The sequence below is a fragment of the Coturnix japonica genome, chromosome 1, assembly GCF_054131305.1.
Source record: "Coturnix japonica strain WE chromosome 1, WE-NBRP24, whole genome shotgun sequence".
Classification (NCBI taxonomy): Eukaryota; Metazoa; Chordata; class Aves; order Galliformes; family Phasianidae; genus Coturnix; species Coturnix japonica.
The window spans coordinates 136,731,941-136,804,029 of NC_140663.1; the positions used below are offsets into that span (position 1 = coordinate 136,731,941).

Consider the following 72,089-nt stretch of genomic DNA (forward strand, 5'->3'; position numbering starts at 1 on the left):
CTTTATTGCTTGTTTTCTGATTATTAAGTTCTTCAGCTGTGTGTCCTTGTTGCAAAGAAGACCAGTCATGTACTGAACTGTATTAGGAAGAACATGGTCATCAGCTGAGGAGGTAATAATTCCTCTCAGAATTTGTTAGGAACACATCTGGTGAACTCTATCCAGTACCAGGCTTCCCAGTACAAGAGAGATAAACTGAATAGAGTCCAAAAGGTCATCATCAAGCTAGTGGATTGTAGCATATGGCACAAGGAGGAGAGGCAAAGAGAACTATGAATGTTCAGCCTGGGAATGAAGAGGATATAGGGAGACTTCATTTCTGTATGCCACTGCTGTATGGAAAAGTGTAAGGAACTTGAGAGTTGTTAGACTCTTCTTGGATGTGCAGAGCCAAGTACAAGAGAAGGGAGAAACAATTTAGAAAAAATAATAATAATCAGTTTCAGTATAAAAAAAACTATATAAAAAACTCACACAAAAGTTATCAAACACACAAAATCCAATAAAATTTCCCAGAGGAATTTTGGGATTTACATCCTTAGGAATATACAAACCTGCCTGGACATGACCCTGACTAGCCAACTTTGACCCCTGGTCAGAGCAGGAGATTATAGTCAAGATCTTGTCTAAATGTCCCTTCACATCTATATCATAAACATGATTATATGATTTCATTTGTTTGGCTTTCTGACAAGACCATTAAAGTGTGTTCAGGAAATTGTACATAGTTTGTTCTTAAAAAAGCATCATACAATTTAGATCATTTTCCTTGTTCAAACATAAACCATTCTTTATAGCTAACTTCTCTAGCTTTAAATTTGTTCAGTACTGAAAATACCTGTTTGGTCATTTTCATTTTCAGCAATCCCTCTGATAGAATCTGTTTAATTGTAAAATTATGGAAATGTCTGTACTCAAGTCTAAATATGTATCAATCAGACAATGTATTATATTTTGTTTGAAAAACTGGCATAGTAGTTGGCTTAGGTTCCCATTTTAGAGTTTTAATGAATTCAGGAGCAGATGAAAAAAATAAGCAATGAGAGTTGTTTTTAACTCAAGAGAAAATTTTCTGAACAATGGAAAGGGAAAAATATAAATCTGCAGAAAAAAAATAGAATACAACTTTACTGATATGTGTCAGGAAAAGCAACTTAAATTTGATCTACCATTATTATATCAATTCATACTGTACATTAGTGCTGAATATTAAACTACTATTCAGCCTAAAATGCAATGAAACACACTGAAACATTTGCATTTTCTTTAGGTTCTATTTGAAATATAAGTCCCAGATTTCAGAAGAAAGCACTGCCCCACAGTGTCATAGGCAGATATTGGTGGCGTGGCAGTAGGCATTCAACCTTCCTGCCAACATTCCATTACATTTTCCTTCCATGTCACAGATGGCAGTGGAGGGCAGCCTGACAAAACAGAATCTGACATGGAAGTGCATATGAAGCAAAGGTGTGTGGAAAAAATTGTAACCATTGACAGTCATCGATATATGTTGAGTATATATGGAGACCAAACAGAGGATTGTCAGCACAGTCAGATGGGTGGTGGTGTGTTTCAGACATGATGACAGCAATGTGAAATACAAGCTGTGTTTTGGACAGCCACAAACAGCTGTCACATCACAAAATGAAGAGCATCTCAATCAGCTCATCTGTGTGAATTGGCAAATTATTACCAGAGAACTTTGTACCGAGCTGTATACCAGTTTCAGTGTGTTGAAAATGATGGTGGCAACACTGAAATATCATAATGTTTGTTCCCAGATGAGTCTAACAAATGATCACACAGGAAAAGAAATACTGCATGCAAGTTTGTCAGGACCTATTGAACTAGCCCAAAGTAAAAAGTGACAATTTCCTTGATGGCATTGTTACTGGTATTGAGATCTGCTTTGGCTACAATGTGTTAGAGTCAAAGCAGCAGTCCATGAAGTGGTGACATGAATTCCTCACTAAAGAAAATGTTCATGACACAGCCCTCAGCTAATGAAATTATGGGAACCATCTTTTGGAATAGGAAAGATTCCTCTTTCTGGATTTCCTGGAACCCAGGAAAAATATAAGCTCTAACAGTTATATCACAATGTTGACTAAAATGAAATTTCCAGAGTCAATTCAGAGAAGACATCCTTTTTCTTGCAGTACAACAACACTTGTCCCATACCATTCTAAAGACTGTGGAGCATATAGCTTGCACAGTCTTGGTTGGACTCTCCTAATACACCCATCATACAGTCCAGATTCGGTGTCTACTGAATTTCAGCTGTTCAAACTAATGAAAGGGGAGCGGCATGGGCAACATGGCAATACCAACAATGTGGTCATAAAAGCTATGAAACACTGAATCACTCCCACTGTTGCAGATTTTTATGAGCATGGCATGAAATCTGTTGTTCATTACTGGTGAAAATGCATAGATACTGGTGGTAACTAAGCTGAAAAAAAACAGTGTTTTGTAGCTGAAAATTTTCTTTATCAAAGGGTGTTATTGTGCTCTTACATATGTTGTAGTTTCCGGGAAATTCAATAGGAGGTATTACTTTTTGAGCAAACTAGGTGTTAGCATTTTTATTCATCTTACGGTCCATTAAGTATTTTTGTAGTTATTTCTACATCATGCACATTTGTTGTAAAGTAATGAAAATGTAGAAACTCTAGATTGCCCTTTGATCAGTTGGACAACCACTTCAATACTGACTGGTCTTTTATTTGTTAGCAATGCTGATGCAACTCCACAAACACTTACTCCATGTTATTGAAGTGGTACAGTTCTTAAAGTCATTATGTCTCTAGGAAACACTAATTGGCTGTCTTGACACATTTCTTCCAGTCCAGAATGACACAATTTCTAAAAATAAATAAATTAATTAATAAAAATAAATAAAATAAAATAAATAGATAAAAAATTAGGTAATTTAAACACAAAAGGAAGTCTGCTTTATTTTTAGTTACTGTGACATAAGTCATTTACATTGCAAACATCCAGTTTATTTGACCAAATTAATAATACCACAGAATAGCTGCTATATAAAAAATGCTCTGTACCTCGAAGTTTCCAGATGTAATACACTTTCATTTGTCAGAGTGAATGCATTTATTCCGTATACCACAAAAAAAACATATCCACTTTATTCAGCAGACCATTTCTATTACTTCTTGTTATTTTAACATGTTTATAATCCTCTTACCAGAAGTGATTATTTATACTTAATACAAAAACACTGCATTCATATGTATAATGGAAGAGAGGAAATTAAGGATAAAATTTAAATAGGCTTAAATAAAGTGCTATGGAAAGTTCAGCAACAGGTTTATATAACATGGAGAACAAATTTATGGCACATGCTAAAGCAGACAGAAAAGTGCTAACTTCATTAGAACAAAGCTATGATGAATAACCTTATGACAAAACCATAAAATCAGAATTCAGTGAGATAGAAAAGGAAGAGTCAATAGTTTGGACACCAAATTAAGAGTAAGAAGATTCAAAGAACAGTATTTTGCGTGGATATTAGGAACACATGAAATAAAATAAGGCAAGAAATAATTTGTACTTCCATTGCTATACTTTTATAATAATTAATAATAGCAAAATGGCACTGTATATCAAAGTAATTCAAAGTATTCAAGAATTACAATTAACAGAGATAGCATGAAGAAAAATCCTTATGCTGGAATACCAAGGATCACAAACTGTGGTTATTAAAATATGAATAAAATAAAAATGAATATTTCTTAAAGTTATTCACAGCTTATTAAAAATGGAAGTTTCTCTCTTGTATTCACATCCACTTCTGGTTAGAATAAATTATGTGGCTGCGTATTCAAATATAGACTGTAGAAGCAATTTTTGTAAGCAGATAGCTACTAAAAGGAAGTGTAAGGCTTTGTGAAAGGAGAAAGTATGTGCTTCTTAGGTGCCATTCAGGCAAAAGATATTACAGAGCAAATAGATCTTTCAGTATGAAAGGAAAGAAGAAAGAAGTTATAAACAAGAACATGCAGACATGAAGATGTGAATGACAAATTATGTGCAAGGTAATAATGTGAACTAAATGTGTACAGTCAAACTAATTGATGAGGGTATATGGAATACCGGAATCGTTATTACCTTTGACAAAGTTATTTTAATTGAGGACAGTATATTGTGGTACAAGGCATATTAGGTGTTAATGTAGAAAAGGGTATGCCATAAGCAATATATACATATGTAAAAAAATAAATAAAACAAAAACAAAAACAAAAATAAAACCACCCCAAACTGACAGACAAACATAATAGAGGCCATAACTACAATTTTCACAATGTAATTCATTAATGAGCTACAAAGAAACTGTAGAGAAACCTGGATTTGCCACTAATAAGAATGCAGGCTTGAGGATACAGGATTTTGGAACAGAATCCCTGGAATAGTGCCAGCAGGTGATTCAATGTGCAGGAGAAGAGGGAACAGAGAGAAAGACAGATATAAATAGGAATTGGTTGCATTTTTAATAGGGCCAATAGCATACTTCTCTGACTGAGCCCTATGCCTGTTCACAACAGTCTGTTCCAGTTTCTGATATGCTCACCAGCAAATTTTAATTTGAATTAAATATTGTATAGTAGGAGCCTCATATCCAGTCTGGATATTAGGTGGGCAGAAAGTTCATGCTGGTAAAATCAGGGGAACTGCAAATATGGTTGTATGTGGAACAAGTGTGTCAGTGTGTGTGTCTTTGCAGTGAGACTGAAGATGGACAAGGCTGCCAGTCTGGCAGAGGGGCTATGTCAGTGCTAAGAGAACCTGTGAATATGTGCATTCTGGTCAGCCTGGAGATTTTATATATGTGTATGCCTACATCAAGGACCTTATGCCAGCCTGAAAGGAGGTGAAGACTGGGCTGCTGGTTTTATGAGTCCTGTGTATGGATGCTACTGAACGCAGCACCTGGTCTGTGTGATTGTCTTTGTCAGTGTCATATGTTTCTGTCTGAGTATATCTGAGTTAAGTGTTCAGCCTTGCTACCACATGAAACAGAAAAGAGGAAAGACTTAGGGCACTAGGCTGGACTCTACTGGCCTGATAGGAGAGAATTCTGGGTCAAGGCTGCTACTTCAGCTGCTTTCTTATATTACCTTAATTGGAAGTAATTGAGAAAGTGTTACAAACATAAATATATCTGGGAAACCATTATAGTTTAGTGTGAACCAGCAACAACACTAGATTGAAAATATCTGGAGAATATCACAACGCTATAGCATTGGCCTTGCTAAACAGACACAGGTCGACAGGAAATAACAACAAAAACACAGATCACTGCTTACTGATGACTTTGGAATGCAACCTTGAATGTATCCTTGAGATTAGAACATTATAAAAGCAGTGATAAAAAAGAGAATGCTTGTATGACTGAATTGTGCTAATGAAGCCATTCCTTATTCTGTCAGGAAGTTATTCCCTGAAGAAAGTTGTATCATATTAGAGGAAAATATGCATCTATGAAGGAAGAAATTTCTGTTTTAAAATATGTGCCAGCCATTGCACAAAGGTCATATAGCATGCTCATAAATCAGAACATCTTGTTCAGAAGTTTCTGAAAAAATTTTGTAACATTTTTACTGAAGTTTTCTTTACACATGCAAGCCTAAGACAATGCCTACAGATTTCACAGACACCTAACTTCTGAACTGAATATGCAGAACTAATAACTCTACTAGCCTTTTTTGCTTCCTCTGTAGGTGCTATTTTATGATCATCAAAAGGAATTATAGTTCTATGGCTTTCATTATTTTTATTAGTTTACTGATTGTCTTCGGCTAGTATACTGCCTTTGAACTATGCTTCTAGTATACATAAAACTTGTTTACTCTCTGTGCAGTACCTTGCAAGTGACTGAACTACAATTTTTGGACTGACCTAGTAAGTATAGTTAAGTACAGCAGAGAAAAATCTCATGGTCCAGTAGAATTGAAATGCCTGATTTGGAAAGATATGTTGTGATAGTAGTCAAATTGTTTTATTACCTACTTACTGAGGTACTGTAGACAAGAAAATGCTTTCATATGCTCACTCACATTCTTCATTAAAAAAAAAAAAAAAAAAAAAAAGCCTAATAGTTCAAAATATGGTCACGAGTTATTCTGTGACTTAAATCTTTAAAACTATAAGCTTTCCCCAAATCCATGAAAATCTATCTTAATTTTTCAATTTACACTGATAAAAAAACTACTTCTGAACTGACTGGGGCTTTCATACAATGAACAGTGTTGTTTACACTAGCTGTTATTTTTGCCTACCTATGTAACTGATTTGCCAGCTTTACAATCTCAGAAACCTCTGAGCCAGAATGACTTTTATCTGGACATACCAACAGTGTTTTATTTGCAGTAAAACAGGATCTGCTTGATGATGAGTAACAGGTCAGGCTAAATTTCCTCTAGGGATGGTCCTAAGATGCTTGTTCTAACAAGCTGCTAAATAATGTATTCCCATGCAGGAATCTGGAAGTACGACATGACCTTTATTTTGATTTATGACATTTGCCTGGTTTACAGTTTTTATAGAGCAGTCAAAACAATAACAATTTAAATTACACTTGTAATCTGTTTTAAGAACTTACATTACAACATCATCACAGGAGTACTGTCATTACTCACTCAACAGTTACTACTGTACCTTGCATGCATTTTCTCTATCTCTGCCTATATTGTTAGCATATGCAGAAAATTACTTCATAAACCATGGTTCTCGGGTATATAAAATATTTTATTTTAGTACCGAATGAGTGAAAAAAGCAAAAATACCACAACAATACTTAATGTGAATTGAATTTTGCATCCCTGGGAGAGATGTTTTTTTGTATGTGTTGTTTTGAACCTTGAAAATGAGTAAAAGTTCTTACAAGTCTGAAACAACATGTTTCAGGAGAAGCTATAATAAAAAACAAAACAAAACAAAACAAATTTTTTTGTTTCAATGATGAAACAGAAAAGCTGTTTACATTGCAGAGATGAGAGGATTTCAGTACTTATTTCATTTATTGAATAGATGCAAAGAATACTGTATTTTTTATGGTAATTATATACCTTCTTTACTGTCAAGGGAGTCTGATGGTCTAGAATAACCTTGTACTTTGTGCTTCTCTTACATCTGAGAAGCAAGCAGTTTTCATGTTAGAAAAATAGTAATTCTTTTTGGGATACCAAAAGAATTCTCTGAGTTTTGTGTAGGATGTGGAAAATAATGTAAGAATATTTATCTGGAAAAGAATGGTTCCTCTAGTGATTTTTTGAGGTCTTAAAGCAAAACAAAAACAAAAACAAAAACAATTACATTTAACAAATAAAAGAATAATAGTAATTTTAAAAGTGCTTAAAGGGATTAAAAAAAAAAGTATACACTAGAGAAAAAATAACATTTTAAAGACATATTTAGTAGATTTGAAAAGTCTATACTCCTCATGTAATCAATCAACTCGAATAACTTGTGCAAGTTGATATTTTGTGAAAAATAATGTATCTGCAAATTACAATTTTACATATGATTTGACCACCTATCTTTAGAATCAAGTAAAACAGTCAAATTAAGTATGGACACTACTGAAGAGATACAGGAATTTCAAATACTTTGCCTTCTGAGATTAATCAATCTGAAATACTACAGCTCGATGTGCAATATGGATAAGAAACTAACCATGGAACCTGAGGACACTGAAAAGCTGACTGTATATTGACTTCCATATACTGTAAATTTGGACACATGTACGCACAAGCACCACATGAAAGACATAGATCTTCTCAATCACACTGAAAAAAAATATCTTAACAAACTTATGACAAGCTCTTATTACCACCTTCACTCTCAGCTGCCACAGGATACCTTATTTGGTCCATGAAGCTTGAGAAGATGTCACATGCTGATCTTGAAGCTCAGCAGTATGGATCTACCTAAATGAAGCAAAGTAAGGAAGACAACATTCTATTCATTTTTGTTTACATAGAATAAGTAAATTAGAATGCTTTGCTGTATGTCCACACTTTTCATTCATCCACAGTTATTTAATTATTTTGCTGTCATTGCCTTACAAAAGAAATAACTCTAATTACTTATAAACTTGCTACATTTACATTTATAATACCTTTATATGTTACAGCTACTTAGGGTTGATATGTGTTCTTGACTTTCCTGCAGATCTTTGTGTATTAGAAAGACTGCATGTCTAGTAAAAATAAGACTTAGTGAATATAAAAACGATATTTAGTCCTATAACCAGATTTGCTATTTGCAGTATATTTTGCAGATACCTCTTTTCATTACTTCTAAAAACTTTTTTATTGTTTGGGTCTCCTAGGTTTTAAGGGAGATATAGCAAATAAATTTTCCTGCTGCACTTGATAATCTTTAATAATAAGGAATGAGTAGCTAGCAAGCCTCTAAACATCTTTATATGGAATGCAAGTTTTTTAATCTTTGCTATGGAACTTAATGAATGGTATTCATTACAGGTGTCTCCATTATTATTATTGCAGACATTTAAACTGAGAATTGAGTAACTTCAAATATAGTACTGTTTCTAAGGTAATTTTTACTGCAATTTAAAAATCATTCACAATAATTTTCAAGAAGACCTAACTAATTAAAAGATACACTTCTTAGTTCAATATGTATATTAAATGTTGTTTCTTGAGGTGGGTATGTGATGCTCTGACACGTACTGGGACACCGAGCTGTTATTGGTGAGTGGATAAGGAGCAATGCTAAAGCAGAATCTTTAAAGCACACATTAAGTGAAGGACAAAGAATAGTTATTGGGAAAGCATTGTAAATAACTAGAGCTATTTCATATTCTGTGTGCATGCTCTGCTCTTCCCAGTATGACAGTCAATAATAGAGTTGATGAAACTGTGAGTGACTGACACAACATTAATTTTAATCTTTCTATACAATAATTAATCTTTCTAAAATATTTGGGGATTAAGTGGAAAGAAAACTGGAAAAATATTTTTTTGACATTTAATAGCTTCTGAATTTGTATTGTGAAGGAAAATAAATATTAATTCACGTTAGCTAGAAGGTATGTAGTTAATCACATCTTCAAATAAATACATTTTAAACAGAAAGATGCGAAGACAGGAGAAAACAGTTGTTTCTTTAATTAACATGTGAACAATTACACTTGAATCTTATAATAAATGCTAAGCCTTAAGAAAACTGTAGTGACAATGACAACATTTATTGCATTACTAAATGTCACTTACTATTGTGATATCAAACTAAATTTCCAACAAAGAGAGTTTAATATTATTTCTTAAATGTGTTTTCTTTGGTAAATTGGCATGATGGAAATGAGTGAGAAAATCAGCAATCTGGATCCAACAAACATAATGTAGCGCTGGAACAATACTTAGAGCATCTCTAACAGAAGTCAGTGTATTATTACAGAAGAAGTGTTCTTTAGAGACTAAGGAGATTTGAAATTGAATGTGAACTAATTTAAACTTTTCTGGATCTACAGAAATTCAGTGCTCAGAAGAGTACTGAAACAAAAACTTTTACCTGGACCAAAAAAACCCCACCTCACAAACAACAATAACAACAAAAAACCACAGCTATTTAAAACAGCATATGGGGAGGGAGTAGAACATAAAAAAACTGCTCTAAGGCTCAAAGTGAGAAAGAAGTAGGTTAGGTCTACTAAAATTTGTGGCTGCTCATAGCAGAGGAAATAGAGTAAGAAATTCAAATTTGCTATGGTCAAATGTGAAGTGTAGGAGATCTAGAATGATGGAGATGTTGATGTGTGGGAAAAGAAAACTTGAATTTTCTGCTGAAAAGGGAGAATGATTTGGAGTATAAAGTAGTTTATCAAGTTGAGAGGGAGTGAGAGAAGGAGGAAATTTGGCTATGAAATTTAAACAGCTTGAAGAAGTGGGAAGTAAGGTGTGAAGAATAGAGAGGTGGCATTTTTCTTTGCACTTACTTACAGCTGCAGATATTGAGTAATACCCTCCCATGAAACATAATCTGAGTTGTAAAAGCAAAAAATAAATAAGCAAATGATATTTTATTTTCAGCAGGGTTATGAACAAGAGAGGAATATTATTCTGTTGTTCCACTTCAACATATTTAGATGAAAGAAATCATGACTATGATTATACAAATAAATATTTTTTCTGAACAACTTAATATACTGCAAATGTGGTGGTTTTTGTCAATGTTATTGTTTGTTTTTCCTTGTTGCTTTTTGCTTTATTTTGTTAATGGAATTGTCTCCAAGTGAATAACTTTTAGGATTCTCATACAAACACAGCTAAATCTGTAAATCATTACTCACAATCAATCAAAAGAAAAATGGGCTTGGATGCTGAAAGAACCTTAGAGTTAAACAAGCTCAGATTTATAAAAGATATAAATAGTTTAGAATTAGACACCAATTTTTTCAAAGTGTCATGGTTTTGTAATTTTTTGCTACTGGTATTTGTTGGGGTTCTAAGTTGTCTTTGTAAGGATTTATAAGGGCATACAGTAGTTCTGATTAGATGGAGAGTTCTAGAATAATTGAGTTATGGTCCGTAGGTTAAGAGTTAGTGGGCAGGGAGTTTAGGCAGGTGTGTATAGGTTCTCTCACGTGCATCGGGTTTTGTGTAGCGGGTATATGTGTCTGCATGGGATTTAGGATGGTATATAAGGAGTGTGAGACAGCAATAAACTGAGAGAAGACTTCATGGAATCCATGTCTATGTCACTCTCCCCCCGTTGGTTGAGGTCCTGGGATAAGTCAGGTTAATTGGCAGTTACGTCAGTATTCCACATCATAACATCATGTGGAGCACAGAGAAGAACTACACACCCCAGGGGACTTCACAGTCAAAGAGGAAAATACGTCACGGAAGTGACACTCGCTCTCTCTCTCACTGCCGGGTAACAGGTGTTGGTGTGCTTCCAAGCCATGCACCTTCAACTTCAAACTAGGCTTCTCAGTCTTCAGAAACCTCTCTCTCTCTCTCTTATTTTACTTGATTTATTAGCCTCAGTTTCAATTAGATTGTGTTATCTTTCATTCCAATATCATAGTAAAATAAGTTTTGCTCCTTAGATTGTTGCTGCTTCTCTGTTTGTTTCCTTGAGCCCATCTCCCATCTCCCTGCCCCTTTCCCTTATTCCCTTCCCATTTTGGGGGGCCGGGAGGCTCACTGGCCTACTGCCCCCCTATCATGGGCATAGACTGATATAGATAACTCCGTGACACAAAGTAAGAGCTACAGACAAAATAAAGTCACAAATCATACAGTAGAATTTTTAAATTTGCATCATCCTGGATAATGCAGAACACCTTAGACATTTCCAATTCATCGTTTTAAATATATACTGTAAAATTCCAGAAGATATCTTCTACCTGAGTAATTACTTTGACAATTGCCCCAGTTAAAGATATAAATCCTGGCTTGCTCAGAAAAGTATGGAAGATCTCATATGAGCTTAAATGTTATGGCTCGGAACAGACAATCTGGTTACTTTCTCAGTGCTGACATTTCCCATTAACTGATATTGTTGTGGAGCATTTACCAGATCACAGCTGGTATATATTATATTTCTTAGTAATTTGTGGAAACATATCTGATCCAGAAGTAGGGCATTTTATTATTATTATTTTTTAAACTGCATATAGCTACAATTGAAAAATTACTGAATTTGTTCTGTAGCTTATCTTTCAGTTTAAAAAGCCATTATTGTTGTCAAACTTGTGTTGTATGAATGACAGAGGAAGTGACTATCTAATTTGTAACATGGTATATTGTGCTAGCAAAAGAAAATGCTCCTGTGGTTAATGCCAAAAAATCTGCTTACTTCAAAAGAAAGTGGAATATTAAATGCTTCCTTACATCCAACAGCCTAGAATTAAAAGTATGCAGAAAATTGAATGCAAATGACTCAGGCAGGATACTTTTATCACAAAAAGGCTTTGAATTTTATACTATATATCATAATATCCCAAGCCTCAGAGTGATGATTCTTTGTCTATTTATTTATTTATTTTGTTTGCTTGTTTGTTTTGTAATAGCAGATTAGCACTTTTATCTTTTTCACTTCTAGTAAATATTAATTGGACTCTCAATCAATCAATGAATATATGAGTATATGTATATGAATATAATCCAGGAAATGAGATGTCTGGGAATCTTTCTTGTTGTTGTTGTTCATGATCTCTTAAGTATTTTACACAAAACAAAATATCTTTAACAGCAGGGGTGGGTCTTTTTTAGTGTTCTTTGATTACTGGCATTTTAAAACTCTCTAGTGGAAGCTGTCTGCTATAGTTTTTCAAAATCTTTGAATCTTATTCCTTGTTTTCTACTTTTTCTAGTTCTTCTCATAGGCTGTTCTGGGGGATCTAGATATTCAGCATGAATTTAGCATGCATTCAGTGACTGCAGTTTAAATCAACAGATAACATAAGACATAACATAACAGACAACATAAGCACATCTGGAAGTATCAGGAACCATGTGTTCGGTAGACTTTATGCACAGAAAAAGTTGCATCTGCTCAGTTTATTTGAAATAAATCCAGTTTATCACATCTCTGTCAGAAACAGTGAATGTAAGATACACACTCAATCTGAACATTTCTAAGAAGTTCCAAAAGTATCCATGTATTATTTTTTTTCCCAAGAGGACCATTTGACATTATAAAAGCACCTATAAACACATTTCCTCTTTTATTTATTCTTCATATTATTTACATTTAGTTTTCCACCAGCAGTCCAACTTCAACTGCAGAAATACCTTACTTGTCTAAAGTTAGGTCATTAAATTTTGAACACTTTTCTATAATTGAACAGAGCAGTTTTCGTTCTTGATTCCAGAAAATACTTTTCTGATGTCATGCCTATCACTTACAGGGACACTGATTGAATTAAAATCTTCTGTCATCTTTTCCATCTATAAAGATCTTTTCTATTAAGGAAGAGCAGTGATGAATGTTGTCAGTATACTAGTTCAGCTCATATGTATCAATTCTCATATTTTTGACTATTTTTCTAAGTTTCTAGAAAGAATTTTAATAAAAAAGAAAAATAAATTTGAGAACAATGATATAAAGAATGTCTATAACATTATTTATTTTATTTTGTACTGGAAAGGAGGCAAGACATGTTTTTCCACAAATGAGATATTCAGTAAGAAAATCAAGGCCAATTCAGTTTCTTTACATGATGTTGATGATGCAGTATTTCAATATCCTGTAAGATAATTAACATAATCATAAACAGAAACATAAACAGAAAAATAGCATGGTATAGTAGCCACTCAAAAAAAAAACCTACAAAAACATAAACAAAAACAGAAGAAACTAAACCAAAATAATAATAATATTAATAATTATTAGTTATTATTAATAACTAATAATAATAATAATAATAAAACAGCTTCAGAAACATCAAAATTATTTATAAAACATTTACAAAATCTTCCTTTCTTTCAATTCTTTGAATAAATAAGTTCATAACTTGTCTCTAAATGTACTCCAATTATTTAATTTGAAATATCAAATGCTTCCAAGATACTTTCAATGAGGATTTCTCAACATCTTTTAACTAAACTATAACCCCATGCTATTTAATTTAGTATTTCTGTAACCTAAAATTGCCCAGTCAGAATCATAACTCCATTGTGATCAGTTATAAGAAATACATCCAATGTTGTCAAAATGTAGTAACCACCACTGTCCTTTATCCTCACACAAAATAATGTGTAAGCACAGTGTATTTTTTGCAAATCTTCTCAGAAGTGCAAACATTTTTCTGGAACATTTGTCAAATCAAATCCTCGCCAAAACACATAAGACTCTACAGAGTGCACTAGTAAACTATTCTATTCAAATGGTCTCATTTTCCTTTTTAGTGCTGAGAAATTTGAGCAGCAAGTTTTCTAGCTGAGTTCTGTAAAGGAGGAAAATAATTACAAACCCATACCTTTACTTGAAATGTGGAATAGTAGTGTACCATGGTTTATTCCAATAGTGCACTGATACCATGTATGGGTATAAAGATGTTCTTTTTGTGTTGGGTGTAAATGACAAGACTTTGATAGCATGTGGACTGCAGACATGATCTCTGTGTGAAGATGCTGGAGTGTGTCCTGTGCCTAAACAGTTTCGTTCAGATCTGCAAAGGATCTGACAAAGGACACAGCTAAGTTCATAACCTGGAACTTCTGTGAAAATTATTTCAGAAAGGGTTGGAAACATGGAAAAAAGGGAAGAAAGCCAGAGCAGGAAAGAGAGTGACCAGAAAGCTGTATGGGTGTTTGTCTGTTGTCAGGGGTCAAGCTGTCAAAATGCTGAACATTAGAAAGTTCAGTATACCACAGGCCACAGAGATTGGCTAGCCAGAAGCAAACTGACAAACGTCACAGATTTCACTTGCACATAACTCAGTGTTTAAACATTTCCTACAGTGAGTGGTGTAGTTATTCTTGTGCTGTAGAAACTAAACCAAATAAAACAATACTGGAAAAAAAAAAAAAAAAAAAGGGTTGAAATGGAAGAAGCCTTTGTGCTGATACCTTGAATACTCAGTTAAGAGTCTGATCTATTACTGTACTGATATACACAACAGGTCTATGAAATAGTTAGGAAGATTAAGGGTATAACAGTTTTCCCTTTCCTTCTTGATTTGTCTTAAACTGCATAAACTAAAATCCTCTACTCTGAACTGTAGCAAGAAGCATTTCCCTAACAGTACACCAAATGTAGATAATGTTTAGGTTCTTAACATTTTTAGTGACCTACTAGCATCTACTTCCACCTCTAGATACACAGTTTATACTTGAAATCAGGCTACATTATTCCATAATATTTTGTAATTGATAAATAACTTCTGCCAGAAATATAAACAAATAAAGCAAACCAAAGTAAAATAGACAGGTTTTTGTTTTGTTTTATGATGCTTTATGGTGTTGACTCATTATGCCAGAGGCAGATGTTGGTGTTATGGCAGTAGAGGTTGAACATTTCTGACAATATCCCATTATATTTTGTTGCAGTGCAACAGGTGGCAGCAGAGGGAAAATCTGACGAAACTGTTTCTGACACGGAAGTGCATATGAAGCAAAGGTGTGTAATTGAATTCCTTCATGTGGAAAAAATTGCACCAACTGACAGTCATCAATGCTTGCTGAATGTTTATGGGAACTAAACAGTAAATATGAGCACAGTGAGATGGTAAGTGGTATGCTTCAGCAACAACATCATCCTAGCAAGTGTGAAATAGTGGGTTGCTTCCATCAGTGCAGATTTTCACTAGAATGGCACGCAGGCTCTTGCTCATTGCTAGTATGTTTAGCTGATGATGCTAAGAATGTTGAAAAATAATGCTTTATAGCTGAGAGTATTCTCTATCAGATAGTCATATTGTGATCTTTGTTATAGCATGTATATACCTGAGTAAATGTAGCAATCTGAATTTCTATTAACACTAATTAGAAAAATAAATAAACAAATAAAGCTTCAGTGTAAATGTTTAGACAGGCTCACCTGCAACTTGCAGACATTAGTTTAATTTGGCTAAAGCCAGAAGTGCCCTATAATGTTCTTCAAGACTTGGAAGATGAGAAAAAACAAACAAACAAACAAACAACAACAACAACAAGCAAACAAAAAATGGTAATCTGGAACTAAAGCATAAATTAATCATTTTTTTGAGCTTGATTTGTAATTAATCCTTTTTATATATGCCAATCTGTTTCACATCAGTCTTCTACACACAATTATAAAAATAAAATCTAGACTTTTAAATCCATAAGAAAGTTTTTAATATGATTAAGTCTGTGAAACTAGGATTTGTTTCAACACTGGTACAAGGTCTGCTTAAAAGTAAACTATTTTTTTTTTCCCTCAGGTTAAATAGAAATATAAATAATTTATATAATTAATATGCTTAAATAGAAATATTAGGAGGTATTCATAAATGCATATAAAGTTGAGGAATTGACTCTGAATTCTTGATTTGTTTTCACTGATCCATAGTAAAGCTAGGATCCTCAGCTTCTGTCACGGGTTACTTAGATTTACCTATTGTTACCTCGATCTGGTAACCTGGAAAGTCAAGTCCCTTTGTGAATGTGTATCGACGGCCCCGACCAAGTCACAGCTGTTTGTTACACCATTATGGTGAGCTGTAAAATGGCGTTTATTGGAATGTGAGGGTCCCTTATATAGGTATCCAGTTTCATCCTTACCTTTTTTACATATGCATGACCCAGCAGGGGAGGGCCTATCACGTTACATCCCGAGGGTCCGATTTCGCCTAATACAACATTTCCCTCTCCCCATGCTTAACAAAACCATGCCCCGTTACAACGCAAGCTCCAATCCTAATCCTAGTATATAAAAGTGTTAGTACTTATATAATTTTTTTGGTGAGTTATTTAAAAAGTGACGTAAACATGCAGAGGTATGTGGTGCAGTGTGTAATAATGTTAGTGCTTCTTTAGTTAGTATTTTCAAGGCATCTTGGGCTATATTATACAGTTCATCCTTCTGCTCAAAGCTTCTCGTATATCTGCTGGAACTCCATTTTCTCATTCAAAGTCCTTGCACCTGTGCCTCTTGAGCCAGCAGCAGGAAATCTATTGCAGCTCTTTTCTCTGTGACCTTCCCGCTCCCCAAGGACACGTATCTTGTCATTCAGGAGACGGTTGGCCCTTTCCACAATGCTTATCCCTGGGAATTCCCAGGGATGCCTGTCGAATGAGATATTCCCCAATGCTCCTTGAGTAGATCTTGAGATGAAGCACGAGCCATTGTCTGTCTTGATGTGTCGCAGCACACCAAGGACCATGATGGCAGTGGCCCAGTGTCGCTGAGCTGCAGGGGACTTAAATGTTAACATAACCATCACTCAATCAAAACCTTGACTGATAATACACTAAACAGAAGATTACATGTAACGTCATAATTTTTTGAGTTGACATATACACACTCATTCAAGCATTCATTTTAGACAATTCTATAAATGAAAATTCCTAAGCTAATGTATTATTACTTATCGATAACTATGAGGTGGCAAACCACCAAAAGGAGAGAGAAGAAACACAGTAGTGGTGGATGCGATAGGCAGTGCCTGCAGGGCGTCCCCTGCTTCAAAGTACACTTTGCCTTTCTCACCCATCACAGACTCTCTCCTGTGCAGGGCTTTTTTCACATGTACTCCATATATGCATGGCCAGTGCATGATACAGAGCCCAGATGAAACACCTGTTCTTAAAAGATAACAAACCACTATATTAGATCTCTCTACAATACAAACTACTCAGAAAAGTTATTGACAGCTATAGTCACTTATTTCTATTGTTACTTGCTTCACCCTTAGCTCCCCCTTTTTTCTTTTAATTGGTAAGCATTTTCTTGTTGACTTACTCCTACTATAGTTACAAAAATCATCTATGGGTAGTATAGTAATTCTTGATGCAGTATAGAGTGAGATGCACCTGTAACTGTCAGAAAACAAATATCTTTGCACTGCTGTGTGCACATTGCATTCAGCCCACTACGGGCAAAACTCATCCTGGGATCTTCAGATCCTGCTCTAGTACGGCTGCCACCATTCCATCCAACTCCACCACCACAATTCCCCCTCCATACAATTTCAAGCTCCATCAACAAATTTGTCCAAGTCCCTACATGTGTATATTATTGGGAGAAAATGAAGACATTCTTGCTCCGACTAGCAAGAGATCTTCAGAGGTTAAACAGCACTGCAGACAAAGAGGGAGAAAACTTTGTCTGTAATACGGATCCCAGAAGGGGAAGTGATTAACACTGAACCAGGGGCACAAGCACTCAGAATGCTTTGCTTTTGTCCCCATTCAGAAGTAACGATTTGTTTACTTTCACAAGCGGCGGAGGGTGGGGGGGGTAAGCAGTGAGGGGGGGCAGCGCGGGGGTTTGCGTTCTCTTGCTGGCACTTAAACTTTTCTGGCTAGAGCAGATCACATTCTATATTTTAACTCACTGTTCTTCTATAATCTTTTTCCCGTTTTTTGTTTTTCACAATTCCACTACTTGAACCCTCAATTACACTTCCATGTAACATTAATAATTCCACTTCCATATAGCATTCATGTTTACACATCCCTATAACATTAACAGTTCCATATACCATTTGCATTTATACTTTCACATACCATAAACATTTAACAATCACAAAGACAGTGACAATAATCAATACAGTTTATCCTAAGCATTCTTCCTCTCCTCCAAGTTGTCAGCAGGAGTTTAACCGACTCCAACTCGGGCTGCCGTGGCTCGCTCGACAGCTGGACTTGTTTCTGCTTCAGAGGCTCCACTCGAGCCCGGGGCCCCCTGACCGGGCCCCCAATTAACGATAAAAAGGAATGCCTCCCTTATCTTTGACCAATCGGAGACTTAGTCGCTCTTGTTCTCCCCTCTCCCTCCCCCCAGGTAGAGCTGGACCAGCAGGGTTATGATGACTAGGAACGCCTCCGCCTCCGCCCCCGTTGATGAGGATTGGCTTCCATCTTGGTTAGTCCTATCCACCCCACCCCACGGGGCGGAGCCACACCCACAACCCATCCCATCTCGAGGAAAGGACCCATCCTCCCGCCCCTGCTCACTCCCCTTCCCCACCCCCAAGGATAGGCGAAGGAGTGCAGAAGATACCGGTTGCTTTGGATACCGATATGGGGCCTCAGAGGAAGGCTTCTCCTGGTCAAGAGATAAGGATGTGGAATGTGTGGAATGCTGCTGGACGGGGCCATCTGCTCGTTGTTCAGCCGGATCAATAGGTGCGGTTGGGATGGCAGGCGCCACCTTGTCTTTGTCTTTCAAATCCTCACATCTGCAAGAGAAAAAGCCTCCCGACCCAATTCCCAAAGCAGCCCCAAGCCAAGCATTCCCTTCTTTCCGAGCCGCTTTCAATGCCCGTAGCACCAATGCCCACGTTTTGAGCTCAGAAGCTTTTTGCTCATTCATTGCGCGCTCAAAGAGCGAAAAAGTTAAAGAGTCCCGCTTATTGTGATCCAAAATCACCCGAGGAGAGGAAAGCTCCCTCTCCTTTTCAAGACAACTGATGACGACTGCAATGTCCTTCTTAGAAGGCGTAGCTTTCCTACCATAGTAGGTTTTACAAAGTTGCAATACTACTCTAATGACGGAATACATTTACCCAGAGACCTGAAGTCTTCCTGGTCTTCTACGAACTATCGGCCGTAGGATAGGCGCAGCGCTGCATTCCCCTTTGCACCCCACCGAGAGTGCTTCCACGGGCTCGAACCGTGGATACCGCGTCCGTCAGCGCGGTTTTAGCCGTCGCACACTCACCTCCAGGACTTTGCCTCACACGGGGCACCATTTGTTACCTCGATCTGGTAACCTGGAAAGTCAAGTCCCTTTGTGAATGTGTATCGACGGCCCCGACCAAGTCACAGCTGTTTGTTACACCATTATGGTGAGCTGTAAAATGGCGTTTATTGGAATGTGAGGGTCCCTTATATAGGTATCCAGTTTCATCCTTACCTTTTTTACATATGCATGACCCAGCAGGGGAGGGCCTATCACGTTACATCCCGAGGGTCCGATTTCGCCTAATACAACAACCTATGCCCGTGACAGGGGAAGCCACCCCCCACCCCACTCCCCCCCCACCCCCCCCAGGGCCCGGAAAGGAGGGGGAAAAGGGGAATGGGATAAAAACAGCGGCAATCTAAGGAGGATTTTACTCCTTACTAATTTTTACATATTTTACTAAATATGATATTGAAATACAAGATAACACAATATAATATAATTGAGGCTAACAAATCGAACAAACAGAGAGAGAGAGAGAGTCCCCGAAAACCGAGAGGCCTACTGTGAACTCTAGGCGACACGGCTGGAACGCTTCCCACTCCGAGAAGTTCGAGAGAAGAAGAAGGGCACTCCAGCCTGGGAACGAGATTACATAGCGTCCTGGTCCCATGACTTATTATTACCCCTGTTGTTCTCTGGGATATGTAGTCTTCTTCTGTGGACTGCACATTCAATAGAAGTATCCATACTTTACATGATGTTATGATGTGGAATACTGATAGCAAAATTACAAAATTATAAAACCATGACAGCTTCATACAGTATAAACATAAACTCAATATTGCTGGACTACCAGCTCCACTTTTTCAATGTTATATTAAAATGTGTGTAGCTTGTCTTGTGGTTTCAAAAATTCTTAACTAACTTATGAAGGTTGATATGTTTATTTTCTGGTCTAAAAAAGTTTTGGTCTTAAAAAATCTAACAGGAACTTTAAGCTACACACTTTATCCTCTAAAAACCTGCTGCAGTATTATATAATTATAGAAAAAATATCCTATGGTTCAAGGGGGAATCTATATTTAGGAGAAATGTGTGAATTTCTGAAGCAGCATTTTAATTTGGAAAATTGAAGATATATCATCCCTTCAGTGAGTATGAAGTTATGCAGTGTGAAAGCCCTGTAAAACATATTCCTATGCTTGAATTTACACTGACTCAATGCTTTTTTAAAAATTGAATTATTTAGTGAGCAATAATACACTGCATGTGATGTTTATTTACTATAGCTCAGGGTGCAAAATGTGATGAACAGCAAATAAAATGGCAGAGTCTACTGGAGAGAAGGAAGAACTTCCTGTTGGCAAGCAGTGGTTTTAATTTGGTGGGGTGATCTCAGCCAGCGAGACACTGTTGAATAAGTTCCTGTCTTTTTTTGTTGTTTGTTTGTTTGTTTGTTCTTCCAATTCTTATAGGAAATTATCTTGTTTACTGAAATAAAAGAATTAAGCACTTTTCTCACTCATTTTCCTTTCACTCACTCAATAAGTAAGTTTAGCATCATCAAAGGTTTCTTCAGAAAGTAACTACACAAGATGGTTTATGCACCACCAGAGTTTAAGCTAACCATATGTAATGGTCACAGTCTATGAGGGTGAACAGATCTGCAGGTTTATAAAGCTTCTGACAGTGGACCTATGGTATTCCATAATATACTAAGGTGTTTTCTTTCCATTAATTCCTTTATCAAAATTTTGTTCAAACTACTAGTACTAAATCAAGTATATTTTACAAGTTACTATAAAACTACCACAAGTAAAGCAAATTCTTACATAGGATCACTTATCTATATGCATAACTACATGTATCATTTGAAGTATACTACATTCACCAAACCATTCCCATGACTGGGGCCAACTGAAAACCAAAATGTTTCTCTTTGTAGAGGATCCACAAAATGGAATTTGGAATCAGCCAGGTATCACCAGAAAGGGTCCAGTCTGTCCTGGAGAACTCATGCAGAGAAGATCTCTCATAAAAGCTTGCATGGATTATTATTATGGTTTCATTGTGCTGCGACTATAAAGGTATCTTGGTTCTATCTGGGTTTATCAAAGAAATCTCAGAATTTCCAGCTAAAAGGATATCCTTTGGTAGTATTCATCAGGCTACCCTTATGCCTGCTATGTTACCACAGTGAAACTTTGTTCTCCATAAGCAACTTTGAATGAATGCAATTTTGGTAAGATTAAGCTTAATCTCTGAGTCAGCATTGTATGTCATCATGCCTAAATATATTTACCACCTCTGCCCACTCTAATATTTTTTTGCAACCTTAATTTATTTACAAGCTCATAATGTTGACATTAAATGAATAAATCTGTACATATATATTGTTTTACATAAATTACAACTTCCGAAACTTAGCACAAAAATATTAAACAGAACAAATGGGAAAAATGTATGATAAAATTTATCTCAGAGATAGATTTGAAGTGATTACATCTACAAGGAAAAGCAGAAGAATGCCTCTATGAGGAAAATAAACACAAACAAACAAGCAAAAAACAAACTCCCTCTGCCACAAAATCAATTGTAAATATTCATCTGATTTTAAAGTCAAATCAGAAATCTAAGTAGACTTGGTCTTCTGAAATAGTCTTATTTTATGATGATATATAAGATGACTTCAGACAATGATAGACATTTAAAATGTATAAGCATATACAAACAGTTTTTAAGTAAAGACTACCAAGTTGATAAACTATCCATCACTGAAATATACAAAGTACATACCACAGAAGATTCTCATCAAACAAAACAAGAACAGCAAAAAATAAATCACAGAACACGTGTCAGTCCAGCATAAGAAAGCAGTAGATGATTATTCTGTTGACAGAGGAAGCATGGTTTGATTCTGATAGCAAAACGGTGTGGACAATATTGCAGTGCCAAGGGTTATTTTCACAGTGCAGAAATCTTTATCTGATATTAATGTCTTCATCAAGAGACCTTACATGAAATTAGTTTTTGCTGTGTCATTATCATTTAATAGTTTTTTAAATATACAAAGTAGATTTTGCCCCTATCCAGAGGGCAAGCACAAAACTTAGAGAATACTTCAGTACTGGGTAGGACAGAGACTTTAAATCACATTCAGTAGATAGTTCTACATGACAGCATGTAAGCAAATATCTCAAACACAGAAAGAAAAACAGATTCAGGGAACTGATTTTATTAAACAAGAATTTTTCTAAGACATACAAATTTTAGGACAATTTTAGCAAAAACTCATTACTCTAGTCATCTCTTCTGTACAGACCACCACCAAACCAGAAGTGATCATACTGTTCTCTTTCTCTGTCTCTTTTGTATTCACAGTCCCATGCAAAACCATGTGATGTGCCACTCTCAACTGCAACTTCTCTGTGACATATGGCCTGACCTGTACCTTGTATGAGAGTACTCTTTCTCCATGAGCTATAACCTCAGTGTGTTGGATTCTTCCTCCTCTATTATACAATCTAAATTTTGGGCCCAGCATACAGCTAAATATCAAAAGGGCTGCATGTGTTAACATGACTCAGGATCATGCAGTTCACAGCCCTGACTCACTCAGCATCCTAGCACAGCATACAATTTCTTCCCCTGGAGAATGAGGTAATATGATTTATAAGATCGTACTTCTACATTTGGTTTAAGTGTTTTGGTATTCATTTATAAATTTCATCCCTGTACTTGAAATTTGTGACTTGTGATTCAACTATGATAAGGGCTGTGGTCAAGTGTCCTTCAGTAGATGTAATCTGAAATTCCTAGGGCATTTCAGTTCATTTCTATCTACCAGCCTAAATGTTAACCTCTCATAATTTCTGTTTTCTGTGTTAAATCTATGTAGACCTTTGGATACCTTAGGATGTTTTGGTATTTGTGTATCTGATGCTTCTGTAAAGCCAGGTGTAAGTCATGTAGGCTGCCACATAAAATGGCACTGTGTAGCAGAGTGTCTTCTGTGTGTGTCCATGTGTGTGTCTAGGACTTGTGCTTATCTTCACTACTAGTTAACTCTGAAAATGGGAAAGTAAAAGCTACATCCATCAGCCTGGACAGAGATACCCCAACTCACCTGGCTAGCCACCAGCAACTGGCCAGAAGGGAGTACTGAGTTGGAATTGTATACAGTGGTCATTTAGACTATCAATATTTTGTTACTTCCACATAGCACTGGATTTTGGCTATGTTGGTTGCTCCAAAAGTAATGATGTCTCCTATTTGATAGAATGAATTATCAGCTACAAAGTACTATTTTTCAAGGTAGTCATCACCATTAGCTGATTCACTTGTATGACCTGATTATTATGTGCCATGTATGACACTTTTCATTCATTTTGTGGTGTTGCAGCTGGGTATGGCTGTCTGAAATTTGACTTGTCCTTCCCATTATTGCTGTTCCTAATGAAATACACCATTCACCACCTCACTGTGCTTACTTCACACTTTCACTTTCACATACAACCTACTTCAATGTATGGTAAATCTTTAGTATTTCAGGTCGTTACTTCAGTACACAGAATATGACATATGATAGCATGCATCTTGTAGTATCTTGTTTGTGGTTTCAGTTGAGCTGAAATCATTTAGCCACAGCACTGATAACTATGCATCAGTAACGTAACACTAAACGCTACATAAAGACAAAGAATTTCACGTAGCTGATCTTGAAAAACTGTTTTATTCCTTGTATTTTATAATGAAAATAATTTATTGTTACTCTATTTTGATTTGATTTAACTGTTCAATTCCATTAAATTCAAATTATTCACTACTGAAGTTAGTAGCATAATAATAGTTGGCCTTTTATATCCGCAGTAGAAGCACAACCATAGATTATAAATTACATTTCAACTTTGGAACTGCCTTGCTGGCTGAAGGAATGACCCTGTCATTCTGTTAAGACCTCATTGAATGAGAGGGAACTTTTCTGAACAGTTTTTTGTTGCTGTTCTTTTGATAACTGGATTAGATCACACCAAGTCATTAGATGAAACAAAACAAAACAGAACAAAGAAACAATATTATCTCCAGTGGATTTATGCAATTAATCTTGTCTGTCAATTATTCATCTTAGTCTCACTCTGACAATTCATTATCCTATTCAGGTCATTTGTTTGGGAGAACACACTGGTGAATACACATGTGGATGTACATGCACGCATGCACACAGAATTTTCAGTGAGTTGCTTAATAATTAGGTTATAATGTGACTTGATGTTATGAATGAGCTATGTCTTTGTTTAGTGAGACAGACAGCTGTCCTTACCCAAACTCTGTTATCAGCTTATTTTTCTTCAAATTATACTAAGACATCTAGCCAGGACAAGAAGAAAGGGAAAAGAGAGGCATCTCATGATCTGTGAAGTTTTTATCTTTCCTCATGAAAAGAAAATGGAAATGCAGAGTCCCTTGGGCTATGTAGTTCTTCTCTTCTGAGAACCAGGTACCTGGAAATATCAGCAGACCATGGAACTGGAGCATCAACTCTTTAACTCCCAGTGATGTTATTATGTGGAATACTGATAACAAAAATCATAAAACCATTACTGACTGGGGCCCCTGTCCTCCAAGAAGAGGTCGGCAGAATTATGACTGTTCATTCTGGAGAAAAGGAGGCTCAAGGGGGATTTCAATATTGTCTACAAATGCTTAAAGGGAGGGTGCAGTGAGGTTGGAGTCAGGTTCTTTTTGGTGGTGTAAGAGGCACAAGTCATAATAATCATCAATGAGAAAACTAGAAATTCCATCTGAATATCAGGAACAGATCTTTACTGTGTGGGTGATCAAACACAGGCACAAGTAACCCTAAGGAGTTGTGTAGTCTCCCTCGTTGGAAGCAATCTGGACATGCTGTTGGACAAATTGCTTTAGGTGGTCCTTCTTGAGCAAGGGAAATGGACTAAATTATCTCCAGAGGTTCCTTCTAACTACAACCATTCTATGATTCTGCAATATTGTAAAAGCAGATATACCACTTCTCTATAAATTCCTCCAAACTTGATGCGAAATAGTTTACAAATACACATCTTTGTCTCCTTTCTACTTTTCTGCATTATATGCCTTTGTCTCCACAAATAGTGTGATGAGCTTACAGGCTAATGAATTGCAAACATCTAAGTTTGTTTACAGGAAATGTTCTCCTCTGTGCTGAATCAAAAGATAACAAACATGCAAAAAACATGACAGCTCATTCACTGCAATTCTTTTAGTATTAAGCCATTGTAGTTGTGCTGATATGACATATAACTTTTCAACTGTTATCTGCATTTTTCTCACCACATCAACTTATTTGTTAACATAACAAATAATATAACATAATTAGGAAGACAATGTTAATGGACAATATCTGTTTGTTAGGGTGCTATTTTAAGTACCTATCCTTTGCACTTCGTTATCCATACCTTTTTCATTTGTTATATAGTGTATAAATTGATAATGATCTATAGAAAATTCTTTGTAATTTATCTTATGGCTTCCAAAGCCTTCTTTCTGTCATCATTCCTGTGTGCAATTGCTGTAAATGAGATCATCACGAATAATGAACCAGTAAATTGCAGCTTGAAACTGCAAGACTTCTCCTAAATATAGTGTTTACCTCTGAAATATGTTTATAAAACATCAACACCAAACTTGATAGTCCCAGGAAAATCAAGATGTAAGAGGCCATGCTTTTGCACTATTGCCTCAAAGTTTGCTGAGGATGGCCAAATCCAAGCAAGTCCTGGGCAAGGGTTAAGAAATCCTTGGTCTGAGGGACACAGATGGACAAGGCCAGGGTCAACAAGAGAGGGAAGCTGCAGATGAATGGCTGTGAAGTGGTCTTTTGTGTGGGCTTATCTCGAGGAAGATGGCCATATCAGGGGGGTGCTGCACATAACTCTTACCCAAGCACCCAGGAACATCTCATAGGCAGGAAAAAGGAGGATAAAAGAGGGATCAGCAACCAGGAAGTTAGGTTTTCTGGCATCAGATTCCTCATACCTGACATCCACATGCTGAAGAAGATGCCTGCATGCTGAAGAACAAGATAAGTATCTGGCTTCAGATCCCTTGGAACTGCTCTGCTGCTGCCAATGGACTCTCCTGGGCCTGCTCTGTGAGACCCTGCTTCTTCCATCACCACCTACTCTGTGCTGACCGGCTTGCTGTTTGTGGCCAGCCACTCTGCTACTGCTCCCTTCTGCTGCTGCTCTCCCCTGTGCTTTTGCCTTGGACCAATGGAACACTGAGTGACGGGACGCTGTTGCATCCAGGTGGTGACTATCCCTGCTTTACACAGTTCTTGCTTTCTTCCTACCTATCCTATTGCCTGCCTTCCCGCCCTCTTCAACCTAATTCTCAGTAGTCACTGCACTCCCTTCCCCATCTTCTTGGTTGATTATTATTTGTAATAACATTTGAATCTTTGTTTCTTAATCAGGTATAATATACCAAAGAACCTTGCCTCCCTCCTATAAATTGGAGCGATGCACAAGGTAAAAACTTAACATTATAGGGTGGATCTAATTATAACATAAATATAATAGAATTTCAAACAATCTCTAAGATTACTCAGTGCAATCTGACCTATTAAAGATAATTCTTATGAATTCATTTCTTGGCAAAGAAAAATTACAAGTCTTTATCTTGTTGACTGATTACAGATTGTAACGAAAGCAACAAGAAGATTCACGGGAAAAGATATGAGGGAAAAAAAATCAGAGGAAAAACCTTTTACTTATCATAATTCATTGAGATAAGAAATTGACATGTTTAAATATAAATCATAAAAAAAATAAAAATCAGTGGTTAAGTTATTCCTCAGAAACAAATGCTTTCATGTGTTAAGCCGATAATGCTTTACCGATATTCATAATGGATAAATAATTTGAATTCTAAATCACTACCCAATACTGTATGTGACAAGATAAGCCATTTCAGTTATTCATGAAATTATAATCATTGTGTTTCTATATTTTAGTTTGAAAAATCAAGGCTTTTGCAACATGAAGCATACTCACATTCTCCAGTCTTAGAAGCTTTTTGTTAAAAAGAAAATAGAATATTCTTAAGTCTTGCCTCAATTATATCGCTCACATTTTATATTTTATAAATGAACATGATAAGCTTTTATAATATTGTTTCAATTGAAATACTTGCAAATCTACTGGAATAATCATAACTTTCTCATAGTAGGATTACAGAATGAAGTTCAAATGGTGCCTCTATAAAACATCAGTACCAGCTGAATACTCTGAAGTGTAATATCTTTTTCTATCCTACCTTGCACGTAAAATGTATATTTTTTTTCATGGCACAACACAAACCAAATTTTAATTCTCAAATTTCTGTTCATTTCTACGGAAATCAGTAGATATCCCGTCCTTGGAGGTGTTCAAGACCAGGTTGGACGGGGCCCTGGGCAACCTGATCTAGTAAATGTGTATGTTTGGTGGCCCTGCCAGGCAGGGGGGTTGGAACTACATGATCCTTGAGGTCCCTTCCAACCCGGGTAATTCTGTGATTCTGTGATTCTGTGATATGCATCAAAATAAAGTACCAAGAAATTGGACTGAGTTCATGAAATATAATTCAAAGCAGATTAGGAAGAACTCACTCATCTTTTCCTTCAGCATGCAAACAAGTTCTGGTCCTAGTGTAAACAAATTGAAATAGTACATATGTACTCAAAAGACATAAACATGGAGGAAGTAATTGATTTTTCAAATTAATCTGGTCCTAAGTCCGGTACTCTTCAGCATCTTTATTAGTGACATAGGCAGTGGTATTGAGTGCATCCTTAGCAAGTTGATAGAGTAGGGGGAAGAGAAGCCATCCAGAGGGACCTGGACAGGCTGGAGAAGTGGGCCCATGAAAGCCTAATGAGGTTCAACAAGACCAAGTACAGGTTGCTGCACTTGGGTCGGGGCAATCCCAGGTACTTATATAAACTGGAGGAAGATCTCCTTGAGAGCAGCCCAGCGGAGAAGGACTTGGGGGTCCTGGTGAATGAGAAGCTGGGCACGAGCTAGCAGTGTGTACTTGCAGCCTGGAAGGCCAACTATATCCTGGGCTGCATTAAAAAAATGGGTGGCCAGCAGATATAGGGATGTTATTGTCACCCTCTACTCAGCTCTTATGTGGCCCCATCTGGAGTACTGCATCCAGGCCTGGGGCCCCCATCACAGGAAGGACGTGGAGCTGTTGGAGCATGTCGAGAGGAGGGCCACTAAGATGATCAGAGGGGTGGAGAACCTCTTCTATGAGGAAAGGTTGAGGGAACTGTTATTGTTTAGACTGGAGAAGAAAAGGCTCTAGAGAGACCTCATTGTGGCCTTCTGGTGCTTGAAGGGAGCATGTAAAAATAAATATAAATAAATATCAACAGTAGAGAAGAAAAATAAGTATTTCGGGGGATATGTCTGGTATACAAGGGATTTTCTACTTATTTCATATGAAATACTAAATACATTTAAATAAATGCTACTATGAATATCTACCATTAGTTATCTTCTGTAAAGCCGTGATCCAAAGCTCTAATGAAGATGGCAGAAGAATTATTTTATTTGCAAATGCAAATGAACTCCTTGTGGACAGAATGGATACTACATTTTTACTATAATAAAATGCTATACAAACTACATGATTAAGCAATTGTGTATACTTCATATGAGTGAATAGAAATAAGTAGTGTTCAGTTCAAGAAAACAGTGATGAGTGGTGAGTAACTGACAGACCAGAGAACAACAAAGCCATTCAGAGGGACATTGTCAAATTTAGGTAATCACTATTTCCAGAAAATGTTATCTCTCAGAGACAGAAAATTTAAACTTAAAAGAGAGCATTCTGATGATTGTGATTCAGTCTGCTCACCCACTGGTTAATCTACTCACCCCAAACTACAAAATACCCTGGTGTTCATGTGAACTTCTGTGTCTTGTATTAGCTGGGGTATTTTACTCCTATTTCCATGGGATCAATCAGAAATTGAATGAAAAATCCTTTGAAGACAGTTTGATGCAGTAAATTAATCTTCTCTGCTGTATATAGGCAGAATGAAACCATCAAGATTAAACAGCATGGGATTTCCAGAAGACTCAGACAAAAACAAACAAACAAATAAACAAAAAATTACTGAGAACCTCTTAGCCACATCCAACCATCAAAAATTTTTCTAAGAGGGAAAAACAAAGAAGCAGCACATGGAGGAGTCAAATAGAAATAAATGATGCTTTTTCTTCATTCAAGTGTTTAATATGTCTTATTGTAATAACTGCAACTACCTGTATGTTACGACATAAGTATGACTTGTTACTTTTTTATGGATAAAATATATATATGGATATAATAATAAATAAATGTAACAAATAGAAGTACAGTATAACCACCCATTTTGAATGAAAATGATATCAGTATACATAAACACTGTTATTATTTCTTTGAAAAATGATGACAGCCCTCTGTTAATAATTTAAAGATAATATACTTATTTCACAACTACACTTTCAACACTTCTTCCTAAATGTATTTTAATTTAACATTATCTTCAATAATAAGTGATCCAATATTCTCTGTTGGGACTTTGTTAAGTTAATTTTAAGACACAGCTTCAGCATAAATCTGTATGTGCAGGTAATTTTATTAACCATGGAAAAGAGTTCCATGTATCTGTGGTATCATGTGCTTGAGCACAGGTTCAAGTTGTCCAGAGATGTTCTGGAATCTCCTTCCTTGGAGACATTTCAAAAGCTGCATTGACATGGTCCTGGGTAATCTATTCTTAGTGATTCTGCTTGAGTAAGGTAGTTGGATAAGACGATCTCCAGAAGTCCTAAACAATTGTGTGATTTTGTAGCTTTGCACAGGAGGAGAGACTGGGAGAACTGAGATGGGAGAGGAAAAGGTTCATGAGGCATCTTGCCCCTATATAAAAGTGGCTAGAAGGAGGAAATGAAGATGATGACGACAAACTATTCACAGTAATTTCCACAAAAAGGAAAAGAGGCAATAAAAAAACTGACATATAGAAAATTTCAATTAAAGATAAAATAATAATATGAGGGTAATCATCTTTGCAACAGGTTGCTCAGAATTTTTGAGGAGTATCCATCCCTGGAGTTAGTAACAGAATTATTTAGATTGAAAGTGATCCCTTTAGCTCAACAAATCCACCCATGCTTAAAGCACAGCAAGCTAGTGCAGGATTTTATGGCCTGTGCTTGTTTGTGTATCAAATAACTCCCAGACACCATAAACATTCAAAGATACTTGAAAATGACTTTGCAATAGTAGTCCAGCTTCTTCAGCATTTGCAGGTGTAACTAACAAGACCCTGCAGACTCCTGTATGTTGTTTGTAGAAACTCTCAGTACATTCTCCTCCACTCAGACTAACTCTTCCTTGTTCCAGACTTTCCCTTTTGTCTTTAGGGCTTAGGTCATCTTAAAGCTGGTTTTAATGGTAAAAGGTGAAGCAAAAAAAAAAAAAACTTTGGCCTGCTCTGCATCATTTGCCCCCACCTTCCCTGACCCATGTGGCAGCAGTCCTACATTTTCTCATCTTCCTTATCTCATTATAAGTTTATGTACTTATAGAATCCTTTCATTGTATCCATGAAAAAAAAAACCCAAACAAAACAAAACAAAAAAACCCAAACAAAACAACCATACATTTCAGCAGCTTCAAAGTTATGTTCCATCCACTGCATCTCATTTTAAGTTCATGTGGCAGTTGGTATGGGTTGGGCTTAGCTGACAGCAGTGATAGCATATCAACATAACTATATCAGATCAGGTAGTAACCTAGTTATAACAATAGAGGAGTACCTTAAGCTTAAGTAACCTATTACTGTAAAGCTGCAGGCTTCCACAAAGCTTTCAGGTAGGCTGATTGTTGCAATATTGATTGACAGTTGTTGGATTCTGAGTGATGTCATAGATATCCATCAGTAACTGGGTATTCCCTTCCATATACTGGCTCCGATGGTGTTTGTTATCACAGGAAAAGACTTCAGTGGCAGGAGATCAAGAGTTGAGAGATTCCAGGAGCAACCAAGAAAGACCCCAAGGACTCCCAGCTTGACTCCACATCTGTGCACTCCACAGATGGAGCAACGTCATAGGCTCCTTCATTTCCCTTCTCAACTCCATTGTCTCCCGTGTGCAACCAGGTGATTTTGTGATTCTTTAAAATTGTATGTCTGTGAATAAATTGCTTTTCTGTCAAAGCCCATTTAATCTCTACAATTGTCAATCTTGTCCTAATCCTTTAGGCAATAATGCCCTTAAGTTCGCGTAGCTTTCAGAGAATTCATTTTGTTCCATCAACTTGACAGGTTTCACATCAAAGACAATCTAATCCTTTTCCATCAAACATCTGAGGGACTGGCTAATTCAAGGTGCTAGATTTGCAATGATTTGGTTGCTAGAGTTTCTTGCCTATCACGGTTCTCTTGATTATCCCTTATTTTTGTTTATTCTGATTGGCCTTAGTCAGGTAAGAGAATCACATCCACAGTGAGAATAGACACAAGGAATCTTCTTTTAGTTTAAATATTGTAATCTTACTGATAACTACTATACTAAATTATTGCTAGTAAGAGTTCTGTCAGAATCATACAGGGTTTTTGTATCACCTTTTTAGAATAGTTCTTAATACTCCAAGTCAGGTGTGTCTATCTTGCAGCCTGTGGACCACACATGGCCCAGCCCAGCCTGTCCAGCAGCCTACCCCTGTCCAGTGTCATCATGGTGGCAGCTCTTCCCACTAAGCATCATGGTCCAGCCACAGGCACACACCCATCATTCAGCAACAACCAAACCATTGGTGTGCGCTTGGCACTGTCTGGGCTGAAAACAGACCCTGAGAGGACACAATAAAGTGCAAAAGTATGGCAAATAATTTTATGTATTTTAATGCTTTGACTAAACATAGTCCTGTGAACAGTGAAACAAAATTGTAGCCATGCTTTCATTTTCATTAAGGAATCTGAGAATAGGTTGCAAGACCGCAGAAAAATGAAACAAATTTCTGGTATATTTGTGATTATATTTTCAGATCACATAAATTTCCTGTGAATTTTCAAGTGAGATGCATGGAGTTGCAATCAGACATTCAGCTCAAAAAATCTGGCCATGTCTCTCTACCAGACATTTAGAAGATCTAACTTACAAGAGAAAGGTATTTCTTACTTCATAATCACGCCTTATTCATGCCATCATTTTCATGGCGGCATGGACATTTGTAAATAATTGGTTTCAAGGATGAAGCACAGTAAGAGTGAAATTTCATCAAAAATCTCTGAGAAACACGAGAACACAGTAAGAATTGCAACTACTTTCACTGAACCAGACTTAGTTTCACAAAAACAAAGTCAAATATCACACTAGTTTTATTGATACTGACATTCATCGAAGCTTACTAAACATTTATGGAAATCAACAGTAAATGTGAGCGTGCTGAGGTGGTACATAGTGTGTTTCAGCAGTGGTGATAATGACAGTAGGTCATCTCTACTGGTACATATTTCTCCAAGTGCGGCACATGGGTTCTTGTTAATTGCTGGCAAAAATGCACAGCTAATGGTTGGTGGCTATGTGGAAAAATAGTGGTTTGTAGCTGATAACACGTTCTCTTAAGCAGTGTTTTTGGGCTTTTTGTAACTGTTGTAGTTTCCATGGAAATACATAGAAAGCATTACTTACAGATCAGCTTACTTACTTATATGCTAACCAAGACAATTCCTCTTAACTCAAAACACCCAAGTAAGACAAAATGTTGGAAACCCATACTCTAAGTGCTAACATGTAGCAGATTTTTGTAAAACTATTGCAATTTTATCAGTTTAATATAGTGATATTTTATGTAATTTCACTATGCTATTTTTTAAAAATAACTAAAAATTTGATTGTTTTTTAGAGTATTTAATTCGTTAAGAGCTGAGGTTTAACCTGACAGACAAATAAGCATCATGCAGCTGTTGGTTCAGTCTCCATAAATGGGATGAAAGAGAGAATTAGAAAAAGGTAAAGCTAAGACACAGATAAAAACAGCTTAATAGAAAAGGAAGGCAAAGCAGTAACAACAACAATAATATATGAAACGAGATAAAGTGATACACAGTGCAGTTGCTCACTACCAGCCCATCAGTGTCCAGCCAGTCTCCAAGCAGCAGTAGCCTCCCTGCCTCTCTCCTGGCCAACTCCCCTACTTGTATTGTTCAGCATCATGCTACATTGCTACATTTGCTTTAGCAAATCTGGATTCGCTGCCCCGGCAGTGTGGTCTGCCAGCTTCTTGTGCATTCCCTGCCTCCTTGCTGACAAGGCAATGAAAGCTGAAATGTTCTCTTTTCCATGAAAGGACAGTTAGTTAAGCAACAACAAAACATCAAGAGGATATCAACATTATTCTAACTGCAAATCCAAAATACAGCACCATATCAGCTACTAGGAAAAACATTAACCCAGTTAAAACCAGAATATTATACTGTTTATATAAAGAGTAATACAACATATTCTGATTTTAATCTCTAATATAAAGGCCTTTTTATAAGAACAAATGTTTTAATTTCAGTTCTCATATCAAAGCTGTTTAAAAAAAAAAAAAAAAAAAAAAGCTCAGTAAATATTTTTAAGGAAGCATATTATTATTTTTTGAACAAAATTCTTCCTAATACCTAGTCACAGCCTTGATTTATTTATTTTTTTTTTAGCTACTTTTGGTGTCTTTTAATTTTTATTGAGTGAACAACAACAACAACAACAACAACAACAATAATTTGAAAATGTTCCAAAACCGCATGGAAATTTCAGTCTTGAGTCACATAGCTCAAACTTATACTTTGTGAAATAAAGGAGTGGTGTAAGTAATAAAAAGCTCTACTATATTGCTATAGTTTCTACAGATCTGTCAGTTATGGGGAATGTAACACCAAGTGACACATGCTTATATATGAAAGAGCTAGTCAATTTAAAAAAAAAAAAAAAGAAAAAAGAAAAAAAAGTTTACACTTTTACACATGTATCTAAAACATTGATATAAATAACAACAAATCAATATTCTTTTGTAAAGACTATGACCTTATTCTATCAGGCTTTGTAGCACTGCACAAGTAGTAGAAAGGCTTTTACTCAACTCAAAGTGCACTTGAATAAATGAGAGGTCACCTAGAATGTGTTCCCCACCAGTCTGTGGTTTCTATTAATACTACTTCTCTAACTTCACTACTGACTAATGGATTTCTCAACTTTCGGAATATAACCTTCACAAAACATATCAACTCACTAAGTACATTTTATTTCTTCTGACATTGTCAAATATGAAGTAACTGTTTTTTTCCCCTTCTTCTTCTAATATTTTAAAGGAAGATTTTTTCAATTGGCTAAACTGATAAAAGTAATTCATGTACAGGATCATTCTAACCATATATGAAACACTTTGTAAAAATGCTTTGTTATGCTGCAGGTGAGGATGCAGCACAGTACATTAATGGAATTTATGTCTTTATATTCTGTTTCTCTTCTAAAAGAAGATGGTCTTCTACAGCTAATTGCCATCAGCTATTTTATCTCTCAAAAAGATTTGTAAACTCTTTTCTGTTTACAAAATAAGAATAGTAAATAAAATTGTTTTCATAGTCAGGATAAAATTTAAAATTAATTTATAAAATTAGCCACTCCTATTGTCACTGAATAAACTCTTACAAAACAATACAGCTGGCCTTACTTTTCCTGCAGTCTGTTCAACTAATGTGAATTAGTTTCTACTACTTAAACAGAATATTTGAATTAAGAATGTAGTGGCCATAAAGTTACAAGAGTAAGAAATTAACTCTTTCTATTAAGTATCTTAGCTTAACTTTACATCTGCTCAGCTCCAAAAATAAACTAATGCAAGCACCTTCGGTTGTTTTTTGTTTGTTTGTTTGGTTGGTTGCCTGGTTTTTAATCCTAAACGTAGGTGGAATATAAATAAATCATGGAATTGCAGGGGTAGGAAGGGACCTCAAGAAATTGAGTCCAACCTCCCTGCTAAAGCAGGCACCCTAGAAATTTCTAGACAAGCATCTATCACAACACAGCTGATACTAAGGCAAAGATTATATGCAACTGTCACACCTAATGATGAAAAACATACTTAGCTGCAAAGTATTTGTTTCAGGAACTTTTATAAAATAGCAATTTCATCAGGGTTTTCCTTTAGCATTCAGACAGCATTGACTTTTTGCTTCATTTTCCTGAAATAACATATGTTTCTTATACAATTAATCAGCAGGCACTATTCAATATTGTCCTCATAATTATTTGTGTAAAGAACTGTCTAATAGCCTATTACTGTTAGAAACATTAGATTTCACAAAAAATACTGCAGCATGAGGTCATATTGTACCTAAAAATGATCTCTCTGTGCATTTATGGCAGGTCAAATTTATAATGAATTCCATTATAGAATGAGATCATTACACAGAGTTTACACTGAAGAAGATGAACATAGCAACTCTGTAATTATGACAATATTAGTAAAAATTATCAATTCAACTTGTTTGAATTATTGCAAAATAATCTGATATGATTCACAAATTGAAAGAGGATGAAAGCCTAATTTTGATAAATTAACAGGACAAGTCTAATTAGTGGTCTTGAACTAAGTTCTTAAGGCAACAATTCAACTTGTTGGCACAAATTAATTCTAAGTTATGCTGTCATGATTTGGCCTGGTTCTGTGACAAGGGGGTGAAGGGAGCCACAGATCCGTGCTCTTGGAAAGGGAGGGGCTGGGTGGGAAAAGGTAGGGAAGTGGCCTAGACAGAGGACGATGGCAGCAATGAGATAAGAAGCTTGATTTAATATATATAGTAGTGGAATGTGAGATAACGCAACGTTATACAGTATAACTGGAATTGAAGCAAATAAATCAAATGAAATGAGAGAGGCTCCAAGACTGAAATCCTTACTCTAATGCTGTAGGCAAAACAGCCAGGAAGCAAAGAGAGAAGTCTCATGACACCCAGTCTGTTTTATCTTTCCCTTTGAATGGAAAATGGAAAGATGAAGTCTTCTGGGGGTTGTAGTACACTCTTCTCTTCTGAGACCAGTGAACTGGAAATATCTGCAATCCACAGAACTGCAGCATTAACTCTTTAACTCCCAGTGCACTGCATGAAGTTATGATGTACATTATCAGTGGAAAGCCATAAAACAGTGACATACTTATAATTCTTTTTTAACAGAATAATAGAATACCTTTTCCATTCACTTGCCCACAAATATCAAAGAGGCATGGTGATCCAAAGTTGATCATTTTCTTAAATATCCCACCTAAATCTAGAAAGATAATAATATTACTTGGAAATCACTAAAATGTAGTATCAGATAATATTTGCAGTACAGGAAGAAATATATTATTTACTGAAGTTAGATTGCTCAATATTTTTTTTTTCTAACAGTGTAGCAGCTTTGTGTTCAAGATTGTCCCTGCAAATATATTGTTTCAACTTGGCTATTAATGTGATTCAAAATCCTTCCTTTTCATGAAAACCAAACAAATGGTGTGCAAAAGGAATTAGCCAACATCTGAAATGGAAAACTTTCAGGAACATAGCACATCATAGATATTCTTTTTCATTCCAAATAAATATGGAATAAATGCTTCTATCAGTTGTCCCCAGTTATATGGAGAATAGTGCTCATATAATTGAGTACAATAAAAAAATTTTTAAAAACTGATATTGAGAAGACTAGAAAAATAAATAAAACCAATTTGTGTCTCATCTGATACGTGTCGATATCTTTTTCAGTGTCTAATTTATCAAAAGGTGCTTCTAGATCCAGAGGAATGTCATATCAACTGAAATTATATGTTCAAGAAAATCAGTATTTTCTTGAAAAAAAGAAAAGGAAAAAAAAATCCTTATTTTAGAACTCTGATTAAAAAAAGATATTCTCAGTATCCTTGTGTTGCACACATATTTGATCAGATAGAAAATATGTAATATATGCATTTTAGGCCTTCCTTAGCCAGAATAAAACAATCCCATGGCTCATGTCTCAGGAAAATTGTTTAAACACTGGACATGTTAGAAGAGGCTACCTGAGAATCCGAGAACTATATATTCCATTCCAAATGCTACCACACAGCTACTATGGATTTCGGAGTATAAAAACTCATTCAAAATGCTAGAAAAAGCCAAAGGGAGAATTTAGATGGGAATAACATTTTCTTTCTCTTCCTTTAATTTCAAGGCTGGACTCATATTTAAATCTGACAGAGGGTTATGGATCTTGTAACTTAGGAATATAGTATAGGTTTTTGATGTAAAAGTTCCAATAGCTTATTTTAAGGGTTTGATGAGACAGCAGAAAAGTAGAACTGAAAAAATATCAGTTGATAGCTAGTGCAAAAAGTCTATATTAGTCTCTCAAAAATAGCTAGAAATGGAAATTGGAATCCTCTTATTTAATTATGTCATGGACAAAAGAGTTGCACTCTATGTTAGGAAGTGGATAGATAGCTGTCAAGAGTTTACTGGCTGGTTTGACCCAGTTCCGTGACAAGCAGGGTGGAGGGATCCACAGATCCGTGCCTCCAGAAGAGAAAACAGGGGACTTCAAAATAATTAAAAACAGAGGTAACAATCTGAGGAGAAACAATCTAATTTACTAAAAATGGTATTGGAATGCAAGATAGCACACTATAATACAATATAATTAGAAATGAAGTTAATAAATCAAATATAATGAGGGAGAAAGTGTCAGAGATTTGAAGGCTTCACCATAACTCTAAGGTGGGATGCACAGTTGGGTCAAGCAGCAGAGAGGAAAGCCAAAGTAAAAGAAAAGGACATCAGGTGACTTGCCAGGAGTTATATCTCTTCTCTGAACGCAAAGCCACCTGGGGTACGTAGTTCTTCTCTTCCAGACAGGTGCCTGGAACTCCAGCATTGACTCTTTAACTCCCAGTGCACTACATGGTGCTATGATATGGAATACTAATAACCAAAAATCATAAAGCCATAATGATTGCAAAGAGCTGTGTCTGAGGAACAGCCATGACTGGGTTGAGAGCTTGTGGGTTAAAATCAAATATTGGTCCAGTAATCCGCATCTAGTGGTTGGGATCTGCTACAGGCCACCTGATCAGGGGGAACCTGTTGATAAGGTCTTCTTGCTTCAGCTTCAGAAGGTGTCATGCTCGTGGGCTCTTGTTCTGATGGGGGATTTCAACCACCCAGATATTTGCTGGGAAAGTGGCATGGAGGGTTGCAGACAATTCTGGAGATTCCTGGAGTCTGTCAAGGATGACTTCCTAGTCAAAGTAATAGATGAACCGACCCAAGGTGAAGCCTTAATGGATTTGGTGCTCACCAATGCAGAGCAGAGCATTAGAGAGGTTAAGACTGAAGGTAGCCTGGGCTGTAATTGTCATGTCTTGGTGTAGTTTGTGATCTTGAAGAATGCAGGCCTGGCAAAAAGTAGAGCTAGGACCCTGTGCTTCAGGAGAACAAAATTTCAGTTGCTCGAGGAACTGCTGAGCGGGATTCTCTGGGAAAGTGTCCTTAAGGACAAGGGTACAGAATAGAGCTGGCAGCTCTTTAACAATACCCTTCTTAGAACACGACGGCTCTCTATCTCCCAGCAGAAGTCAAGCAGGGGAGGCAGGTGACTGTTGTGTCTATGCAAGGACCTGCAGCTTAAACTGAAGTAAAAGAGGGAAATGTACAGGAAGTGAAAACAGGGTTGCGTAGCCTGGGAGGAATACAAGGCTGTTGTCTATTTGTGTAGAGATAGAATTAGGAAAGCCAAAGTGAAGACGGAGCTGCAATTGGCAAGGGATGTGAAAGAACAAGGGGTTCTACAGGTATATAGGCAGAAGGAGATGAATTATCTTTTGATGCAAGGTAATAGGGAGCTGGCTTTTTCAGACGTAGAAAAAGCTGAGGTACTCAGTGAGCGCTTTGTCTTAGTCTTCAGGGTGATCAGGTTTCTCATGTATGCCAAAACCATGAGCCTCTAGGTGAGGGTATGGTGAGTGGTTTCTGTCCCACTGTAATAGTGGAACAATTTTGAGTCCTCCTCATGAAACTGCACATGTATAAATCCATGGGGTTGGATGATACACATTCTAGGCTTCTGAAGGAGATGACTGATGAGGTTGCCAAGCTGCTCTCCATCATATTTGAAAAGTCAAGGCTGTCTGGTGAAGTCCCCGGTGACTGGAAAAAAGGAAATATTACTCCCATTTTTAAGAAAGGGAAAAAGGAAGACCCGGGGAACTACAAGCTGGTATTTTTCATTCATGCAAATATAGGTGTTCAGCATGGAAGTGACCATGAAGATTCATCTAGTATTAACCCAGTCAGTGTCTGAAAATTCTCACAAAAAGCAGTTCTCTGCCCCACTGCCACAGAGCCTGCCCTGCCTCCTTTTCCAAATGATATATGGTGGACTTTCCATTAAAGTTTTCTGAGGCATACAAGATCTACTTGGTAAGTTATGGCCACCAAGTTGGAAATAATCTTTCTTGTTTTTGGAGAGGGCTGGAACCATCTGTGTCCATCACAGGATGGGCACTGACAACTTAGCACAGAAGCCACAAACTACTACAGCTGTACTACCAAAATCTTTTCAGTAAACACCCAATAGACAGGGAGAATTAATTACAAGATATTAGGAGGTCACATTTCCTACATACTATTCTATGAGTCAGAAAGAGCACACTGTAATTAGAATGTCTCTGGAATATTCAGGTGCCATAGCTCATGTAATAGGTAAGCATGCATAATTCTTTCTGACATTTACCCTCCATTCTTGGATGTGCTTGTCTGATTTCACCACTATATACAAGAGTGAAGTCCTCTGTCATATGAAACTGTCATAGTACCTTTATGCTGAGTGTTTTAGTTCTGATCAGGAATGTGTTTTTGTGAAGTATTTCCCAGTCCTCTCACATTTCAGTTCACATCACAGAACCTATCTTGGTACCAGTCATTCTTCAGTAAGAAACTGACACAGAAATGTTAGTAGTTATTCAGCCCATGAGATGAAAATGGAGCTAGAGTTAAACAGAACTCCTAAATAACATGTGAAAAAAAGATTCTCAGTACCAGCTGTTTCACCCTAAATATATATACATATTTGTCCCTAAGTATTTAGTAGTGCTGATGTTGAATTTACCTTAGAAGATGAAAATCAGGCCTGAAAAATCTTACTGTTTTCTATGGTAGAATGACTGGATCTGTGGACGTTAGAAAGAGCACTGGCTGTCATCTACCTCAGGTTTACTTGCAGACATGGGATCAGTGAAGCCAAGGCACAGGCAGAACTGAACTTGGCAAGGAACGTGAAAAACAATAAGAAAACCTTCTACAGGTACATTGGCCAGCAGAGAAAGGCCAAAATGGGCGTACCTACTTTGGTAAAATTAAAAGGAGAACTGGCTTCAAAAGATGAAGAGAAAGCTGAGGTGCTGAATGAGTTCTTCACCTCAGTCTTCACTGGTGGCCAGGATTCTAGTCTTTTTCACATCCCTAAGCCCTGCATGCCCAAACCTCTATGTGGGGACCAAGGTGGTAAATCCCTCCCCACTGTAAGGGCAGAGCAAGTCTGAGAGTGCCTCCTTAGATTCAATGAGTACAAGTCTATGGGGCCAGATGGCGTGCATCCCAGGGTCCTGAAGGAGCTGGCTGAGGTGGTTGCTGAGCCACTCTCCATCATATTTGAGAAGTCGTGGCTGTCAGGTGAGGTCTCGGATGATTGGAAGAAGGGTCACATCACTCCCATTTACAAGAAGGGGAGCAGGGAGGACCCGGGGAACTCCAGGCCGGTGAGTCTCACCTCTGTGCCTGGGAAGATCATGGAAAAGATCCTCCTGGACAACGTGCTTGATCACATAAAGAATGAGCATGTGATCCTAGACAGCCAGCATGGCTTCACCAGGGGAAGGTCATGCTTAACTAATCTGTGGCCTATGATGGAGTGACGGCGTTGGTGGACAAAGGGAAGGTGACTGATGTCATTTACTTGGACCTGAGCAAGGCCTTTGACGTGGTCCCCCATCACATCCTCATCTCCAAATTGGAGGGAAGTAGATTTGATGGGTGGACAACTAGATGGATAAGCAATTGGTTGAAAGGCCGCAGACAGAGGGTGGTGGTCAATGGCTCTATGTCCAGGTGGAGGCCGGTAACGAGTGGTGTCCCTCAAGGGTCTGTCTTGGGACCGGTGCTCTTTAACATCTTTATTAATGACATCGATGAGGGAATGGAGTGCACCCTCAGCAAGTTTGCTGATGACACCAAGCTGAGTGGTGCAGTCGATATGGTGGAGGGAACAGATGCCATTCAGAGGGACCTTGACAGGCTGGAAAGCTGGGCTCGGGTGAACCTAATGAGGTTCAACACGGCAAAGTGCAAGGTTTTGCACTTGGGCTGGAAGAACCCCAGGCACCTGTACAGCCTGGGAGGAGTTGTCCTTGAGAGCAGCTCGGCAGAGAAAGACCTGGGGGTCCTGATAGATGAGAAACTTAACATGAGCCAGCAGTGTGCTCTGGCAGCCCAGAAAGCAAATGGGATCCTGGGCTCCATCAGGAGAGGGGTGGTCAGCAGGGATAGGGAGGTGATTGTCCCTCTCTACTCTGCCCTTGTGAGGCACCATCTGGAGTACTGTGTCCAGGTGTGGAGCCCTCAGTACAAAAAAGACATGGAGATTTTAGAAAAGGTCCAGAGGAGGGCCACGAAGATGATCAGGGGGCTGGAGCACCTCCCCTATGAGGACAGGCTGAGGGAGTTGGGTTTGTTCAGCCTGGAGAAGAGAAGGTTGCGGGGTGACCTCATTGCAGCCTTTCAATAACTGAAGGGAACTTATTCCCAGGAGGGGAGTAAACTCTTCGAAAAGGCTGATAATAGCAGAAATAGGGGAAATGGTTTTAAGTTAAAAGAGGGAAGATTTAGGTTGGATGTTAGGGGGAAGTTCTTTACTAGGAGAGTGGTTAAGCCCAGGGAGGTTATAGATGCCCCGTCCTTGGAGGTCTTCAAGGCCAGGCTGGACAAGGCCCTGGGGAACCTGATCTAGTAAATGTCTATGTTTCATGGCCCTGCTAGGCAGGGGGGTTGGAACTACATGATCCTTGAGGTCCCTTCCAACCTGGACCATTCCATGAATCTGTGATTCTGTGATTTTAAACACGTTCAGGGATGGTGAATCAGTCACCTCCATGGGGAGCCTATTCCAGTGGTTAACAAACCTTTCTGTAGAGAAGTGTTTCCTGACATCCAATCTAGACCTTTCCTGGCACAGCTCGAGCCCATTTTCCCTCATCCTGTCACCTGTCACCAATGAGAAGAGACCCACCTGGCTCTCACTGTGATTACATTTCAGGTATTTGAAAAGAGCAATAAGGTCTTCCCTCAGCCTCCTCCTCCCCAGACTAAACAGCCCCAGTTCCTCCAGTTTCTCCTTCTAGGGCATATCCTCCAAATCCTTCACAAGCCTTGTTACCCATCTTTGGACCTGCTCCAGAACCACATTCCCTTTTTTGTACTGAGTTACCAAAACTGAACACAGTACTTGAGGCAGTGCTTCACCAGTGCCAAGTACAGGGGCAGAATTATTCCTTTGTCCTGTGTCTCGCTCCAGTTTAGAAGTGAGGCAAAGGTTCTTTTGATATGTTATGCCCGGCGTGAGATTAAGAAGAGCAGCATTCAAATGTTGATCCGACCAGTTTATTAGAAATGATAGACAATTGAGGGGATGGGGAAGGGAGAGCGACGAATATCAAAATTAGGGTGATGGGGACGGGAAAGTAGGCGATAGAAAAGGTAAAAAAGAGCAAGAATTATGTTAAAGCGGGGAATAGTCACCTCCTGGATGCAGCAGCGTCCCGTAGCACATTGTTAACTTTGGTCCGGGGCAAAATAAGCGTAGGGGAGAGCAGCAGCGGAGTAGCAGGCTGCAAACAGCAGATCAGTGAAACACAGAGATGGTCAGAGCAGCGAGGTCTCAAGAAGCGGAGTCTCAGGCAGCGAGGTCCCACGGAGCATAGTCTCGAGCAGCAATCCCAGAAGAGACAGTAGGCAGCAGTAGGACGACGGTGGAGGAATCTGAGGTCAGATACCTAGAAACCTAAAAGGTTCTTCAGCATGCAGGCATCTTCTTCAGCATGCAGGCGGTCACGTAGAGAGGCATCTGATGACAGAAAAACCTCCTTGTTTCCGTAGTGAGGTATCTGGTGTCAGAAAACCTGAATTCAGGGTTTCTCCGCGCCCTCTTTTTATCCTACTTCTTCCCAGCCTTCGTGACATTTCTGGAAGGCTCGGGTCAGAGTCATGTGAATTCCTCGGAGATGGCCATCTTCCTTGAGATAGGCCCACACAAAAAGACCACTTTAGGGCCATTAATCAGCATCTTATCTCTCTTTGGTAGCTCCCAGACTTGTCCATCACTTGAACAAAGGGATTTCTCGAACCTTGGTTCCTATGTGCCTCAGACAAAGGGAGTCCTGGAACCTTGGCCAGGACTTGCCTGAACTTGTCCATTTCAGCAAACTTTGAGACAGTAATGTAAAAAGCATGGCCTCTTACAGTCCTGCTCACCACACTATTCCTGATACAAGCCAGGATGCCATTGGCCTTCCATTAGAAAGGAGAAAAAGACTGCATACTGAAAAGTTTCTATACCGTGTTTGTCTTCAGTTATTAATATGATTATTCATACATATGTAGGCATGCACATTGGATCTCTCAAAATACTGAAATTTTGTTCTATGCAACTGGAATCCAGTCCCACAATAGATGTGTGCTTTTACTACACGGCTATGGCACAAGTGCTTATCAGGGTGGCATGAATGAACTATTGCCTGATACCTCATCTCTACAACCTTAGCTACATGCCAAGTGAGCTTACAGATCAGCTATCCATGTGTGCCTACAATATGGAATTAAAAAGAGCAGGAAAAAATAAATTAGAAATATTCAGTAAATATAGCTTGGTGACAAAATGGGGTTTTAGAGGCAATCATATTTAGCATACTAGGATTTATAGGACTTGTGTCTTTTTCTCTGATACTATCTTCAAGCAATTTCTACAAACACAATAATGGGATAGATTTTATTTACTTTAGTTAGTCAGCTTCAATTCAAACAGCAAGTGCTTAAGTCTGTATTTTCTAATACTACTCTTGCTAGTAGTTTTATTTCATATCTGTGGAAAATAATGCTAATTAAGTATATGTATATAATAGTTTCTTTCTGACATGCCTTTTTTATTGGATGCAAACAAACAAAAAAAAAACCAGAAAACCACCACACACACACACACAAAACAAAACAAAAAAAAAAAAACAAAAACAAACAAACAAACAAAGCTATCAATAAAAACAATCCAAGATGAACAGTTTTGTTTTTCTGGGCATGAAATCTATTTTTCAAATGCTTTTTCTAATGTCTCTGTAGCTCTTTGTTGCTTTGTTTCCCTATATGAAAGCTTCTTTGTTCCGCTTTATTTAAAGGTGAAAAAGCACTACTAGAGCTTTGTGACTTAAGAGTTTTGTCTTATCAGTAGAGAACAGAAGGAGTATTTGGAACCTGCTAATACCATTCTTTGGAGATTTGTTGTGACCTCCTCTCAGTAGAAGTATATATATATATATATGTATATATTATTCCTGTATGAAGTTGCAATATATTTTGTATGTTTTGTTCTATTGTTATTTTTAGTTATTTTCGAAATTTGACACAATAATTCAATATATAATTTGAGGAGGAAGATATCTTACTGTATTTCCCTATCTGGGTTTTCTCGTTTTAAAGCTCATAGCTAACATAGCTTTTCAAAGGAAGTTAGAATTCTGACTCACATTTTTTTGTGAGCTAGTTAGGATATATTACGATATAAAGAAGATCACCAAGATGTTGAAATCAGAAAAGTTTTAAAGGGAAACAAGGAGGGTATCTAGAAGTCTCCATGTACCAAAAGTGAAAAGAAAGAATTATTATTTTTAAGGGAATTATTTTTTTAATTCACTCTATTTTATTGAGAAAAAAAACAACCATATTCATAAAGGCACCTTCAATCTTCAGTGTCTACATAACAAATAAGACCTAAACAAAAAGTATGATGATCTGCCTTTCTCATCATTTCCTTCCTGATGTTGATGTTGATTTTCTGTTTAAATGCTTGATTGATAGCAGTTTCATTGTTGTAGTTGTTCTTTTATTTGATACTGGAATTTAGATCTAGTTCCAAGTCCAAGATGCAAGATTCTCATTACAAATATTACTGTATCATTACAAATCTTACAGTACATTTGAATATCAATCATCAAATCTGACAGTAAGTCTCAAAACCAAAATAATACATTCATTAATCATTCATGGATCTATCTTAATTATGTACCATACATTTTTAGTAGATTTCAGATGTGTTAAAAGTGTTCTTGTGGTTTATCAAGTCTTCTACACACTTTATAACAGGTTTCAGTATAAATGTTTAGGACAGATATTAAATCATTATAGAGAATTTACAATATTTTTTATTCTAAAAGTTGATTATAATATTTATTTTTCATTTTTAGGAACAGCAGGTTTCTGAAAATGAAAAAAACAACCAAACAAAAACATTTTTATACCAATTTATGCAAATTATATATATATATAGCATATATATATATATTATTTTTCCCCTAAGTAATGACAGTATTGCAAGGGTTAGAAGGGATCTCAAGAGTCCAACCTGCCTGCTAAGGCATGTTCCCAACAATGACAGGTTTGAGAGCTAACTGACACAATCAAGAACAATTTTTAAATAAAAGAGCAAGACTATCTATCTATCTATCTATCTATCTATCTATCTATCTATCTATCTATCTATCTATCTATCTATCTATCTATCTATCATCTATCTATCTATCTTTTTGGAAGGTTACAACAAATAGCCCTAAGGGAATTTGTTATATGCACTTCACTTTCATCGCAGAAGCAAATTATGACTCATTTTGAAAAGTGTAGCAAAAACCACAGTGATTTAAGGATGATATTCATAATTTTTATGAACTGAGGATATTTTTAGTTTAAACAATAAATGTGTGCACTAATTTTGAATTTAATCATTTGATTTAACACGAGTAAAAGAAAAAGAAGAACTGCATATTGGAGGCACAAATTGTGAGGCATTCAGAATGGATCCAAATTTTTTATCACCTCCCTAAAAGTCCAGATCAGCTTAGTATCATAAAATATCATCCTCAATATATACCATCCAAAAATCTTGAGTAACTCTGACTCAAGTCTATTTATTACCATGGAAACTACAACATATATATACAAATAGAACAACAGCACTAGCTGATAAATATAATTACCAGCTACAAGACACTTTTTCAACTCAGTCACCACCATTAGTTATGAATTTTCACTATCAATATGCAAAAGTCTGCATACTGATGAAGACCATCTGTTTCACAGCTGCTATGACAATGTCACTGCTGAAACACACCACCCATGACCTTACTTTGCTCACGTCCATTGTTTGTCTCCATAAACATTTATCAAGTATCAATGACTGTCAATAGGTACATTTTTTTTTCCCAGAATGGAGGAATTCAGTTACATACTTTTGCTTCGTACACTTCCATGTCAGATGCTGTTTTGTCAGACTGCCCCTCTGCTGTCTGTCACATGGTAATAAAATGTAATGGAATATTGCCTAACAAGTTCAACCTCTACTTCCATATCACCAAACCCTACTTCTGATGTGGGCCTATGTAATAAAATAAGAGGCATTATCTTCAGAGCAGCCCTCATATGTGTATATAATTTATATTTCCTCTAGACTACATAGCTGTTCAAAACTAACTGTAGCCAATTTGTAATGAATCCAAGAAACAATATTTTCCCTCATAGCTGTTGCAGAAGTACATACAACATCTAAATGTTAATAAAAAAAAAGTAAAATCAAAAACAGAATCATAGAAAAAAATTACAGAATCACAAATCATAGAATCATTTCAGCCAGAATTGTCCTTAAAAGACTGTCTAGTTCTACCTTCCAAGTAATGGGTAGGAACATCTTGCACTATATCATAAATATTGGCTAAAGCCCATTCTAATCTGTCTTTGGACACTTACAGGGACAACCACAGCTTCTCTGGGCAGCCATTTTCAGTACTCTACCACCCCCATGGTGAAGAGTTTCTTCCTTAGATTTAATTGAAATTTACATTCTTTTTGTATGAAATCATTACCTCATATAGTATTACTGTACTCCCTAATAAAAGTTCCACCTTAGCTTTCTTGTAGGCACCCTTTAAGTAATGAAATGCTGCTATAAGGTCTCCCCAGAACCTTGTCATTCTGAACAAATTCAACTTTCCCAGGCTGCCTTTATAGGATAGGTGCTCCAGCCCTCTGATCATCCTTGTGATCTTCCTCTTTGTCATGGTTTTATGATCATCAATCCAACAGGTCCATGTTTTTATGACTGGGGGCTGAAGAACTGAACACAGTATTCTCATTCTCATGAGAGTGGAATAGACAGTAATAAAATGCAGGAGTCAAGTCTTCTCCATATCCTAGATGAGCAGATCTCACATTTCCTTTCAAAGAAAGCTCAGTTTTCCATATCTTCCTATTATAATCACCACAGAAGCTTTTCTCGTCATCCTTGACATTCCTGGCAATGTTTAATTCTGTAAGGGAATCAGATTTCAGATTTCAGCTTGATCCCTGCCTGCAAAGACAATTTCTCTGTGTTCCTCACAGGCTACCTGTCCTTTCACTCTGTGCTTTCTTTTTGTGTTTGCATTTGGCTAGAAGCTCCTTGTTCATCTGTTCAGATGTCCTGGCATTTTTTCCTGATATCTTCTTTGTCTAGATGCTTTTGCTCCTCATCTTGGAGGATTTGAACCTTGAATATTAATCAAGTTTCCTTCGCTCCTCTTCTGTTCAAGGCCTTGTACCATGGAACTCCATTAAACATGTTTCTGAAGCCAAAGTCCCATCTCCTAATGACCAAAGTTGTGATTTCACTGTGTGCCTTCCTCATTACTACAGGGATCTTGAATTCCACTATTTCATGGTCACAAAATCCAAGGCTTCTCTTGACTATCACATTCCCCATTACCGCATCTCTACGTCTTGGCTCCTCTATCACTTGGAGAATAAAGTTCTCATATATTCTCATGAACATATTCCAGGAACTTCCTGGATTGCTTATGCCCTTCCGTGACTTCTTTCCAACAGGAATTAGTGTGGTTGAGTCCAGGACTTGTGAATATGGTGCTGCCCTTTGTCTATAAAGGGTCATCCTGGTTGGGTGGCTTGTAACAGGCTTTCACTCTAATGTCATATTTATACTTACTTTCTTGTCCTAAGTCAGTAAGAAATATATCTAATGAATATATGTGTATATATAAGGATTATATTTTAGGAATGTATATTAGGTGTCTGAACCTGGTACAATTTTTGAAATATATTGTGGAAAGCTAGACTTTCACTTTCAAGGCTCAAATAGACCATTTTACAGACATAGACAACCTAAATAATTCTGTGATTTTGTGATTCTACAATACGATTATGAATGTATATCATCTTACATTTTAACTTCAATACTAAAAACTCAGTAACTGGTTGCACAGTGATGAAATAAGCAAAAGCCTGTAACATAAACAGAGACTGTTGTATAACCAAAGCAACATACAAAATGTCATGTCGTTCATTTCTAAGCAGATATGAGACTTTTGGAAAATAATTTTTAAAAGAATGTGACTTTTTCCCCCCCCCCGCTCTTATTTCTTGTACTTTCTGAGAGGAGAATCAAAAGCTAGTGCCACAAGATGTATTATATATTGAAATATATATGGGAAAATATATATATACATATATATTTATTTTTTTCTATAGTAAACACTGCTCAGTTTAAGTCCTCCACTGGACGAAAGCATCCCATGGGCTCAGTAATCAACACTGATTTTTTTTTTATTTTATTTTTTTCTTTTTTCATTAAAAATTGTCAAGACAATTAACATATTTTTTTTTTAAATTTTTAAATTTTTATTTTTTTAGCTCTTCTAGTAAACTATGGCAGTAGGACTCAACTATGTATACAGCTATAAGCATAGCGTGATTCATGATATGGCTTTAATCCTAGCTCATTTTAGAACTTTCCTAAATAAATCCCAGGTTCAGTTGAGCAATTAAGCACGGACTATAAGCAAGCAGTCAGAATGTAGTTATTCTGAACCAAAGAAGAACACATTTAACTCTGCACTTACAGTCAAGACTTAACATTTGACACTAAAGTCAGATGAAGGTCGCTAGCACTATTTAGTATACTAGTATCAAAATAAATCGGAATTTCTTGCAGGGAATGCCTGAGGAGAGCGTCAACAAAATCTATTCAAATAAGCAAAGAGAAGTGAAAGGACAAATGCCCGAAGATGTGCTATGTAGTCTCTTTAAGAAGCAGAAATACAAACTCATTTTTTTAATTTCTGCTTTTGTATTTTTCTACATTATTAAATTTCATCAATGTATAGTTAAAACATTGTTTTGCAGAATGCCTAATGTTTCCATAATGCCTCCATTTTTAACTTACATATTAATTTAAGAGAATCAGTCTTGACTACATCTTTGTATTTTGCCAGTGCTGGATGACTTCTCTTTGAACTAGCAACTAAACTAGAACTGCTTTCATTTAGCTCTTTCTGGGTGATGTTAGAGCTTTACAGTTATATTGTGGTGTCTGATTTAGTAGTCTACGTGACTAGATTAGTTCTTGTTGCTGTTGTTCCTGTTTGCTGCAAGCGTGGCCAGAAGATTAGTTATTGGGAGTAGAAAAATATAGAGAAGGTATTTTAAGAACTATTGTGGACAAAAACATAGAGGGGGAAAAAAAACGGAGGAAAAAAAAAAAAAAAAAAAAAAAAAAAGAGAGGGTGACTGTCTTGCTCCAGTTTATAAGAGGGAGGCAAGGTTCTTTGCTATATTACACCTGGCGTGAGATCGTGAGATTAAGAAACCCCTCACCGTAAAGAAGTTCTTGCATACATTTGTGTGGAACTTCCTATCCTCCAGTTTCTAGCCGTTTCCCCTTGTCCTGTCTCCACACACTTCTGAAAAGAGTCTGGCCTAGCCGCTTTGCCCCCCACACCTCAGATATTTATAGACCTGGATCAGGTCCGCTCTCACCCTTCTTTTCTCAGGGCTAAACAGACCCAGTTCAATTGGCCTTTCTTCATAGGGGAGATGCTCCAGGCCCTTCACCATCTTTGTGTCTCTCCAGTGGACACTTTCCAAGAAATCCCTGTCTTTTTTGTACTGGGGAGCCCAGAACTGGACACAGTACTCCAGATGAGGTCTTACCAGGGCAGAGTAGAAGGGGAGGATCACCTCCCTTGACCTGCTGGGCAAGCTCTTTGTAGTGCACCCCAGAATGCAATTGGCCTTTCTGGCCACCAGGGAACACTGCTGGCTTATGGCCAACCTGTCATCCACCAGGACACCCAGGTCCCTCTCTACAGAGCTCCTCTCCAGCAGGTCATTCCCCAGTACCGGTGCATGCAATTATTCCTTCCTCGTTCCTCAGCACAAGACTCTACATTTGCTTTTGTTAAGCCCCATCTGGTTATGTTGATACTGAATTTAAAATTTAAATATCCAATTTTTATAACATCTCTTAAATGTCATGGATTATACAGACTAACATGGTGAACTTAAAACAGCTTAAGTTTTATGTGTTTCACTTAGGTATGAGGAAGTGACTTTTTATTTTTTTCCTCTACTTTCAAACTTGTTGAAGAGATTATGATAGTGCAACCATACTATCTTGTCTCACAAAATAATACTTTAGGGCCATTTTTGCATCCATAAAATTACGCTCCTGAAAAAGGTGATAGTGTGTTTCCTGGTTGCCTTTATTGCTCCTCCACAACTCAAGAAATAATATGGAAAAGGAATATAAAACTGATAAAGAAGACAGAATTTATAGAGGACATGAAAAATCAGGATTTTTTTGCTTACATTAAGAAATTAACATAAAAATATGACAAGGAATTTTCAGAGAAGATTTGTATTTTTTAGTTCTGTTAGCTTAGAAGGTTAGTACAGTTCCCTTTCTTTCCCAAGTGTGTCCCATCTGTTACATGTTCAAGTCAGAATAGTTAAATGTTGGGAAGACATCACTGCAAAGGCAAGGCATGATTTTGAAAAGGAACGTATGATCAGTCATGATAAAAACAGCAGAGCTCAAGTATAGAGCAAAGGCCCTGAGACTTGACATGGAGAGGTCATGGTAGGCCTTGATGTTAACATATCCTTGGTGCACAATAAAGTCAAATTGGAGAGGACATACGTTGGATTGAGTAGAAAGGAACTTGCGGCAATTGCTATAATTTAAAAGTTCAAGGAGTTCACCGACGAAGGGAAGACATGATACAGAGGGAAAAAAAAAAAAAAAAGAAGAGAGAGAGAGAATGAAGAGCAGGCTTTCAGAAGCTGCTGGATACTACGCTACGATTACTTTGTTAGGGAAAAAAAAAAAAAAACAACTGAAAAGGACAGTAGGGTTTAAGAAATCATGAGTGTTGAAGAGGGAAGTAAGGGAGTCACACGCAGGAGCAAGGGCCAAAAGGTGGTAGGAGGATGTAAGCAGAAAGGTCACTTTGGATCTTGCAGATCTTCACAAGAAACTACAGTTAGTCTTTTATACACTGTTAACAATAGCTGTCCCACCTCCTCATTTGGGCTTCATGCTTGCACCGATTAAATATCAGAGAGCAACATTTTGTTTCATATTTGTTTCATATTCAAGCATCACAGAAATTACAAACCTTGACAAAAATAATCTATAACTTGTATGAGAAAAAATGGCAATACATTTAGAATTATTTTGTAAAACAATTTCCATCATTTTATACTAGCCTATAATTCAACAATGCATACTAGTCCTTTCTGTAGCATTCCAGTGTATATAATTATGTCAGGAGAGAAAAATGGAGGAAGAAGAAAAAATTAATAATATGAAAAAGGAAAACCAAAACAAAATAATAAAAGAAAAAGATCTTCATCCCAAGAGAAGAAAAAAAACTCATAATGCTTCAGATTTTCATCTTTTGACTGCCGAAAACAGATGACTTTACAAGTATGCCTACATTTACATATAAGCTTATTTCTTCCATCAAATGCAGTAAATACTAGATTCTACTGATTCCTGTCAGAATGTAGTACCAGTGGGGAAGCTTAATGTTTATAGCCAACTCATATACTAATTAGTTATAGCACGAGTATTGAATTTGAAGACTGTGAGCTGTGTGAGTAATCCTTAATAATTTGAAGATATTTGAATGCTGATTCTTTTCTAATTCAAAATAGTGCATCTCTTCTCATGATAAAAAGTATGATCAGAGCCTTATTCTTTAAAGTGCATGGAATTTCCCTGAATTCAGAATATCATATAACTCACTGTGACAGAAATGTGCATTATGGCAATTTTGAAAGAAATTAAATTTTGTTTTAGCACAGTATTATCATTTATAATGATAATGAATTTAATGATACCCAAAAGGAAGTATTTTTGATTTCTTTATAGCTTTATTTTCCCTTCTAGATTGCAGTTTATTGTAAATGCTAAAATTTTTGTAAGTTATTTGCCATAAATAAAGTCCCAATTTGATAGTAAATAGTTTCATGTAAAACTGAATGTCTTGCACTGAACTGGAAATGGGGAGAAATTAAATTCAGATCACCTGGGATTCCGTTAACTTTATTAGTGTATTTGCATCCACTGTGATGAGATGTAGCAGTGTAAACATTTCTGTATCTATTTGATTTCTCCAGCCTATGAAGATTTTGCTGCAGTTATTCTGATGTCTAATGCTCTTAGCTTATACAACAAATACATAATAATTTTTACTATTACTTAAGCATCAATACCACTTACCACGTTAGCTTGCATTTATGCACTTATATAAGGCATGGAACAATAATATGTGGTATTTCAAAATATTCAAGATGACATATCATCACCCTGAAGAAACTACTGCATAAGTAACACATAGAATAGTGGTAGTACGTAATCATATGTATATATAGAAATATACAAATTCAGTTTGTTATTAATTGTGAATTTCTTTTAACTGCTTGCATTAATGTAATTTTACTGCTATTGTTAGACTCTTTCTCCGCACTTCATATTTCAGTTTGAAGGCAGAACTAAATAGGTCTGAGAGTACTGCTAGAAGCAAAATCAAGGAATACTAGAGCTCTTTTGATGAACTACATGCTTTGATTCAACAATAGACCGAATTCTTCAAAATGGTAGAACACAAATTAATTCATTCCAGCTCTTCAGAAGAGTCAGAAGTAATGAAATAAGCATTTGGGGTGTTTTATTTTCTATATTTGCTCTCAGTGGAATAGAAATGAAAATGGTTAGAACATTATTTTTAAATATTGGAATTCATTTGTTCAAATTTATGTATTCAAAAAAGTTTTCAAAAAGAAAGAAAAAAAAAACAAAAAAAAAAATCAAACTGATTAAAATCATGTGAACTTTGAAAATAAGACTTTTTAAATCCCCTGTAACTGAACTTAGATGTACAATAGAAATTGTGGTAACCTTGTTGTTGTGTTAAAAATAGCATGCTTGATTATCAATTACACAGCTCAAATTAGAAGTATATCCATTTGAGTCTGTGACTTTTGAACTTTTGGATAATGAAAAATATTAAGAAATTTTTCAGTCTCAAAAATACATACGCAGTATGACAACTAGAATAGCTTTTTTCACAGTTGGATTATTTACCTAGTAGACTAAAAAAGGAAAATTGGTGAAAGAGCACAAGTAATTATTTTCTGAAGTACAAGAACCTTCACTTTCAGAAGTGAAATTATTTCTGAAATATTCTAAAATTCACTGAAAAATAAAAGAATTGAGATCTAAATGTGACTTAATGTTGGAGGCCTCAAAAATCCAGATTTCACACTGCTAATGTCAACATATCTGCTGGGGGGTGGGGGGGTGGGGGGAAAGGGAGGTGGAAGTATACAATAAATTCTATAGGAATAAATAAAATTGTCTCAATTTTTTTGCTGCCTAAAACCAAAAATTTTCAGACATTTTCAATTGATGGGTCAGTAAAGCTTTCTAATGAAAATGAATAGCTTATCTAAGCTTATGATCTCTAGGACTGTTTTTTATTTTTTAACTTCCAAGCGGTCAGAAACTGATGGCTACATGGATTAAAGTAGGCAGAATGTGGCTTCTTGTATGTTTAGTCTCCAAGAAGACTTCTGATCTCAGGCTGTAATGCAGATTGCACACTTCCTGAAGTCTAGAAACCTACTGTAGTGGGTGAAAAATGAATATCTGAAAACTGCAGACCTTAGTCACATGAAAATGCATTATTATTTATGAAATGCTAAAAATTAAGTAGTCCAAGATTTTATATGAATTGAAGTGACCATATTGCCCATTATAAGACACTGAGAAATATTTCCAAACAGTCAGAAGTGAGTTAGAAATATATGTAAATCTTTTTCTTTTCTAATAATTAGGGCACCTGAAATAGTAGTGTCCTCTGGGAACAGGAAAACCAAGCTATCTTCCATCTAACATAAATGCGATTCCAGATTTTCTTCAAACTCTGTGGTTAGAAAGGGATTTGAAGGATAGACTTTTAATAGCAGCAGACATTTCATTCAACCTTTCCACCATAGTACACAATCTGAGTTGGAGTTAAATATTCATGAAAATGGAAACTTTTCTATATATCTTCATTGTTAAACTAATCTTTCTTGAAGGTCTATTACAAAATATGTACAGGCTGAGGGTATTCTGCTTGGATGAATGTAATTACCAGTCTCCAGGCTAGGGAAGAAAACAATCTCATTTTGGGAAAGTTAACTTTCTTCACAACTACCTTCTTAAAAAAGAAAAGATTCCTATGTGTTTTATGCATATTAAATGAACATATGTGTGTAGTTTCATAGTCATAACATGTGTTTATACATATATATTTAGTATATAGGTATACATTTATGAATATTTATGAAACTTCTGGTTTTGCTGTTCCCTTCACGTCTTTTCCAAGGTGGTATTGTCTGTGAGCTGTCTAACACTGTATTCCATATTTGTCTATACTTGAATTATATTATTTGGGGGTTGAATTAATATAACTCTACTGGTTAATTTTCACAAGTATCTAAAGTTAGCAGGCAGCTGCAATGTCACTTATGAAAAACATATTTATAAACAAATAAAACTTATAGCACTTTAGAACCCTAAGGCAATAGGTTATTGCAGTCTCGATACAAGTTTTGAATTTACATCTTGGCATTTCTGGGAGAATAATTAACTATTATGCAGAAAAGCTCTTCTAAATTGCACAGTTTTATTATCTGCAGTTTCAGGTAATCTATCAAGTTATCTATGTATCTATGAAATTAAGCATAATTATTTTTTTAATTACTAAAATTACAGTCAGTAAATATAATTGTGTCTTTATTGTCATAAGGAAGTGGTATATTAATCAAATAATGTTATAAATATAATCATATGTTCTGTTTTTGTTTTTTTACAATTTTAATTATTATATAAGGGCAGAATAACAAAACTGAGTAAACAATCATAGCACAAAATTCTTTTAATATTATAACCTTTATCTTATGTCTGTTCCAACTCTTTGGCTTCTCTGCTGCTCCCTTTCTTTTCAACACTAATGTAAGCATATCATAATTCTTAAATTTATTTTTATGAATTATAAAACTGATTTTCCATTAACAAATTTATAACACATCTTGGTTTTATTAACAGATTATAATTTATGTTAGAGATTATATTATTATCACTATAGGTGCAAATGAATTTGTTCCTTAAATAGCTTAATGTTCCTCCTCCAAACTTAGAATACCTATATTTCTTGCAGGTTTTTTGTTTGTTTGTTTTCATTATATTATTTTTGGATGGTGTACTTCGTTTATAATATTTCTGTTATACACAGATTTTTTTTCACTGAGAGAGTTTTAACTAGATTTAAAGAAAGAAGGTGATCAATCTAGGCTAACTAGGGATAGTATCCAAGGGCTGGAGGTGAGGCTGGTAGCCCAGATTAAGTGAAATAAAAATGAGTGACCACAAATGTTCTTTAGATGTGAATGGCTTACCAAACCAAATTAATATAGTGTTTGTGCTGTCTCATGTGGCCATATGAAACACAGAGAAGATTAATTTTGAATGTTAACTAACAGTGAGAATGTCAATATGTGACTTTATATGTTGTTAGAAGTAATTAAATAACTTCAGGTTTATTCGTCATCTGTTAGTGAGCTTTTGTTCTTGTAATAATATTTCAACCTTTATTAAACTGGCTAAGTGTGTTTCAGTTCATCTTTTATTGAGGGGAATTTTGTAGGAGGAGCTTCTGTGATTATTATTATTATTATTATTTTTTTTCCCCCAATTTTTAAGTCAGATGCATGTTAAACTAACTCAGTTGATTTGTTCCTAGAATACCTTAGATCTGTTACTCAGTGTTTCCCAAAATATGAGAAAATACTGTTAACTCTATCTCTCTTTCAGCTTCTGGAATAAGGACAAGTGTTTAAGTTAATCATAGAATTCCATACACAATGACTGGCATCTGTCAAATCCTCAGGAGTGAGTCCATTAGCAGCAGGGGTTGTCTTTCCCTTGAAAAATAAAACTTTTCATCTAAGAAGAAAAAAATCTTGTAGTACGCAAGTATAAAATATCTTTCATATTTTCCACATATTTGTGTGAAGAAAATATAAAATGTAAATTAATTATAGAAACATTATCTCAATATGCTTATAGGTATGGTTATATCTTTACTTGTTGCTATAACCAATAGAGAATACAAAAGGCCAAGGACAAGTATGGCCACAGCAATTCAGTCAGTGACAAGTGAAGTATGTATGTGAGAGTGTGAGATCTATCAAAATATTTTTGGATTTGTGGAAGTGTCTGTTTTTACAACAAAGGAAAGCTAGGAGGACAATAAATTTAAATACAGTTAGCAACTTTATAAATGCTTCATCTTCTCACAGCTGCATAATATCTAAAGAAAATGAGAGCAAGCTTTCATCATACTACAGAAGTTTTAAAGAAATGTAATATTTCCAACAAACTAAAAGTTGAAGAGCACTGCATTATCTGGGATTCATTGACTATAATAACTGATGGAAGCATATTAGAACATTTAGAATAACCAGTAGGGAACCAATGTCCTTTAGTATGCAGTGAACAATATCTAGTGACTCATAGCAACTAGCAATTTCCTAATTAGAAATGACAGCTTGGTTGCTGGCACTCTTAATTAACTAATTTGATAAAATATTTCCCTTAGGGAATAAAAAACAATTTATTCTTTCTAGATAAAAACTTATCTGGGCCAAGGAAGTTTACTTACTAAAGTTCTAAAGTTCTTGGAATTACTTTTGAAGCATTTTGTGCATAGTTTGTGAAGAAAATACATTCATATTTATTAAATTATTCTGATGATCATATATTATTTATTATTTGATCTTGTTATTTGCCTAATTTCAAACTCAAATGTAATTAATAAAAAAAATAATAATTGAACTATTGTTTTTGTTTTGTTTTGTTTTTTAATAAGTAAAGCATATTATCCATTCTGTGCACACATTTATTTTGGTTATTTTTTTCCATTCCATTTTCAAATTTCCAAATTATTTATGGAAAACAACTGAACTGTTGTCTTCCATTAAAAAAAAAAAAAAAAGAGAGAGAGAGAACTGCGGGGAATATAATAGGAAATAAATAAGATTGTTCTTTACCACCTGTACATCTAAATGCAGCAACACGTCAAAGCAGCCTAAGAACCCCTTGGAGAGATCTTGCAAGCAGCTGGCTGCATACCAGAGTATCCCCTTGAGGAGGGACATCTCCCAAGGTGCATAGATTTTCATCTAGGAAATGGTGGCACTTTCCTGACAGATCCTGAGTAAGTGATTCGTTGCTTGTATGCTACACTATCTTTGCAAAGATTTGATCTTACATTCATTAATCATCCCCTCCCCAGTACATAACAAATAGTCAAGGATATCTAGCCACTTCAGAATTTAAGTCTCTGCTACCGTCATTCAAATTACTATTTTTATCTATTTATATCAATATATATATTCCTGCCTTCCTCTTATGAGTGAAGTGAGAAGTGCTTTAGTCTCCTTCCACAACAAGCTACCTATCCAAACCTTGTCAGCTGTGAGATATGTAGATCCTCTTTCACTCAGTGTGAATGTTTTATCATCCTCCTTATAATGGTAAATTGCTGTTGCTATTTACATCATGCTTGAATTGAAGAGATTACATTCAAATACCTTCCAGTTTTCTTGGCAATTCTGCACTTGCAAATGCTGGAATAAACAGAATAAAAAAGAAACAGAGTGCCCTCTGTGAATCCTGCCAGAGTGAAGAGCAAAGAGGGTCTCTTATTACTTTTTAAAAATATGATATTTATACACAAAAATGCACACACACAGGTACATACATGTTTAGAAAGTGAAATACAGTCTTGGGTTCTCAATTATTTGTATATTTCCTGCTGGCTTGAATTGGGTCTGTATTATACTTTCCCTTGAACTCTAATAACTTCTGAGATTTTGTGTATATGAGAAGTTATTATAATGTATTTTGGGTTGCAAGAGACTGGTAGACAAATATGCTTCTACTCCTTCCCACAGTTCAGATATTCACAAATTGAAATACCTTCCTTTTTTGCTGTTAGCCTTTGTATTACTAGAGATCTGCTGCTCAGCATGTCTAAACACACTGAATCTCTGTGTTACCTAAGCTTACATGGGATTCATAAGCAGACTCTCTCATCCAAGACTTCAAAGGTCATAATTTGCTTAAATCATTCAAAAGATGCTGCTGTTACTCAGCACCAAATAAAATAAAATAAAATAAAAATAAAAAGCACACAAGCAACCAACACTAAAAGAAAAGTCACGTAAGAACAAATAGATAGATAGATAGATAGATAGATAGATAGATAGATAGATAGATAGATAGATAGATAGATAGATAGATAGATAGATAAAAGCTTGTTACTGTCTTCTACAAAATTATTTTTAATGAATAATGACCACAGTGGGAAGTGATAGTCTTCTATCCCTGTCCACTAAAGGAATGCTTATGAGAGAAAATAAGCAAAGTGCAGCTGAATGTAAGGTTTTGGAGCTATGGTTGTTCACGATATTTGGTCCCTCTTCTCTGAAGTTACTTTAAACAACTTTGATAAATTGATTCAAAGAAAACAAAGATCCTCACGACCCTTCATCTCCATAACTAAAAAACCCCCTATTTTTAGCTCTCTAATAGCAGACAGTTTTACAAAATCATGTGTACTTTTATTGTCACTTTCAATGCTACAGATCTCTCCACTAGAGATCAAAATAATAACTAAAAAGGAAACAAACAACAACAACAACAAAAAAAGCAATACCAAATCAAAAAAATACAGCAGCTACACTAAGTGGCACAGATGTTTTAATACATAGGTGCAGCATAAGTTGCCTATAAATAAAAATAAGGACATAAAATCCTTCTACATCTGAAATAGGAAAACTGAACAGCTACAATATAACCTGACAGCAAGTGGAGAAAAATGTTACTGCAGTGAATTCTCTCTCTCTTTTTTTTTTTTTTTAAATTATTTTTTCATCATATGAACTATTTTGCAACTCTTTCAGTCAACACTGGAAATTAAACAGAAGTTCAAAACAGTACTGGTCAGGGTCTGATGTTTTATCACTGAATATCTTATGTCTATTTGTTTCACATAGCAGTAAACTAGTAGCAGACAACAGCTCCACCCAGGAAAGGTATGGAACGCACCTCCAGTAAAGTTAATGCATATTGCTAATGAAAACATTCTGGTTTGCAGAGGAAGATTTTGCATTCAGTATCTTGTGATTCTTGTATATCAAAATGCATACATACTCAAACAAAAGTACAGCTCAGTAATCCCACTCTGTTAGTTTTCACTTTTATTTTGTCTATGATGCCTGTAGAGGACAGATTATGGGTTAATAGTAATGTAAACGACAACATAATAAAATGTTTACCCAAGAAATTTGTAAATTCTGTAAAATTCAGTTAAAACAGAAAATTAAACAGCTTTGTCACATGTTGTATGCTTTGAGTCTTTCTGAAACAGCCAACACGATTGTCCAGGAATGTGTCATTCCTAAACTATGTATTTCTGACTGAGTTAGATTTCTAATTTTTGAGATTCATTTTATGTGTTCCATTCTGACATATCCAAATTGAATTTGTTCTTATTTGGATATCAATGAGATTTCACTACACACACACACACCAAAATAAAAAAAAAAAAAAAAAAAAGCACTGAATTTCTAGAGTGTGAAAATATACTATGTATTAGTATTAGACCTTTCTATTTTCAAAATTCATTTAATTGAAAAGTGAATGAATGACAGATAGACTTTCTTAGAACTATCTTAACCCATGTGTCATGTTTTGTTTTGTTTTTTTAAATTATTATTTGAACCTCAACAAATTATTAAAACAGCATATATATATATAGCTATGTGTGGAAACTTTAAGTAGTGTCAGCTCTTGAATTCCTTGTTCTAAGGTCATGCAGCATGATCCTGATATTTGCAAACTACTACTCAAGGGCAAACTTAAGGGCAATGACAATGTTTTACCCCTTACCATCTCCATATGCAAGTAACATCTTGCATGAATTTGCTTAGGCTGGAAATTTCACAAAAACTTTTGATAATGAAATGGATCACAGTTCAAAATAGCTGAAAATGTATTAACAGCGATGGAAAACTGTTATGTTAGTTTATCAGCCAAAGAGGTCTTAATAAAACCTGAAAGTATAATAATTTAAAATTGTATATTATCCTGTGCCAAATTCTTTATGATATCACTCGGAGATTCAGACTTCACTCACTGTGCTCAGCAAATACTTTTCAATCTCATCAAACTTCAAGTTTAATGAATTCACAGTAATTACTACATACAGGAATGAAAGTTGAATTGCTTTGCTGGCTCTCTTTTTAGAAAGACCACACTAAAAAAAGAATTCAATCTTCCTGCCTCTTCCCATACATAAAAATAAGCTACATTATTATTATTATTATTATTATTATTATTAATAATAATAATAATAATAATAATAATAATAATAATAAATTATAAAAGCTATGTTAAAAAACATGTTTAAACAGTACATATACCTTCTGTCTATAGCATGCTTTGCAATGTCTTCCACTCTTTTTGCATAGATCTATTTGAAGGAGAGGGAGAGGGAGGGAGAGTAGATCATTCGCCCACCATTAAACTTTGTTAGCAATATTCATCACAGCAGCAAATGCTTTAGATAACATGAAATGCACATCTCTCTTATCAAGACTATATTGATTCTAGCTCAACTGGTAGGTTAAATTATCTGAAACCTGCACATAATTATGCTGGGTTGTTTACTTTGTATATCCCCTAAGCTTTAGAGGGCTGCTACCTACATTAATTTCAGCCAGTATGGTTTTTATCAGCAAGCCATCAGCATCATAAAATACATCCCAAAGAATTCATTACATTTTTTCAGCTGATTGTAAAATATGCCATTTATAATAGCTGCTTGCTATAGTTTGACAAATTGAACTGGAACTGCCAAGTCTGCAAAATGGAAACAACAAAAAAAATGTTACAGGGGGTAACATTTCTTATGTTAAGACACTGTCAGCAGTTTAAAAGAATCAGATCTATTTATTCTTCTCAAGCAAGAAAGTCTTTGTAGGAAAAAGAGAAAAAAATAATCTATTTTTCTGTCTGCTTTGTCTCACACAGACATTTCTTAGCAGGAGCACAGCTGCAAAATGGTTCTGTAAAGAAGAAGACAAGAAGCATCAACATGAAGAGAATACAGAGTTCTGTAAAACCCTGGGGATAAGACATGTTTTATTATGCTTTGTAAAATGTAATTTAAATTCAGCCATAAAATATACTGGATGACAATTCATACATGCAGAATTTGAATGAATGTATTTTGGAATGGCCCTGGTATATTTGGCCATAATAACATATTCTGGTAATATAAAAGATTACATTGTTACAGTCCAAAATGCTAGTAATAATTGAAAAATATTTGAAAACAAATATAATTTGGCACGTAGAGATAGCACTTTATTCTACATTTTATATCTACAGAAATTAAAGAGATCACTAAAGATTCAAAAGTGTACTTGTACTAACTTAACATCTGCTAAAATACAGGTACTATACACAACAGAAAATAGAAGAAAATACTCAGATTTCTTTTTATATCTTGTGAAATATGTTTCTGTACATAAGCCTTACATGCAGTAGAGAATTAATTTCCTTTTCTTCATACAAAGAACAACTGGATTGTGTTTTTTCATATATTCAGAAATACTATTTTCAGTGTCAGTCAGGCTACTTTGATTTTCCTGGATTAAAAAAGCGAAGGTTTATATTTTCCTTACGAAGACAATGATCTTTCTACTCCAGTCTGTGTTAGGCTGTGAAGCAGTTACATTTCCTTAGTAACCTCACAACTGAGCAAGTAATATCATTGAAGTTAATTGTTTTATTTAAGTTACTAAGTACTAAACTGTAGGATTAAAATTACACAATACATCTCTTTTATTTCTAGCTCAGTGGTGTTTGTAGCCCCTTGGACTGTTTGTATTACTTTGAACATCTTCCTTGAAAGCTGATATTTAAGCACACAAACATGCACACACTGCTTTTCTCTCCTTTATTCTTCTGAAGCACTGAACTCAGGGCACAGCTTGAGTTAAGTTCTGCAAAGGGCTATGGGAAATACGTGAGATCAGAGGAGAATAATGATACAGAAAATGTTAGTAAGACTGCAGCAAAAGTAATTTCTTTAAACCAATCTCAGCAGATACTTCAAAGCAGGAACACTGTACTGTTGATCTTTCACTAATGAAAATATATAAATAGATGAAGTCACACTAACTGTAATCAAAGCAGTTACAAAATAAGAATTACAGGTCAGAACCATGATGGATATTGCATAAGAGATCCTTATTTAATAACCGATTTACCTAAGCAAGATTAGATGGTTTCCTCAAAAAGAATGCAAAATGGGAAAATTCTTTCTACATAAGCTCTAACCATGAGAATATTATATGAGTGGAAAGATAGGAATCTAAGAGACAGAATCAAGTATTAATACACCAGTAGTATGTGCTAACCCATTTGGCCTAAAAGTAGATGAATGCAAACTAATGCTAGTGGGACATGTGCTCCTTAAATCTTGTTGTGACTTGCTTCCACATACTTTAGATAAGTCCGGGAAGCAGCAGGCACCTATGCTTAGACATAAGGTGCAAATGAATGAAAGGCATGTTTTGGATTATCTATAGAAAAGAAAGAGCCAAGTGCAAAGATCTAATCACTTCAGAATACAAAGTTATATTTCTTACTGTAAGCACATAAGGATGTAAGAGGCCATGCTTTTTACTACTGCCTCAAAGTTTGCTGAAGATAGACAAGTCCAAGCAAGTCCTGAGCGAGGGCTGAGAAATCCTCTGACTGAGGGACACAGATGGGCAAGGCCAGGGGCAATGAGAGAGAGAGAGAGAGAGAGAGAGAGAAGAAAGAGAGAAAGAGAGAAGCTGCAGATGAACTGCTGTGAAGTGGTCTTACATGTGGGCTTATCTCAAGGAAGATGGCCATTTCAGCGGGTGCGGCACGTGACTCTTAGCCAAACAACCAGGAATGTCAGCCAAGCCCCCAGGAACGTCATGTAGGCAGGAAAAAGGAGGACAAAAAGGGCAGGGACAAACCATGAAGACAGGTATCTGGCCTCAGTTTCCTCTACTGTCGCCCTACTGTTGCCAGCGGACTCTCCTGGGCCTGCTGTATGAGATCTTGAGCTGTGAGACCCTGCTGCTTCTTCCAGCACCTGCTCTGCGCTGCACCAGCTTTCTGCTTGTGGCGAGTCACTCTGCTATCATTCCCTTCTGCTGCTGCTCTCCCCTGCGTTTTTAGCGTGGACATGTGACAGGACATTACTGCATCCAGGTGGTGACTATCCCTGCTTTACAAAATTCTTGCTTTCTTCCTACCTTTCCTATTGTCCACTTTCCTGTCCCCATCACCATAATTCTGCTCTCCCTACCACATCCTCTCAGCTGCCTATTATTTCTAATAAACTCGTTGGACCAACATTTGAACCATTGTTTCTTAATCTCACGTTATGTATAATATATCAAAAGAACCTTGCCTCCCTCCTATAAGTTGGAGCAAGAAATGCCACTGCTGAAACATACCACCCACTACGTTTTTGTGACAACATCCACTGTTTCGTCTCAACAAATGTTCAGCAAGAATGGGGGAATGTCAATGGGTGGTGTTTTTTTTTTGTTGTTGTTTTTTTGTTTTTTTTTTACACAGAGGAATTCAATCACATACCTTTACTTCAAAAGCACTTCCATGTAAATGTTAACTTGTCAGATTGACCCTCTGTTGCCATCTGCCACATATTAGGAAAAGTAAATGGAATATTAGGGAGAAGGTTCAGTCTCTACTGCCATACCATCACCATCTATCTTTGACATTGTGTGCTATAATATACTATCAGAGCATCCCTGAAATGATTCTGAAGCAATGAAGTGTTCTGAAATTAAGTCTAGGGTCATTCCTCACACCTATCATTTTATTAGTTTAATTAACCTGTGCATGGAACAGGATCTCAATCTCTTACTGCATTAGAATAAGCTTTGAAGATGTTTGTTGTTGTTGTTGTTTTGTTTACTTGTTTGCTTGTTTTTAAATATTCTCTGAATATTTTCACTGGCAACAGCCAGTAGCTGGTGAGGATGAAGGATCAAACAAAATTTAGATAAAGAAAAATATACTCTAATTAAAACTGTGAAATAGAATCTTAGAATCATGGAATCGTAGAATCACAAGGTTGGAAAGGACCTCCAAGATCATCTAGTCCAACTGTCCTCCTATTAACATTGCTACCACAAGCCACTTTACCATATCTCATAGTTCCTCATCCAGACACCTCTTGATCACAACCTTCCTTCAGGAAGTTGTAGAGTGTCATGAGGTCTCCCCTGAGCCTCCTCTTCTCCAGAATAAACAGTCCCAGCTCCCCTAGCCACTCCTCGTAAGACCTGTGCTCCAGACCCCTCACTAGTTTCATTTCCCTTCTCTGGACACATTCAATAATGCACAGCTTTACCAGGAATTACTGTTAAATTAACAAGTATAGTAACAACCAGCTTTAATAGTCTTGACAGGGGTGATGGTTGTCCCCATGATCAGGGGCATACACAAGCAGTGAGAGGTATGGCCAGAAATACTGTGAGTGTGTGTATGTGTAATTAGAAATCCTTAGGATTAGTTACGTGGAGGCTATTAGAATTCTTCAGGAATGTCTTGACAATGTGTAAATACCTAGGCCTGTGGTTTATCTGTTTTATTATGGTTATTGATCCTACACATATTGTTTTCCATTATCAACTTATTTCATCCTTAATAAAATAATCCTCAGTTGAAAAGCTTGTTTCTTGAAAAAATTAACCTACCTTATTTCATATTTTATTTAACTTCATTCAATTTTATGTATAATACCTATTGATCATAGAACCACAGAATGTCTTATGTTGAAAGAAACAATAGAGATCATCTAGTTCCAACCACCCTACTTGATCAGGCTGCCCATGGCCCACCCAACCTGACTCTGAAAACCTACAGGGATGGAGTACCCACAGCTTCTTTGAGCAACCTGTTCTTTGTTACACATTCTGTAATGGATAGTAAAAACAAGCAATTATTTTCTGCAAAAGGGACTGTGAATTGCAAAATACGTACAGGTCTGGGGTAACAGTAGGGTCTTTGAATGTACAGATGGAGGGCTATGTTGGACTCCTGAGCTATAAGCAGGTCACTAGTGGTCATTTAATTGATCAGATTATTCCAGCTCTAGGTATAACTAAAGAATTAACTGACAGTCCTTACGTGTGCAGACTAACAATGACCATTTAACAGACACTTTGAGATAATTATCCACAAACATTTGTTCAGAGCCTAATAAGAACAAATAAAGAGGCAATGATATGCAGTGTTTTTCTCTTCTATGTGCACCACTCATGAGACCATCATGAGTCTTTTTAAAAAAAAAACTGAATGATTTGTGTAGTACTGGCAGTCATGAGCATTTTTAGGTGATATTTTTTTTTGTTGTTTGTTTGTTTTTGTTTGTCTTTTTTTTAATGGCAGGACAAATTACTATTTTAAATTCCTCAATTAAGAATAATTTGCATTTGTTTTCTCTGAAGACAATTATCAAAATTATATTATTATTCTTCCTCAATTAGCAGGAAATAGTCACTAGTTTGAAGTTCCTCTCAGAAATTGTGATACCCAGTTTAGTAAATGAGTAATGTTTTTATTCAATTAAGTTCATATTTCTGAATTTCAAATATTCTTATATTGTTCTTATGTCAGAGAAGCAATAAGAAAAATCTGCAGTGAAAACAAAACAAAAAAAAAACATATTACATAAAAATCAGCATTCAGTTACTTAGAATCTTTAAACCAAGATAAGCTGCATTAATATGGAAGACAATTAAACCACTATCTGCTTTCTTATCTGTATGGGTAAACAAAATCTGAACCATATAGAGGTTTGAAAAATAAGAATATTAAGGATTGATGCTAAAAAATTAATAGTCACCTCAACTTTTTCACAATAATTCAAGTAAAATAATCATCTTACATATGTGACAGTGGAAAATATATTTATCTCTGGTTCTATTTAAATAGAAAATATCAGAATTCAAATAAAGCCTCTTAGTAATTCAAGAATAAACAATAAAAGATATATTTTCCCTCCTCCCCCCCCCCCGCCCCCCCTTTTTTTTAAAAAATTTTGTCAAAGCTGAATAGAATTCAGAATGAAAGAAAGGTGTAAACAAAACTGAATATTTTTAAGCTTTGATCTTACAGAGGTAAATATTTAGTGGGTTTGGGTTTGTTTCTCCTGATGTGTACTGTCCAGTTCTGCGGACTATCTGCTTTCCTAATCACCATTTATTTGATACTATTTTACAACACAAATTCAATGCACTTTCATTCCTCCAAGCAACAGAACCTCAGATTCAAATTTTAAACAACAGTTCTTTTGAAAAGAAGATTGGATGTAACACTGACAACTGCATTATACATATTTTGATTGTACACCATGCCATCATCTCTCTCCTTACAAAGGTGTCTGGTTATATTAATAAAAAGCAATTTCCATATGGCTGCTCATAAATTTGGATGAGCTATTCACACTCAAGAATGATGAAGATGATGGAAAAGCTATTATTATCATTGCACAGGCCATGCAGTTTTCATTTCATCAAAAACAAAAAAAAAAAAAAAGAAAAAAAATGTTTTTTTTTTAATGTTCTCTAGTTTTAATTTTTTTCTTTAAATAGAAAATGGATGAAATTATTTCTGAATGCATAAATTAAGATGATATTTTTGCATGTTTTAGAACAGACAACAGAAGGTAACTTAATGTACTGCTGAAATACAAGAAGACAAATTGTTTATCTAAGTGTAATGTTCTTAAGAACTTCCCTTTCCCCAAGTCAAAAGAAAAAAAAACACCACAAAAACCAAACCAAAATAAATAAACAAACAAAAAATTCTATTATGACACTATTATATGCTTTGATTTCCTCCATCAATATTTTAATTTAAAGAATATACTTTACATGCATACAGTATTGTTGTCTCTTTTCAATAATGTTTTTAGTGGAAGGAAACATAATACTTTTGAAGTGGTAGATTTCCAAATAGAATGTGCCTTAAACTATAGTAATTGGAGTGGTGGAAAACCTGAGAGAACAGTCAATATGCTTATTATCTTATTCATAAAAACACACAAAGGCTTCATTTCATTGGATTTCCCCTGTCCATTTTAATGAAACAAAGAAAAAAATATCCAAATTGGCTGGAGATTAATTCATATATTTCATTCGTATAAGAAAGAAAATAAAAGGAATGAGAACATGAAAGATAACTGCCTTTTGAAATTAGATGGAAATAACATGGAATGATAAGGATTATTGGAATTATTCTTCTTTCTTTTCTTCCAATACAGTAAATCATTCACATGAATTTAAAGCATAGTTAGTATGTTTTCCCATATAAGATAGCAAATATTTTATACATTCATCTATTAAAGGCTACCTGATAAACATAAACATTTTTTCTTTAAAAAATTTAAAGGAGCAGCACAATTTGGTCAAAGTATTTCACTAAAAAATTAACAGTTGAAATTCATGCCACACTAACATTTAAAGAAACTATGTTGGTTGTTTTTTTGTTTTTGCTTTTGTTTTTGTTTTTCTTATTCAACTGTTCGGCCTAAAATAAATCAGTAAAATCTTATTGTCATCTCCTCAATAAAGTTTAATAAATGAAATATAATGAAATAATAAATAAAATACCTGAATTAAAATAAGGCCACTGGGAGTCCATATATTGTAGCACTTTTTACATTGCTTACGATAGTTATTTTAAATGCAATATGTGAACTTGAATTAAAATGCCTAGAAGATAAAACTTCTGCATTCAGAAACTTTATTTCCTTCAAAATAACAGAACCTGAAAGATTTAGATACTTTATTTAATGCATCAAGCATTTTATGATTCTATCTATACTCTTTGACATAATTATGGATGGATATTTCAGAATTATATCCAGACAGATTCTAATCTACCTGAATTTGTTTACAGTCATAAAGATTACATTAAGATCTCACTACATATAAAATACTGCAGCCATTCTTATCAACATGTCATACTCTTTACCAGCAGTGAGTGAGACATAAAAATAAAAAATAAATAATTCAAAATGGTGTTATGACAAACATTAATTTGAGAAAGAAAAAAGGAGAGATTTGCTAGATATGAGCTCTAAATGTTCTGGAAGCAAGGTTTTAGTTTTGAAAAAAAAAATGTATTTGATGTAAAATAAATAAAACACGAATAAAACAAATATTTTTTTTAAAAATAGAATTTAAAGAATCACATAAATATCATAGGGAAAAAAAGGGCAAATCATTCCCTTTAACGATGTGTTACATCATGACATCTTCATCACCAAATTGAAGAAAAATGAATTTAATAGATGGACCACTAACTGGATAAGGAATAGGTTGAATGGTCACGCTCAGAAACCTGTGATGAACAGCTCAGTGTCCAAGTGAAGACCAGTGACAAATGACTTTCCTCAGGGATAGGTGTTGGAATGGGTGTTATTTAACATCTTTGTAGGTGACATGGGCAGCGTGATGCAGATGACACCAAGCTTCATGGTGCAGTCAACACTCTAGAGGGAAGGGATGAATCAGGAGGAACCTGGAGAGGCTTGAGAGACCCATGCCAACATCATGAAGTTCTACGAGGCCGAGTGCAAGGTCATGCATCTGGGTCAAGGCAATCCCAAGCAAAAACACAAACTGTGTAGAGAACTGTTTGACAGCAGCCCTGAGAAGAAGAACTTGGGACTGACAACTGATGAGAGATTCAACATGAACTGGCAGTGTGTGCTTGAAGCCCAGAAAGCCAACGATATCCTATGCAGAATCAAGAGAAGCATGAACAGCAAGTAGAGGGGGGCAATTTTGCCTCTCTACTCTGCTCTTATGAGAACCCACATGTAATACAGCATCCAGTTCTGGAGCAAGAAGGACATGGAGCTGTTGAAGGTCCTGAGGAGTGCCATAAAGAGAGTCAGAAGGCTGGAGTACCTCGCCTGTGAAGGAAAGATGAAAGAGCTGGGGCCCTTCAGTGTGGAGAAGGGTTCAGAGGGATGCTGCAGCAGCCTTCTAATACCTGAAGGGGGCCTACAGGAAAGCTGGGGAGGGACTTTTTATAAGTTCATGTAGCAACAGGATGAGGGGAAATGGTTTTAAACTCAAAGAAGGTAGATTTAGACTGGATATTGGAAATAAATGACTTAATGTGCAGGTGGTGAGGCACTGGAACAGGCTGTCCAGAGAGGTTTTGGATGCCCCTCCCCCTGAAGGTGTTCAAGGCCCGGCTGGACAGGGCTTTGAGCAACCTGGTCTAGAGGGAGAAGTCCCTTCCTATAGAAGGGGGTTGGAACTAGATGATCTTTAAGGTCCTTTTTCAGTTCAAACAATTCTATGATTTTATTTTATGAACAGACATTTTCTGTCACATGGAAAGAATATTATAAGATGTTGTCTGGGAGCTCTGGCATGCTTCAGAAGGTTCCTTGATCTTTATGTAACTACTAATTAAATAAACAGTTCCAGTCCCTTGACACTTTGACTAAATTATCTATCCTCATTATTTGCTGGAACAGTTGTTGGCAAGCTTTCACCCTAAACTGACTTAGACTTCTAGCAATAACTCCCAGACATAAATAATTCAGGTAAGGGAACTAGTCAGTAACTGTTTCTGATGCCCAGTCTGCAGTAATTGCCTTACCTGGGGAGACTAAAAAATTAAAATTGTGTGCTGATTCACAGCATTTACTGTCAGTACCAGAGAATGGTTTCAGCTATCAATGGACTAATTCATAGCAAGGTAGAAATAACTAGGGTTTCCTACAGAGATTCCTGTTATCTCAAAATAGTTTTTGATTTGGATAATGCTACTCATCTTTCAAAACACAGTTTATTTATTTATGGCTACATGTTTATATTAACAACAAATGTGGATTTCTTCACACAGTGAATGTGTGGACAATCTAATTATTTATATATATATATAAAATGAAGAAAAACAGGATGCTGTCCTTTCTTCTCCTCCTCTTTCTTTTTTTTTTTTTTTTTTTTAAAGAAACAAACTTAATCCATCAATTGATAAGCTGTTAAGAAACCATAGATAAACAAGGACTTTGCAACAGATAAAATCCTGCGGGCCCAGAATACTATAGAATCATAGAATCTTTTGAAGTAGAAGGGACTTTTAATGTCAGGCCTTCTGGGCTGTGACGATACATTTCTGGCTCATGTCCAGTTTACTTTCCACCAGTATTTCCAAGTCCTTTTCAACAAGGCTGTTGAAAATACATATCCTCATATATCCTCATATATCCTTGCTTGTATTGATAGTGGTGCTTGACACTGCCCTGGTGCAAGGTCATACGCATGGATTTGTTGAAACTCATGAGGTTCTGCACACACTGTTTAAGCCTATCTATCTCCAGATAGCACTGGAGAAGAGAAGGCTCTAGGGAGACCTCACTGTGGCCTTCCAGTACTGGAAGGGAGCACGTAAACAGGAGGGGAATGACTGTTTACATGGGTTGATAGTGATAGGATAAGGAGGAATGGTTTTAAGCTAAGTCAGAGGAGGTTTAGGTTAAATATTAGGAGGAAATTTTTCACCCAGATGGTAGTGATGCACTGGAACAGGTTACCCAGAGAAGTTTTGGATGCCCCATCCCTAGAAGCATTCAAGGCCAGGCTGGATGTGGCTCTGGGCAGCCTTGTCTAGTGGTTGGAGACTCTGTCCATGGCATGGGGTTTGAAAATTTGAGGTCCTTTTTAACCCAGGCAATTCTATGATTCTCTGATTCTGAAAGTGTTATCCAGTCTGTGGCAGTCTGAGCAGCTGTCAGTGTCCTCTGTTCATGTGAGTGTGTTTGTATCTGGGATGTGTACTCAGCTCTCCTACTGTTTGAATCTGCAAAGGGGAAAGCAA

At 36.1% G+C, this 72,089-nt stretch overlaps 1 long non-coding RNA gene across 1 annotated transcript; it reads right to left on the minus strand.

Annotated features, from left to right (window-relative positions):
• Positions 1 to 2,725: 2,725 nt before the first annotated feature.
• LOC107308024 (uncharacterized) lies at positions 2,726 to 31,244 on the minus strand. The gene is made up of 3 exons (XR_001552596.3): positions 31,167 to 31,244; positions 7,853 to 7,946; positions 2,726 to 2,865 (listed from the first exon to the last, which is right to left on the minus strand). It is a non-coding gene; the product is annotated as an uncharacterized LOC107308024 (long non-coding RNA).
• Between the last annotated feature and the right edge of the window lie 40,845 nt (positions 31,245 to 72,089).